The sequence below is a fragment of the Miscanthus floridulus genome, chromosome 6 (genome assembly GCF_019320115.1).
Source record: "Miscanthus floridulus cultivar M001 chromosome 6, ASM1932011v1, whole genome shotgun sequence".
Classification (NCBI taxonomy): Eukaryota; Viridiplantae; Streptophyta; class Magnoliopsida; order Poales; family Poaceae; genus Miscanthus; species Miscanthus floridulus.
Genome location: NC_089585.1, coordinates 126,009,023 through 126,081,111, shown reverse-complemented (window position 1 = coordinate 126,081,111; position 72,089 = coordinate 126,009,023). Strand labels below are relative to the sequence as shown.

Here is a 72,089-nt window from a genome sequence, read left to right as displayed (position 1 = left end):
GCTCTCATCGCGCTCGCCAGGCATGACGCAAGCGGGGCCACCCTGACATCACGCGAACTCAGGGTGACACGCCATGCTCCACCGGTATCCCACGCCCAGCTGTTGGCACAAGGTCCCTGGTTGGGGACCTGATTAGCCTGAGCCTGGACAAGGGAAATACGCCGGTGGCGCACGACAATGCCCTGTCATCAAGCTCTGCCCTGCCATGTCCTGAGGAGTCGACTTCGGCGGAGCAAATCCTGGCGATGGCACCATCCCCGTACCCCTTTAGGTTGAGAAATGCCGCCGCCACCTATGCTTCTGCCTACGCTTCTGCTCACGCAGAGCCCTCAGGACGCCACCAACGCTTCGCCCTCGACTTCGGCACCATGACTTCGACTCACGCCCACGCTGACTCCTCGGAGGAGGACGAGGCATGGGCCAGAGCGGACTTCTCTAGACTTCGCGACCCTAAAGCCATGCGCCGCTTCCTGGCCGCGAGCGACTACTACTTCGGCTACTCCGACTCTAACGATGAAGGCACTTACGATCCCACTCGTGAGTGCTTCCATGTCGGACTCGAGATGCTGAGCATGGGCGATGAGGACTAGGGGGCAGGCAACCGTACCCCACTTCGCTAGGGAGTGGGCGATGCCACACCCTCATGCGTTGTCCCACCGGCAGCGTGGAATGAGAGCCTCGCCCTTGGGCAACTTCGACGCTCAGACCTGGAGCAGCTCCATGAGCTTCAGGCCAAGGTCGAGCAAGACCGACTCCTTCTACAGCAGCTCTGAGACACTCTCGAGCAAGAGCAGCAGGGTCGCGGTGCTAGTGGAGGAGCCTGGCGGAGGGCCTGCGATGTCCACCACCGCATCAACCACGACGAAGGGGGTGAGAAAACCCCAATCTTCAATCGTGCTAGCCAGAACGTCATGGCTACTACAATGCTAGTCCAAACGATGCCCGAGCCCTCTACTACGAAGGGGCGATGGGTCCACAGCGAGCTCTGAGATCTCCTCGAGACCGCCGTGGTGCAACAGGCCGAGAGTTCCGCCTCCCGACGGTGCAGAGGTGCCTTGGACCTTCCCATGGCGCTGCCTCGATAGGATAGGGAGGCCTTGGCTTGTCCCAAACCCGCTCGTGCACCGACGATCAATAGGGTCCCCTTGTTGCACGACCGCCTCAGCAACCAACGCGAGGCACAGGGCGACCACAAGGTGGTCAGCAAGCGACGGCGACACAACAATGAGGGGCCCACCCGGGGCTACCATCCACACCAAGGTGGCCACTACGATAGTAGGGAAGACCGCAGTCCTTCCCTTGAGCCACCTGGTCCTCGAGTCTTTAGCAGAGCCATCCGCGCTGCTCATTTTCTAGCCTAGTTTCGGCAACCGGCCAACCTCACAAAGTACAGTGGCGAAACCAATCCCAAACTTTGGCTAACTAATTACTGCCTGGCTTGTCAGCTAGGTGGCGTGGACAATGACATGCTCATCATCCGCAACCTCCCTTTGTTCCTATCAGACTCGGCACGAGCCTGGCTTGAACATCTCCCTCCATCATAGATCCACGACTGGCGCAACTTAGTAAGGGTCTTTGTCGAGAACTTTTAGGGCACATATGTGCACCCTAGGAACTCCTAGGACCTCAAAAGTTGTCGCTAGGGCCCAGATGAGTCTCTCTGAGACTTCATCCAGCGCTTCTCCAAGAAATGCATTGAGTTGCCAAGCGTTGGCGACTCAGAAATCATCTAGGCTTTCCTTTCTGGCACCACCTGCCGAGACCTGGTCTGAGAATTGCGCTGGAATGTACCAACCTCGGCAGCCGCACTCCTCGACATCGCTACCAACTTTGCCTCGGGCGAAGAGGCCGTTGGGGCCATCTTCCCCGACGATGACACCAAGGGGAAGCGGAGGGACAAGGCCCCCAGGGCCTTGGCTCCCCACCTCCCCAAGAAAAAGAAAAAGGGTCACCAGGGGAAGCAGGAAGTCCTCGAGGCTGGCCTAGTCATGGCCGTAGAGCGCAAAAATCCCTGAGGCCCCAGAGGCCTCGGGCTCTTCGACGATATGCTCAAGAAACCCTACCCTTACCACTAGGGCCTGGTGAAGCATGCCCTCGAAGAATGCACCATGCTCTGACATTACTATGCCAAGCTCGGGCTCCCCGACGACGATGCCAAGAGGAGGGGCGCCGGTGACAAGGACGACGACAAGGACGACGGATTCCCCGAAGTGCACAATGCCTTCATGATCTTCGGCGGGCCTTCAGCGTGCCTCACGGCATGACAGTGGAAGAGGGAACATCGGGAGGTCTTCTCGGTGAAGGTGGCCGCTCCTTAGTACCTCAATTAGTCTCGAGAGGCAATCACCTTTGACCGAGATGACCATCCCGATTACGTCACAAACCCTGGGCAGTACCCACTTGTCGTCGACCCCATCATCGGCAATACCCAGCTCACTAAGGTATTGATGGACGGAGGCAACGGCCTCAACATCCTCTACGCCAACACCCTGGAGCTCCTGAAGCTCGACCAGTCGCAGCTCCGAGGTGGCGCCATGCCTTTCCACAGCATTGTGCTGGGGAAACGCACGCGGCCCCTCGAGCGCATCGACCTGCCCATCTACTTTGGTACTCCCTCCAACTACTGCAAGGAGGTCCTCACCTTCGAGGTGGTTGGGTTCAAGGGAACCTGCCATGCCATCCTGGGGTGGCCGTGCTACGCCAAGTTCATGGCGGTCCCCAACTACACGTACCTCAAGCTCAAGATGCCTGGCCCCAACGGCGTCATCACTATCGAGTCCATGTACGAGCATGCATACGACTACGACATCAAGTGCATTGAGTACGCCGAGGCTATCGTAGAGGCCGAGATCCTCATCGTCAACCTCGACCAACTCGGTAGCGAGGTGCCCGACTCCAAGCGTCACACCGAGACTTTCGAGCCCACGGAGGCCGTCAAACTCATCCCGGTTGACCCCACCTGCCCCGACGACCGGGCACTGAGGATCAGTGCCACCCTCGACATCAAATAGGAAGCCATGCTCGTCGACTTTCTTCGCACGAATGCCGATATGTTCGCGTGGGGTCCCTCGGACATGCCGGGCATATCAAGGGAGGTCGCCGAGCATGCCTTGGACTTCTGGGCTGGCTCCAGGCCGGTGAAGCAGCGCCTGCGCCGATTTGACGAGGAAAAGCGTAGGGCCATCGGTGAAGAGATACAGAAGCTCCTGGTGGCTGGATTCATCAAAGAAGTGTCCCATCTGGAGTGGTTAGCTAATCCCATATTAGTTAAGAAGAAAAACGGGAAGTGGAAAAAGTGTGTAGACTACACCAGTCTAAACAAAGCATGTCCAAAAGTCCCTTTCCCATTACCTCGAATCGACCAAATCATTGACTCTACTGCGGGATGTGAAACCCTATCCTTCCTTTATGCGTATTCCGGTTACCATCAGATCAAGATGAAAAGGTCTGATCAGCTTGCGACTTCTTTCATCACACCATTTGGCATGTACTGCTATGTGACTATGCCGTTCAGCCTTAGAAATGTAGGGGCCACATACCAGCGGTGCATGACCCATGTCTTTGGCGAGCACATCAGGAAGACCATCGAGGCCTATGTGGACGACATTGTGGTCAAGTCCAGGAAGGCCAGTGATCTCATCAGCGACTTGGAAATAGCCTTCAGATGCCTCAGGGAAAAGAGCATCAAGCTTAACCCCGAAAAGTGTGTCTTCGGGGTCCCCCGAGGCATGCTTTTAGGATTCATAGTCTCAAAACGTGGCATCAAAGCCAACTCGAAGAAGGTCTTGGCCGTGACCAACATGGGGCCGATCCAAGACCTCAAGTGAGTATAGAAGGTTATGGGATGCCTTGCGGCCCTGAGCCGCTTCATCTCACGCCTTGGCGAAAAAGGCTTGCCTCTGTACCGCCTATTAAGGAAATCAGAACGCTTTTCGTGGACTCCCGAGGCCGAAGAAGCCCTCACCAAACTCAAGGCATTGCTCACCAATCCACCTGTCCTGGTACTGCCAGCCAAGGGAGAGGCTCTCTTGCTCTACGTCGCCGCCATGACCCAAGTGGTTAGCGTGGCCGTAGTAGTCGAGAGGCAGGAAGAGGGGCATGCCCTACCCATCCAATGACATGTTTACTTCATCAGTGAAGTGCTCTCTGAGACCAAAACATGCTACCCCCACATCTAGAAACTGATTTATGCCATAGTCTTGGCTCGACGCAAGCTGTGTCACTACTTTGAATCCCACCGGGTAACTGTGGTGTCGTCTTTCCCCCTAGGGGAGATAATCCATAACCAGGAGGCCTCAGGTAGGATAGCCAAGTGGGCCATCGAACTCATGGGGGAGGCTTTGTCCTTCGTGCCTCGGAAAGCAATCAAATCTTAGGTCATGGCCGATTTCGTGGTAGAATGGACCAACACCCAACTACCACCTGCCCAAATCCAGGCGGAATACTAGACCATGTACTTCGATGGGTCCCTGATGAAGACTAGGGTGGGTGCGAGACTGCTCTTCATCTCACCCCTCAGAGTACACATGCGCTACATGATTCGGCTCCACTTCACCACCTCCAACAACGTAGCCGAGTACGAAGCCCTCATCAACGGCTTGCAGATCACCATCGAACTTGGGGTACGGTGTCTCGATGTACGGGGCGATTCGCACCTCATTGTCGATCAGGTGATGAAGGAGTCGAACTACCATGACCCTAAGATGGAGGCATACTACAAGCTAGTACGTCACCTTGAAGACAAGTTTGATGGTCTCAAACTCAACCACATCGCACGAAAATTCAATGAGGCCGTGGACGAACTGGCAAAGATGGCATCGGCACAGGTCCTGGTCCCCCCAAATGTCTTCACTAGAGATCTCCATAAGCCTTCCATCGACTATGCCTCGACAATAGAAGAGGGCCCACCGGTCGAGCCCACCACAAGACTCGAGGCCCCCTCGGTCACCGAGACCCCCATGGCCGAGACCGAGGTTATGGAAGTAGACGTAGAGCCTCCCAAGGACAACCAGGGCATGGACTGGTGGGTCCCGTTCCTTGATTGCCTCATCCGAGGAGAGCTCCATGCAGATAGGACCGAAGCCAGATGACTTGCTTGACAAGCCAAGACTTACGTCCTCAGCAACGGCGAGTTGTACCGGCGAAGCCCCTCTAGCGTCCTCCAGCGATGCATCACCATCGAGGCAGGCCAAGCCCTACTTTGGGACTTGCACGCGGGGGCCTGTGGGCACCATGCAACGCCTCGGATGCTCATCGAAAATGCCTTCCGCCAAGGGTTCTACTGGCCAACGGCGGTTGCCAACGCCACCAAGCTAGTACGCTCCTGCGAGGGATGCCAGTACTATGCGCGGCAAACGCACCTCCTGGCCCAAGCCCTCCAAACCATCCCCGTTATATGGCCCTTCGCCGTGTGGGGGCTAGACATGGTTGGGCCTCTACAGAAAGCCCCCGGGGGCTACACCCATCTATTGGTAGCAATCGATAAGTTCTCCAAGTGGATCGAGGCTCGTCCGATCAATCAAATCAAATCTGAGCAAGCGGTGATGTTCTTCACTGATATCATCCATAGGTTTAGGGTTCCGAACACCATCATCACTGACAACAGGACATAATTCACCAGCCGCAAGTTCCTGATGTTCTGCGATGACCACCACATCTGTGTGGCCTGGTCGGCCGTGGGACACCCTAGGACAAATGGCCAAGTAGAACGTGCCAATGGCATGATCCTACAGGGCCTCAAGCCGAGAATATATAACCAGTTGAAGAAGTTTGGCAAGAAATGGCTTGCCGAACTCCCGTCAGTCATCTGGAGCCTGAGGAATACCCCAAGCTGAGCCACGGGGTTCACACCGTTCTTCCTGGTTAATGGGGCCGAAGCCATCCTCCCCACTGACTTGGAGTACGGTTCCCCGAGGCTTCGGGCCTACAACGAGCAGGGCAACCGCACTACCCACGAGGACACCCTCGACCAACTGGAGGAAGCTCGAGACATTGTGTTGCTACATTTGGCCAAATACCAGCAAGCTCTACGACGCTATCAAGCCCGGCGTGTTTGAAGCCGAGACCTGAAGGTGGGTGACCTGGTGCTATGGCTGAGGTAGAGCAACAAGGGCCGCCACAAGCTGACCCCACCATGGGAAGGACCATACATCGTCGCCCAAGTGCTGAAGCCCAGGACCTACAAGCTAGCCAACGAGAAGGGTGAAATCCTCACCAACGCTTGGAACATAGAACAGCTACGTTGCTTTTACCCTTAAATCTCCAAGCATTGTATATATTGTTTCTCGAAATACAATTAAGAAGCGTTCTTTAGTTGTTCTAATTTTTTGAGAAACCCCCCGAGCCCATTACGGGCCTCGGCAGTACGATAACACCATAAGGGAGACTCAGCTTTGCCTCTGCAGAGGTGCCCACTATGGGGCTCATACAGGACACAGCTCTGCCTCTGCAGAACCGAGCCTCCCTCGAGGGCAAGAAGGGGGGACTCCCCCCTAAGTCCCACGCACCATTTTTAGTCGTTTTTCAAAAAAATTCCTACGCCAAACTCTCTAATGTGCTCTGACAAATTGATGGTAAAAGAACCTAAGGACCGAAAGACTGTCTCAAGGCCAGAAGGCCGGTTGAGTCGCGAGATGGCCTACGCCTCTAGGCTATAGCACTCCCTCACCACCTTTTACCCGAGGGGCAGCTTAGGCTCCGTGGAAGTTTCTTGCAAGAGATTTGTTTAGAGATGAGACAGACGGCAGAGGCTAACAAATACAATGAAAAATGATTAAAGAAGCATAGACGCATGATTACTTTAAAAAGGCCTCAACGGCCACCAGTGTTATGATAGGGTAACATAATCCCTAATCTATTTACATGCCTCTTGGGCCCAGGCCAAGGCTTAGGGTCTCCAGCATCGGCGGATGACGTGGGGAGGGACCACCTCCTCTTCGAACAGTTTGGCCAGCGCTTGTGTCAGGGCCCTCCGCCGCCTCCATCAGCTTTGCGACCTCTCGTCGACCTCCTCCTCATCATCGGGCAGGACGTAGCCATCGCTGATGGCCTTGAGGTCGACGCCGATGTAGTGCGAGGCGATGATGGCCAGGGCGCGCTTAACGCCCGTGTGCAGCGGCCCCTCAGAGTCGCTCGCGCACTTGGCCGCTCAACGCAATCAGGGGCTCTCGAGGGAGCTACCTGACTAGACCCCCTCGACCTCCAGGGCCTCATAGGCGGTACGGGCAGCACTCTTTAGCGCGTCGTGCTCCCCGATCTCGGTCTCAAGCACCGCCTGCACTACGACAAAGGCCTCGGCTGCCCAGGGTGACCTCCTTCTCCAACTCTGCGCCAAAAGAAACAGAACAGGGTTGACCGCAAAGGAAAACAAACCGAATAGAGGCAAAAGCCTACGAGACTCACCCTCGGCCTTCTCCTCCTAGCATCGGGCCTCGACCCAAGAGGCCTCGGCCTTCTCCTCCTAGCATCAGGCCTCGACCCAAGAGGCCTTGGCCTTCTCCTTCAGGCGCTGGACCTCGACCCAAGAAGCCTCGGCCACCTTGGAAGCCTCTTCCTCCAGCTCTGCATCACACCAAGGAGTTAGGGGCCGAACACAAGAAAAACAAATAAAACAAGGGGAATAAGACTCACCCTCGGCCTTTCCCCTCTAGACCATAGCCTTGATCCGGGAAGCCTCAGCCACCTTGAGGGCCTCATCCAAAGCACCTTTCGTCAGCTGGTGCGCACCCTACTCCATCCCCAGCTATCCAGCAAAGGCCTTGACAGAGGCCATGGCTTCTCCGGCCCGGGACCTGAAGGCGTCCTGATCACCAGCCATGTGGGTCAGCTCCTCCTCCAACTCCTTGACCCTTGCCACCAAGGGGGGTGACCTGCTCCTGAGCCGCCATCGCCGCTGCCTTCGTATTGGCACCATGTAGGCAGAGGTCCTCCACCTCCGCGCTCCACGCCGACAGAAGCTCGTTGGCACGGGCGAGCAGGTCCTTCTACCGCTGGAGCTGGTCCCAGACGTCCCTCTCTCGCTGGAGAAAGACCAACTTCCTAAGGGATCAGGTCTCGAGCTCCTAGATAGGCAAAACAGGGGTCATTCACTACAAGAAAACTCAGAAAAAGACGACACCACATGAGAAAAGAAGGCGCGAACCTAGGTGACCCCAAGCAGATCATCGGCCACGACGGACAGCGCTATCCACAGTGACCGCTCCGCTAGCTGGCGGTATTGCTCAAAGGTGTCCCAGCGCCCGCCCTCGGCCGCATCCTCGAGGGCGAACAGAGGCTCCCCCTTAGGGTCGTCCTAGCTCCGCCGCAGGACACGCGGGTGATCCCACCCACGGGGCTTGGGTCATACTCGCACGAGGGCCAAGCTTCCCTCGCCCGAGGTCGGAGCCGATTGCTCCAAGGTGCCAGCCACCTCGGCATCGACCACCTCCTACGCCTAGGAAGCATCGTCGGAGGAGATCGGATGGCCCTCCGCCTCCTGGGTGCTCTCCTACAACAGCGGCAGGCCTTGGACCAGGGGCGGTACCGAGGCCTCTGCCGCCTTCATCTCCACTTCCTGGGCCGTCGGCTTCGCCACGCTTACGTCGGCCTCCGCCACCGTGGCCTCGGTGGTCCCGGGGGCTCCGGCCCCCGTCACCACGGCCTTGGCGGTCCTAGGCACCCCGGCCTCCGTTGCCTCAGCCTTGGAGGCCTGGGGGGCCTCAACCTTGGTGGCCTCAACAACTGAGGGTGCCTTGGCCCCATCTGACTCATGGGTCTCGGCCTCGCGGGACGGAGGCGCTCCCTCCCCCGTCTGTGTCGGGGCCACCTCGGCAGCCTCTCCTTGGGCGACTGGCTCCTTCAGGTCGACCCTTGCCGACACCACGCCATGTTGTATGGCAGCTTACACCTCCACCACCAAGTGGGCGGTGGAGCTGGGGCTCACCTTGAGCGCCTTAAGTGGTGCTAAGGTGGGCACCTCCGCAGGACGCTTCCGGCTAAAGATAAGACACTTATGGGGTCAGCATGCGACCGAAGAACAAACAGAAGATGCTGCAACTATGCTGAAAAAGGCTTACCTCAAGCGGGGCTGCAACCGCTTTGGCACGACGACCCTCCTCTGTGAAGGTGGTGGCGGCGACGGAGGCACGGCCTCTGTATCCATCGACGCCGGCTGGTCCTCGACGGACCCCGGCGCCCCCTTGGTCCTCTGTGGGGGCAGTTGCGTCGCCCCCACCGCCACCTGCTCCACCTCTACCATCGAGCCCACCGGGCTGACAGTGCGCTTTCCCAACACCCGTGCCTCGGGCATGTCGGCCTTGGCCCCGGGGTGGGTGATCACCGGCCCCGAGGCGTTTCCTCCTCCTGGGAGCACTGGGCCACTCGTCGACGCCCCAGGCGCTGTCTCCCCGATGTTAGGGAGATGGTCTAGGGGACCCCCCCGCAGCCCGTGTCATCACCGCCCAAAGAATCCACCTACAGTGACGACGACAGAGATGCCTCCACCGGGAGGCCCTCCTGCCGCTGACGCCAGTGGCGTTTCTCCAGCACTTTGCGCTCAAGGGTCTTCCTCTTGCACTTTGCCTGTTCAGCGTCCTTCCACTTCTTCTGCGCCTCGGCATGCGCCCAGTTCGCCACCTGCCGTGCTACATCCTTAGGAACGGGCGATGGGGAGGATCGCACGTCTCTCATCCCCTGAAGGAATAGCGAACGCAAATAAGGGACCGGAAAACGGCAAAGAACGAGGAGGCCTCGGGGGCTGTAGCGGCGCGTGACTTACTAGGGAGAGGAACCCCCATGATGGGCGCATCGTGATGGGGGGTAGACCACTGCTCCTCAGCTTCGCCTCTACCGTCTCCCTCACCCAACAAAGAATCTCCTCATCAGAGAGGGCGGAGGTGAACATCCGGATGCCCTCGATTAGCTCATCCAGTCTCATCTCGAACAGGCGCCATCACCGAGCCATCAGCGACAGCACCCTCCGATGGTGGAAGGCAGCCACGACCACAACCGCCATAAGACAGCGGCTCCTCAGCCTCTCTAGCCCCTCTAGGAGCGGCTGCAGCTTGGGCTGATCCTCCTTCGGGACGCCATACTTCCACTTCTCTGGACAGCTCTCCACGATCCGCCCAGTGTAGGGGGGAAGCCCACCATCATCATTGCAAAGATAGAACCAGCTGGTGTACCAGCGGCGATTGGTTGACGCGAGCTAGGCCGGGATGTATAGGTGCTGACGGTCCTAGCGCACTTGGAGAGTGTAGCCACCAGCCCTCACCGCCTTCCTCGTGCCTGACGTGCCCGTCGGCTTGGTGGTATGCCCTGCCCGGAAAAGGTGGAGCCATAGCTCCCAGTGGAGAGCAATCCCCAGGTACCCCTTGCAGACGGCGACAAAGATGGCCGCCTGTATGATGGAGTTGGAGTTGAAGTTGTGGAGCTCCACGCCGTAGTAGTGCGGGAGTGCCCGCATGAATCAGTCCGCCGGCAAGCCGAGGCCACGCTCGTGAAAGGACACGAAGCTCACGACGTAGCTATCGCATGGCCTCGGCTCCGGCTCGCCCAACGGAGCGATCCACTCTGGCCTGTTGGGGTCGGTAACCGGACAGAGAAGGCCACCATCGACGAGCGACTAGAGCATCTCCATGGTTACGTCGGACTAACCCCAAGGGTCTGCCTCAATGACAACAGCGCCAGCCATGGGTGCGACGAAGAATATGACTACGACGGTGAGCCTCTCTTGCTCTCTCTACCTCGCCTCTCTCTCTTCTTCTCCCCGGCGCTCTCTATTCTAGCAACGGCTCAAGGGCGGCAAAGGTGAATGCAGGCAAGGTAAGGAGGGGAGGGGCGAGGCTTGTTGCGTATTTATGCAGGAAGGAGGTGAAATGGGCGGGCGACGAAATCGAGAAAGTTTCCCCCAGATCCGGCACAATTAATCCAGATCTGATTTTATCGCCCATGTACCCACCTTTTCCTCATTAATCATGTGAACAGTTATGTTCCATCCGCTGACACGGCGTCGTGTCCGACTGCTGCAGTGGCAGGCGCCGTTCTGCCTCCCCGAGAAAATCACCTCAAAAGGCGCGCCTGCTGTTGTCAAACCGATGGGGGGAGGGAATATCCCCCACCCGATTCCTTTTAGACAAAGGAGCTGGGCACCGAGCCCATTACGGTCTAGGGGTTCAAAGGCTAGGCCCCCGAGGGTTTCAACAGCTGCCCCAGGGCAATAGAGTCAGGGACGACTATAGGTGAGTCCATACGGGGCCGAGACCCAAGCAAGCAAAACGCTTGGGACGCCCTAAGTCGTGTCCGAGACCGGTAGGGAGGTCTCCGAATGGGATCCCACCGTAGGGAGGCACCGAGCCACCGGGGCCCATCGAATGGCCCCAACACTCACTAGAGAAACCCTCTGGTACTCTTGGAGTGCGTCTCTGGACCGCTAGCCAACCCCTAGCGAATAGGGCATGGGCCTCCACTCGGACTTACCTGATAACAGCTCACCGGAAGTGCCACCGCTCGCGCCCATCGAGGGTAGTCTGGCATATTCCACCCCTCCTTCTGAACGAAAAGGATGCACGAGGGTCATACAAAAAGCCAGGGGACCCCCGATGGCCCTCTCGCTCCATGCAGAGGCTAGGGGGCTCTTCCTACAACCTTGCCGAGACCCAGCGACCCAGGCTCGCACTCGAGGGGGCTCGACAAACAACCCTGCCTTCTGAACAAAAAGGATGCACGAGGGTCGTACAAAAAGCCAGGGAACTCCTGATGGCCCTCTCGCTCCGTGTAGAGGCTAGGGGACTCTTCCTGCAACCTTGCCGAGGCCCAGCGACCCAGGCTCGCACTCGAGGGGGCTCGGCAAACAACCCCTCTGTCCAAACGGAAAGGACACGCGAGGGTCGCACAAAAAGTTAGGGGAACCCCTGACGGCCCTCTTGCTTTGTGCAGAGGCTAGGGGGCTCTTCCTACAACTTCGCCAAGACCCAGCGACCCAGGCTCGTGCTCGAGGGGGCTCGGTGAACAACCCCTCCATCCGAGCGAAAAGGATGCGTGAGGTGGCACAAAAAGCTAGGGGAACCCCTGACTGCCCTTTCGCTCCGTGTGGAGGCTCGGGGGCTCTTCCTGCACCCAGGACAAAGACAAGTGACCCAAGCTCGCACTCAAAGGCCTAGAAAAATGCGATAAAAGGGCATGGAGCCCATTACGGTCTAGGGGTTCGAAGGCTAGGCCCCCAAGGGTTTTGACAGCCGCCCTAGGGCAGCAAAGTCAGGGACAACTATGGGCGAGCCCGTGCATGGCCAATCCCTGAGCAAACGATCGCTCGGGACGCCCTAAGTCATGTCTGAGACCGGCAGGGAGGTCTCTGAATGGGATCCCACTGTAGGGAGGCACCGAGCCACCAGGGCCCATCGAACGGCCCTGGCACCCACTAGAGAAGCCCTCTAGTACTCTTGGAGTGCATCTCTGGACCACTAGCCGACCCCTATCGAACGGGGCACGGGCCTCCACTCGAACTTACCCAATAACAGCTCACCGGGAGTGTCACTGCTCACGCCCACCGAGGGTAGCATGGCACCCTGCACCCCTCCTTCCAAACGAAAAGGATGCATGAGGGCCGCACAAAAATCCAGGGGAACCTCTGACGGCCCTCTCGCTCCACGCAGAGGCTAGGGGGCTCTTCCTACAACCTTGCTGAGGCTCAGTGACCCGAACTCACACTCATGGGCTCAGCAAATGCAATAAAACCCCTCTCACAACACAAGAAAAGCTCCTAGAGAAATAAATCCACTCTTCTAGGGCCTCAGGGGCTACACCCAGCGGGTGTGCTCACGCGCACCCACCGAAGCCTCGAGTACAAAACACCATACCGCCAGGAGCTGCTGCGAGCCTAGTCTCGCCAAAACCTCAAGGAGAGCGCTTGCACTCTCCCTAAGGCTCGGGGGCTACTGTCGGGTACCACGAGAAGGGGTCCCCTAAGCGACTATCGAAAAAAATCACTTATACCCTATCAAAATCAAAGCCAAGAAACAACTATTGGCTAAACCCCAGCCATGTCCGAGGCCACCTACTCTCCGCCTCGCTAGAGGCCTCGCACGAGAGGCCTTGAACGGCCTACCAATTTTCCGTCTCGCTCGAGGCCTCATGCGAAAGGCCTCGACCGAGGAACCGATTCTCCGTCTCGCCCGAGGCCCGCGCGTATAGCCTCGGACGAGACGTCGAATCTCTGCCTCACTCAAGGCTGGCTTGGCAAAACAACCCCGTCGCCTCTGCCTCGACCAACTTCTTGGACAAGACGTCACATCCGACCGACGCGCTCGACCGCTCCCGCGATATCAGCTAAACGATGGCTCGACACAGCATTGTGGCCGACTGGACGCTAGTCACATCGAAGCCATGCCATCCAGGATAGGACAGGGCGGGGGTTACCGACCACTATGCTCAGTGTAGTGCCCATGATCAGCACCCTTACTACGCTGTGCTACCTAACTCCTGCTCCAGAGACAACGTGGTGTGCGGAGTCAGGTCCAGGTTACTATAGCCTCAGAATTAGTGTACAAGACCTAACTGCTCCCTCCATGCCTCGGCAGTTTACTTAGGGTCTCAGCAACCTCGGGGTTCGTGCCCACCAAGCCCCCCACAATAGCTCAGCCTTGGCACCAACTGAGCCTCGGCTCTTTACACTATCAGCACACAGCAACCGGCATGTCGTTCGCCATGCCCTGCGTCAGGCTATCACTAGAGCTCCCACGTCGCACAGGATCAGGGCAGTGGCCGGCGCGTTGCTCCAGTGCATCAAGGATAGGACCGCTTCCGTCAACCATACCACCATAGTAACAGGCTACAGGGCTTAGACATGCCGTCTCTATTCGTAGGACGCCGCATAGCGAACGCATGTATCAACCCTGACCCCCTTCAACTATAAAAGGAAGGGACCGGTGCCATTTCTAGGAGAGAGGCATAGGCAGACAAACGAACTCACTCACGCGCAAGCAACGCTCTGTAACACGCATGTTTACCTGCTGCCTGAGATCAGCATCTCAAGCAACTCACACCACTCCACGTAGAGACCTGGAACTAACTTCCTCTCTCGCCCTGCTTGTAACCCCCTACTACGAGCATTTCAGTGCAAGGAATACAAGATCGATCTCTTAGACTGTACGTAGGCCACCCATTGCCTGAACCAGTATAAACCTTGTCTCTCTTTGCATCACCATCCAGGATTAGGGGCATGTAGTACATTTTTACTAGTTGGTTGAGGGCCCGCCGGTCCAAAACACCGACACCCCCAAAGATCATGATGCATTCCTCGAGGTTAGGGAAGTCGTCCCCATCCTTGCCTACCATACCTCCTTTCTTGGTTGTTGCCTCCTTGCCCTTTCCTTCCTTCGGCCCGCTGGCTTGTTGCAGGAAGCGCTTGAGGAGCTCGCAGTGCTTGCCCACGCGATCAGCTACGGCGACCAACGTGGAGTTGGCCGGTCGGCGCCGATCCTTCTTGTTCTTCTTGTCCCTCTACGTGGACGGGCCCTCGTTTTGGTCCTTGTGCTTGGCCTTGCCCTTGTCCTAGCCTCTGTTGAAGACCGCTCTGACCGCCTCCTTGCCAAAGGCGTGGTTCATGGTGACGTCGAGCAGGTCGTGGGTGGTTCAGGGCTTCAGGTAGCCAAGCTTGTGGATCAGGGACTCATAGGTCGTCCTGAAGAGGAATGCGTTGATGACGTCCACGTCAATGACATCAGGAAGGGAGTTGCACTGCTTCAAGAACCTATGGATGTAATCCCATAGGGACTCGTTGGGCTCCTACTAGCAGCTCTTGAGATCCTAGGAGTTCCTAGGGCAGACATACGTCCCCTGGAAGTTCTCAACGAAGACCCTCTTGAGGTCCGCCCAGATGCGGATGCTATCATGTGGGAGGAATTCAAGCCATGCTCGAACATGTGCCCCTACATAGATGGGGAGGTACTGAATGATGAAGTCATCATCATCCACTCCCCCGGCTCGGCAAGCGAGCTAGAAGTCTTCGAGCCATATACAGGGATTTGTCTCCTCGGTATATTTGGCGATGTTGGTCGGTGGTCGGAAGCGCTGTGGGAATGGCGCTCTCTAGATGTGCTAGCCAAAGGCCCATGTTCCTGGGCCATCTAGGCTAGGACTCCAGTTGATAGGTCGGTGACCACGCCTGGGGTGCGTCTCACCGATCCCCGCGGTGGTCCGACCGGAGCCCGTGTCGTCTGCTCTCACCGCCGCCTGATAGACGTCATCATCATGCTAGGCCCAATGCCAGTTGCTGATGATGCTACAAGCATCTTGGTTCAGCCCAAGGCGTTCGTGTAGAGGCAGTCGGTGTGGAGCAGGTCCTAGGTCAGGCTGTGCCACAGCTACGCCCTCCTGTGCCGCGCTCGGTGGCTGTAGTGGTGAGTGGATGGAGCGATTCATCTGGTGCGTCCCCACTCCCCTAGTGGGGAGAGAGGCCGTGAGTTGGTGTCATGATGTGGAGCTCTCCGCCTGTTGAACAGCGGCGGTTTCCACCAATGCCCAAAGGTTCTAGTGGATGTCCTCTTCCTAGGGGTTGTACAGCTTGGGAAGGCCGTGTAGAAGCATCACCGCCGCGGCGATGTTTTGGCCAGCCTGAGCAAACTATGGGGGATCGTTCACCCCATCCATGATGTTGCGCTAGACCTAGCGGGCACGACCCCGGGTGCCGCTCACCGGGTTACGCGTACGAGGCATGTCGTGGTGCATCGAGTGTGCTAGCGCAGGTGGTGGCTGGTTCTACGGCCTTTGTTGTAGCTCCTCACCGTGCACCTAGGCACATGCAAGGGCATTCGCGTGCGGGTCCGAAGGGGTGTGGGTCTGAAGAGACTCCACTACCACTAGCGGCTGTCCTAGGGCATCTGCCATAGCACACTCCTAGGACAGAGGGTGGCTAGGTGCCACGACGTCACCGATGCTAGAGCCGTCGCTCTCAACATCGTTGTCCAAGAGGTCATGAAAATAGGCGGGAGTGTAGCTCGCCATCCCCATGAATTTGGATGTGAGAGGGGGCGGCACCAGTATCCTTCAAAGCCCTCAGGCATACGCATCCATAGGGGACACGAGGCCATAAGGGAACTAGTTGCATGGCAGTTGTGATAGGGACAACAGGGTCCCTCTGGAGAATCAGCAAAAAACAGTAAATAGCGAGTAAATAACAAAGCGTACGTTACTCACAGTGGGGTTTGAGCAGAGCGTATGCTCAGAACGAAGCACAGGCGCCTCGCCATTGAAGTCATCGGGTGTCCTAGAGCCAATGGAGGATGCACCTCCTCTGACGGGCATTGAAACAAGTGCCTCCTCGCGGAGGTGCAGCACACCAAGCCGGTCGGTGACCAAGTCCAGGCTTCCAAAGAGGAAGCCCTAGGATGGCTCAAAGATGGGCAGAACCCACATCCCAATAGGTGGGAGTGCGGGAAACTCCAGTGAGCCGAAGCGAGTCGTATCGCTTGACACCACCATGGCGAAGGTGGCAGAAAAGTGGGCCATCCGATGACCAAAAGCGTGAATGTACGGCGTCTTCCCCACGGATGGCGCCAACTGTTGGTGCAGAAAGTGACCAACACATAAATATTTGTAGTTTTATCATATGTTGTGATCGGATGTGACCTAGCACTCAATGACATAGGGTTTATACTGGTTCAGGCAACGTGCCCTACATCTAGTTTGAGTCAGTCAGTGACTTTATTCCTGAGCCTAGGTGCTCGAAGTTTGCTGTGGGTTACAAATGGAAGGGAGAAAGATGGAGGGTGTAAGAGGTCCAGTCAGACTCTAGTTTGAAGGGCCTAGAGTGACGAGAGCTCAGCTGTGCGCTAAGTGTTCGAACTATTCATTGGGATCCTTGGTCGTTCGGATCGTGTGTGTTGTTTGAGTTGTTGTGAACCGATGTCTGTGTGAGTGAACTGATGCCCAGAGGCATGTGGGGGGAGCCTTATCGTGTTTGTCATGGTATGGGAGTTGATGGCGCCCACAATACTGTAGTGCAAATGTCGGCGCCCACAACACTGCTTGGGTTCTGACATGCCTCGAAGGTTGCAGGGCACCCTTCTAACATGTCCTGTCGGTACTGTCATGTAGGTGTACAAGGTACGGTCCTTGGTTTTGTAGTTTGACTTGAGCGCCCTACTTTATTTTGCTCCACCCGTTTCCTGGTTCTCACTGAGTGGGCATCCCTGGTCGGTTGGTCCTAGTCAGCTCCAACTATGCCAGTCAGAGAAGAGCTATAAGCAGAGGTTTAGTGTATCCCCGGTCGGAGATGCGGGTCAGAGTCGAAAGTGTTCTTGGCCAGGCCTTCCGATCGGAGAGGTAGGCCAGAGTCAGATGCGAGGCTTTTTGGTCGGAGAGGCGGGCTAGAGTGAGAAGCGAGGGCCATTCCTCCTTAGCCAGGCCTTTCGGTCAAAAATTGGATCGCCCTTTTGGCCTGTCGTTAGGTTTTTGTGTTGGCCTAGGAGTAGCGCGTCGTTCGCAACGTCGTCTGCTGGGCCAAGCTTTTGTTTGGGAAGCAGGTCTATGAGGGACCCCAGATTTATAAACCTAACAAGTTTACCTTGATCCCGCACACACTCGAGTATGCCTACTCGCTACTGACACCCACACCAGCCTCTCCGACTCTAGTGGTGATAGGCAATGGCGACCCCACCAACGACTCCTCCTTCGCCCACGACACGTGCGGAGGCTGTGTCCCGCATGAAGGAGAAGGCTCTCCCGGCGGATCCTCCAACTTCTGTTGAGGGCAGTGCCACCACACCCCCAATGCTCTGACATCTCCTCGGCCACAGGGTGGCGGTAGTCGACTGATGCCCCAGCATCTGTGCTAGTTCTTGGAACCCGGCGACGCTCGGCCTCCCAAACACGGAGGTCCTAAACATGGCGGTCAACGGTGGTGGCTTCTACTCCCCCAACAAGGGGGAGTCCTCTTCCAACTGAACATGGCGAGCAGTGGCAGCATAGTGGAGCACGATGGTAAGGAGACAACCAGCGGCGGTGGCCTCTGAGATGGCAGTGGCGGCGAGCAGTTAGGGGCTAAAACCCTAACTGCCGCCTGACCCCCCCCCTTTAAGGGCTGTGCGCATGACGATGGGCTGGCCCAAGGCCAGTGCTCTGCCCTCCCTCCTCTCCCCTGTGCATGCCGACTGGGCCAAGCTGGGCCCAAAATGAAAATGGCTTTTCTTTGGCCTAGCTTCTTATCTGTTTTATTTATTTTTTTAGCATTAATTCATCAATGACTATGTTAGTCTCTTATAGTTATGTGCTGTAAAATTAAGTACTCTTATGTTTAGTCACTCACTTTAACTATAATTGTACTTGTGATATTTTATCATTGTAAAATATCCATTTATGATATTATTCAAAGTATTTGTCTCGGTATGTATGGCAAATCCAATAAATAATGTCCTTGTTATTACAACCATGATCTTGCAAATTATTTATTTATTTATCTATTTTGTAATGGATCATTTTATTTGAGCCCTTTTACGCTTTTTAAATTTAAAGCACTATGCGCTTAAATAATGGATGCGACATTTTATGTGTATTTTTCTCACCAATTGTATAATGCGCATGTTCTCTATTTGTTTGTTGGCCATACACAAGGTAGCACCATTGTTGCTACTGTAGGATCTACACTAAGTAAACACTTAGTGACTATCCTCAACGTGCATACCCAACATCACAAATTATAACATTTGGTCTACATCTTTTCACAAAGATGACTATCATTAATTCGCATTCCTATTGGCCATACACAAGGTAACACCATAGTTGCTACTGTGGGATCTACACTAAGTCCACAACTTAGTAACTATCCTCAACATGCGTACCCAATTCGTTTACGAATTGACTAAGGTCTACATCATTCTTGATGACTACCTTAAGACGTGTTTATACAACTTGCATGATTACTTGGCATCTACTGTTAATACAGACTATACCCAATTTGAGGCTACACTTTTATGGTGACTACCTCCATTATTTTATTATGCACATGAGATCTTGACACCATTAATAATACAAGATTTATCTTGTCTCTATTTTGCATCCCATAATTACAACACACCACAATATTTTAATAACATAAAATGGTTTGATGGTTTGCCTCGTGTAGGATCAATGACCGTCAAAGAGTTTGATTTGCTTGCTCTAGACGACCATAATTATCCCACATGGGCTGTGGACGTAAAGGTTAGTCTTGCGTCTTGTGAACTTTATTGAGCTGTGTTACCACCCGAAGAGGGTGTTGCACCTCTTGATGATCAACATGTATACACGGCCCTATATCTCATTAGGAGCCATATTCATCCTGACCTTAAGGCTGAAGATTTGTTGGAAGAAAATCCATGAAATCTATGGAACTCTCTTAAGCAACGCTATGAACAACAAAAGACACTTATCCTGCCTACGGCCAACTACGAGTGGACGCAACTTCGCTTACAGGATTTCAAAACTATGAGTGATTACAACCATGTTGTTCATAGGATTTTCTCAAAGTTGCAATTCTATGAGAAAGAACCTACAGATGTGGATAAAATAGAGAAGACTCTGTCTACTATGCTTCTCTCTGAAAGGATTCTTCAACAACAATACCGTGAAAGGCATTTTTAGGTTTATTCTGAGCTTATACAAACTTTACTTGAGGCCGAAAAATATTCTGAACTTATGGTTTGGAATAATCAGCAGCGCCCCGTAGGGTTTGCTCCATTGCCTGAAGTACTTGCCTACACTCAGAATAAACCCAATTTTAATGGTGGACTTTCTAAGACCCATCCTTAGGGAAATTCCAAGAAAGGTAAAAACAACACAGACGCAATAAGAAATCCCAAACTCATGTTTCCAACAATGGCAAGAACATTTCCAAACACATGAATGACAAACCTATGTGTCAGAAGTGTGGTTGTTATAATGATACTACAAAGAAATGGCGTACCCTAAGTCATCTTGTTGATCTCTACTTAAAGTCTGTGGGTCGTGGACGTGCTGCACCAGGACAGAAGTATGGAGCCCACTTCAACATTCGATCTGACACCACCAGGAATGAGGTTGGTTGTTCACAACAAGTTTCAATGGAACCAAGCAACAACAACATATGAGGAGGCGAGGATCGTGCTAATACGGGGAATATGATCATGGAATATGCATCCAACGGCATATTTGGAGACTTTGAATAGGCTCCCAATCCCTTAGATTCTCATGTCTTTATGTCCTAGTGATTATAATAGTTAAAATAATTTATGTCCTGTGTTGTAAATATTTAATAATGTCCTCACTATTTAGTTTGAATACCCAATAAATGTATTGTACACATTTGATGTATTGTACACATTTGATATTCAATAAATAAAGTATGTATTCTATATATCATCAAAGAGTTTTATATCAAATTCTTTATTTATATATAGTTTCTACGGGGGTCAATCTGATGGAGGAGAAATTATGCCTAGTGGACAGTAGTACCACTAATTCTATACTTAGAGAAACAAAGTATTTCCAAACTCTTACAAAAAGACAAGGAAATGTTTTGACAATCGCCGGGCGCGATGCTACAATAGTTGGCTTTGGTCGTGCCACTATTGTACTCCCCATGGGTATCCAAATTACAATTGAGGATGCATTATTGTATCCCGATTCAAATCGTACCTTGTTAAGTTATAGAGATATCCGTCAAAATGGTTTTCATATAGAAACCCATGATGACAATAATGAGGAAATTCTCCTTGTTACTAAAAATAGCGGATATGGCAAACGAATTGTTGAGAAAATTCCCTCTTTTCCATTTGGATTGTACTACACATACATCAAACCCGTACCACATGTTGCGTACAAGGTAATTTTTTAGAATGTTGATGCATTCAAAACTTGACATGAACGCCTTGGCCATCCTAGTATAGGGATGATGCGAAAAATTATCAGCAATTCTAATGGGCATGAGTTAAATACTGCTAAATTCCCTAAATCTTTAGATTTTATGTGCACTTCATGCGCTATAGGGAAATTGATCGTAAGGCCATCGCCCGTAAAGATCCAAAATGAGCCACTAAAATTTCTTGAATGCATTCAAGGAGATATTTGTGGCCCCATACAACCACCGTCTAGACCGTTTAGGTACTTCATGGTTCTAATAGATGCATCTACTAGATGGTCTCATGTGTGTGTTTTGTCCACACGTAACCATGCATTTGTAAAAATTATTGCTCAAGTTATTAGACTTAGAGCACATAATCCTGAACATCAAATTCAATCAATTCGAATGGACAATGTTGCTAAATTTTCCTCAAAGGCTTTCAACGATTATTGTATGGCTTTGGGAGTTCAAGTTCAACACTCTGTCCTATATGTCCATATACAAAATGGTTTAGCAGAATCTCTTATTAAGAGAATTAAACTAATTGCAAGACCGTTATTACAAAATTGCAACCTACCAACTTCATGTTGGGGTCATGCAATCTTACACGCTGCTGACGTAATTCAATTGCGACCAACTGCATATCACGTAGTCTCCCTATTGCAATTAGTATATGAGAATATGCCAAATATTTCTCATCTGCGAAAATTCGGTTGCGTTGTATACGTACCGATCTCACTGCCTAAGCGTACCTCTATGGGCCCACATAGGAAACTTGGTATCTATGTGGGATATCAATCTCCATCAATTATCAAATACCTCGAGCCTCTTATAGGGGGACTTATTCATGGCCCGATACGCTGACTGAATATTTAATGAGGACCATTTCCTGGCATTAGAGGGAGACTTTAAGTACCAAAATGAATGCCAGAAAATCATCTGGAATGCCCAAGGCATTCCCCCCTCAAATCCACATACTCTAGAGACTAAACAACAAGTTTAAAAAATCATAAACTTGCAACATATTGCAAATAACCTGCCAGAAGTATTTACTGATTATAAGGGTGTCACTAAATCCTCTTATCCTGCTTGCAATGCGCCTAAAAGAGTGGAGGTACCAATAAAAACCGTTCAACTCCCACTTCCAAAGAAGAGAGGGAGAAGTACGGCCGCTCCTAAGGATAATGCTCTGAGTAAGCGTCCGAGGATATCGAGGGCTAAATCCTCTAAATCAGTAAATCCAATCCAACCTCAAGTTGGTAGACACCCAATAGTGGATAAAAATTCAACATTAGGACCAAATCCACAACCCGGATCAACGGTGCATCCAAATTCTGATCCGAGGATGTTGGAAAACCCTGACTCCATTGTTTTGGAAAATGTTGAGTCAAATAATGGGGTGAAAGAAATTTCCATCAATTACATAGATTCTGGAGAATCATACAATTGTAAGAATACTATTGTCGATATGTACTTCTCTGCAGCAATTGCTGAAATCTTTCTCAATGATCTAGATCCCAAGACCATGGTAGAGTGCAAAAAGCGTTCGGACTGAGCTCAATGGAAAGAAGCAATCCAAGCTGAGATAGCCTCGCTCACTAGAAGAGGGGTATTCACATCTGCAATACCTACACCTTCCAAAGTCTTTCCTGTAGGCTTTAAATGGGTTTTCGTCTGGGAAATGGAATGAGAACAATGAGGTGGTGAGATTTAAAGCGAGGCTACTAGCACAAGGGTTCACGTAGAGACCCAGCATTGATTACAATGAAACATATTCTCCAGTAATAAGTGGAATTACTTTCTGATACTTAATATAATTGGCAGTTCAAAATCATCTATCTATGTAGTTGATGGATGTAGTGACAGCATATCTATATGGGTCACTTGATTCAGACATATACATGAAGGTTCCCGATGTAATCCAAATTCCAAATCCAAACCTAAATCGCAACATGTATTGTGTAAAACTACAAAAGTCATTATATGGCTTGAAGCAGTCGGGACGAATGTGATACAACTGACTGAGTGAATTCCTTCTAAAGAAAGGATACACTAACAATGATTATTGCCCATGTGTTTTCATTAAGAAATCTCGAACGGGATTTTGTATTATATCCGTGTATGTTGATGATTTAAATATCATTGGCAGCCCAAAGAATATAGAAGAAGCACGCAAACATCTTAAGACGTAATTCAAGATGAAGGATTTGGGTAAGACCAAGTATTGCCTAGGCTTACAACTTGAGCACCGTCCTTCAGGGATTTTAGTACATCAATCAGCCTATATCCAGAAAATATTGGAGAAATTCAATATGGATAAATCATACCCTAATAAAACTCCGATGGTTGTTCGTTCCTTAGAAATAGGGAAAGATCCATTTAGACCGCGAGATATTGGGGAAAAGATGTTGGGACTAGAGACCCCATATCTTAGTGTCATTGGCGCACTTATGTATCTTGCAAATTGCACCAGGCCTGATATCGCATTTGCAGTGAACTTACTGACTAGGCATAGTGGGGACCCAACTCGTCGTCATTAGACGGGAGCGAAGTGTATCCTCAGATACCTTAATGGCACCAAGAATCTTGGTTTATTCTTTAAGAAAAATCATGATCCTAGTATGATTGGTTATACTGATGCAGGTTACTTATCTGATCCTCATAATAGAAAATCCCAAACATGATTTGTATTCCTACACGGAAGTATAGCTATTTCATGGAAGTCTTCTAAGCAGACTCTAACAATGACTTCTACTAATCATTCTAAAATTATTGCTCTATATGAGGCATCACGAGAATGTGTATGGCTTCGCAGAATGATTAACCACATACAACAGTCATGTGGTATTGGTTCAATTGAATCACCTACAATTATCTATGAAGATAATTCCTCTTGTGTTACAAAGATGCAAACAGGTTACATAAAGAGCAATATCACTAAGCATATTGTTCCTAAACTGTTTTATCCCCATGAATTACAAGAAAGCGAGGAAATAAACATCTTGTAAATCAAGTCATGTGATAATCTCGCTGACCTATTTACTAAGTCCTTACCAACTTCTATGTTTCAAAAATTGGTACATAAAATTGGTATGCGACGACTTTGAGATTTGCCAGAATCAGGGGGAGACATCTCCTAAATATTGACCTATATAAGCATCATATTATACACTTTTCTTTTATAAGTTTTACTTACAAGATTTCTTGTTAAAGTTTTTAATGAGGTAATATTAACATAAGCATGTGTCATATTTTCTATTTTCCCCACCGGAGTTTTTGTGGGAAATATCAAAGACACATATTGCTCTCACAACTCATCCATGGTTTTTCCCTGAAAAGGTTTTTCATGTGAGTTATCCAAGAGACATATTTTCTCCTAATTTTCCCACTGGGTTTTTACAGGAGTTTTAGCGACATATCACTTTATATTGCTCCTCATATTTTTCCTAAAATGGTTTTTGGGGAAGTAATCTATATATTGTATCTCCAATATTTTCCCCACTGGCGTTTTTAATGGGATACCAATGACATAATAATTTATTTAAATCACACTCATATATGATATGTTCTCCTTATTTTCCTATAAGGTTTAAAGGAGTTTTTATAGCATATCTATACATACATATTTCTCAAATTTTTCCCACAGGATTTTTTGAGAAATCCAAGCATACAGGTGCATTGATCTCAAAGAAGATTCGATCAAGGTGGAGTGTTGTAAAATGACGCCAGTACACCAACAGACGTCCTTCTATAGATGATCTCATCCGTCCGTACGGATCCATACGGCGTCCGTACAAGAAGTTAGGATTAGAGATTAGATTAGTAGTTAACTGTGTCACCGAAGGGGCATGTCTCTTGGTGACAAGATGTAACTTCTCCCATCGATTGTGTCCTTTTGACACACCCCTTCACATGTATATATTCTATGAGATCAAAGAAACACATGAGTTGTTCCCAAATCTTTATTCATTTCATTCACTTTGCAATAAAGATGATAAGCTATTCTAGCTTTATAGTAAGGGAACTTAGTGCCGTCAAAGTACGAAGGCCTAGAGGTATCCATCCCAACCACTCTAAATAGCGTCGGCTCAATGGCGGTTAAGCCAAAGGTCCAAATTGAGCCAACCGACTCTGATACCATTTGAAGACCGTGACGCCTAAGAGGGGGGTGAATTAGGCAACTTAAAATTCCACTTCTAAACTATGGCCTCTTTTTCAAACCTTAGCAAAACCTAAGCAAAAGATAACTATCTAAATATGCAACTACGGTTTTGCTAGTGTGTTGCTATCTCTACCGCAAAAGGAGTAACGTAAACGATGTAAATATGGAAGCTAAAGAGCAAAGTAGAGATATGCAAACTCATGTCGACGACTCTGGTATTTTTACCGAGGTATCGAGAAGCGCACAAGCTTTCCCCTAGTCCTCGTTGGAGCCTCTTGCAAGGAATCCCTCGCAAGGGTCAAGCTCCCGGTCGGGTAACTCTGTGGATAGCGTCGGACCTTCCCGACGTGCAAGTGGGTCTCCGACGTGCCTTCTGGCAAGCCTCTCCTAGACCGCTCCCCGCCGTCTTCACTATCAAGTTTCCGGCCGAAACGCCACGGGCCTTGTTCCCTTCGGTACACGGTGACGGCCACACCACAAACGCGGTTGGTGTGATCTCACAAGACTACAAGCCCATCCGATGTACAACAATAGTACGCGTAAACACCGGGTAGCAAGAGATATGCAAACCTCACTAAATACTAGGCCTAAACCTAGAGCAAGCGCAAAGACGATAGTCTAATAAATTTAAGCACTTCGCAAAGCACCTACGCTAATCACCTAATGAATCACTAAGCACTATCCAAGTGGCCAGTTGGGAGTCTATTTATAAGCCCCACGGAGAAAGTAGCCGTTGGGGACGAAATCCCGCTTTTCTGCTACTGACCGGACGTGTCCGGTCGTCCCGACCGTTAGAGCCACGATCAACTGATCGGACGCTGCCAGCGTTCGGTCACATGCCATCGGACGCGTCCGGTCGTAATTTCGCCGCTCTAGAACCTTTCTGTACTCGATCGGACACTGCAGTCCTGCGTTCGGTCGATTTGCCGTCAGCATCCCATCAGTACTGTATGTGTTGCCAGTGATGATAAACAGTACCATCGGTGCGTTCGGTCGATTTCAGTACTCAACGTCCGGTCGCTGCTGCTGACGTCTGTTGTTGTCGAGCCTCTTGATAGGAGCGTCCGATCACTTTCCACCAGCGTCCGATCTAGCATCCGGTCACCTCTGTGAGCTCTTTCTTCGTGAGCTTACATCCGGCTTGGTTTCTATCTTCGTGCTTGGACTTTCCTTGATATCTTGAGTCTTCTCTTGTGCTTCTAAGGTCTTGCTTATGATGTTGATCATCGGATCATCACACCGTCTTTGTCCAAGTCACGTCTTGCACCCTATTGGACTACAAAACAATCATTTACAAATTCATTAGTCTAATTTAGTTGTGTTGGTCATCAAACATCAAAATCCAAAGTAAATGGACCTAGGGTCCATTTTTCTTACCCCCACAATTCCAAATATATCTATGAAAGCTAAAACGACTAAAAAACGGAGGGAGTACATGATAAGAAAGATCAATATTGTGCGACACGTGTAGAAGCAGTATTAGGAATCTTACATAAACTGACCAGATGCAAGACCAGAACTATCGATGGACAAATGACAGCTTTCACATAATCTGAGATCAACTTATCACTTATCAGTTGACCCAAAATTCCAAAATCAGTTCTGCTTCCAATATCATCTACCATGAAAACTTGAATTAGGCGGTTGTTGCACAATGCACAGGACTTTCCATCAGAAGATATGACAAAGAACATTCATGAAGCTGTGTGAAATCTTCACTCTTTTTTACTGCAAAAGATTCAGAAAGAGAAAAAATGGTAAAAGGATAAAAGGCCACAAGAGCATACAACACAGTAAATGTGCGAGCAAGGCAGAAGACTTCACAATCACAAGACAAGGTTGAAATAGATGAAATGTAGACACGATGAAAGAAAGTTTGGATTGTGGAAATAGCTGAACACTAACTACCGAATCAAGTGAAGAAAACATAGCAGCAATATTTAATGCAGGCTGAATATAAGAAACATATCACATATAGCTATAAATGAGAACCCAGCAGGAATGCAGGATAGCAGGGTTTTTCCCCCAAAAGGGTCCGGCAACAGCACTTCCCTGGCAAGCATTCAATGAGAGGCAGGGACACTGTTATCAGAAAAAAAAAATGAGGCAAGGACACTAAATCTTCCTTAAAGAACTAGCAGTGTAAAGCTACAGTGCTGATATAATTTTTACAACACAGTTACCACAAAAGGTCACTAGGACAGCAGCAAACAATACTACCGAATGTACAATGGATCTTAAATATCACAGTTATTCAACACGCCTGTCCCTTGCTGGTTCAATTTTATTTTCGGTTATAATCCGAATGGATAACAGAACTCACATCTGATTCCCCACTTCTTTTAGAGGAGGGGAGCAGATGTTTTGACCAGTCCTCCAAGCTTTTGCGGTGAAGAGTGTTCATGCTAATAGAAGGTCGTTTCTCACGGATCATTTGCTCAGCAGCTTTCTAATCTTCAGCCAATCCTAATGCGACAAGAAGTGCACACATCACACACACTTCTGCCATGACCTGTTAGAGATATAACACGTCATTAAATAATGAAATCCAAGCGATCAATATTATTGGGCATATAAGTTCAATTGGATGGCATATTAGATGAGGAAGTGGTAAGAAGAAGCCATAACAAAGAGGTTTTATTTTGGAAACTAGTAACAGTGAGGTTTAAGCTAAGAGCCAAACCTAAAAGTCCAGCCAGTGCACATATCCAGAGCTTAATTTTCTCTCAATGTTTGAGCTTAAATTTGGCCAAAAAATCTTTTTAAAGTCTGATACTACTGCAAGACTCTACACAACATATGGGATGAACCTTATACTGTCTGAATGTAATGCAGATGCTGTTCAGGTTATGCATGGCAGTTTTACTTCTTGTAGCAGATAAGAACAACTAAATAAGACATGGCAAATAACCACATGAAATAAGATGACACGAGAAATGAAAAAAAAAACATATCAGCATACTGTTGTTTCCTGACTCCAGATGTTACACAATATATGGTTCACCAATACAATGGAACTCCATTGTGGTCTTGTGGATCATCATGGTCTGAGTTAAACATGGTCTCAACAGTTATATAAGTATGGCTAGTCTACAGAAATGCATTTAGGAACATAAATATATGTATTTGCAAGAAAAACACATGGGAAAATACAACACAGTTCCTTATCCAAACATAGGCAGAAGAGCATAATAACCATAGGCACAGTGGACATACACAGGCTTGTTCTGTGACCGCTTTCTGAGAGCCCATCGCACGGCAGACTCAATTTGTGATGGCTGAGGAGCCCTCGTATCCCAGGTAGCAACGCACAGATATGCATTGTTAGATATAGTCGAGCTTTTTGGCAGCTCACACGTGCAATCTATGATTGCAGGGTCACCTGGTGGCAGGTGTTCAACCGAAGAAGGCCATCCTCCAACAAACACTCCATCTGCAACCATCAGTGTATAAGGGTTCATTTTTCACAAATCTTCGTAGCAGCACAAATAGGTGAATGAAAAGAAGAAATGGTGAGAACATGATCCATGACCACAATGGAAAACTTCCATCGGATGCCTTGCCAAGGAGTAAAGGAAGATCAATCGATGGGTGGGAAGCTATCGAGACTAGTATTGCAATCACGGATGCACATATGAGAGGAAATAAGATAAGGGTCACTCCTAGTCCTTGGAAAAAACACGCCACAGAAAGCAGGACAGCAGCCTTCAGTCCAATCAACCTGGATATTCCCCAACCCATCTCTGCAGGTAATTAGACATTGACTGAGTTCAATAATCGAGGAGGAACAAGCACAAAAAAATAACTAGTATTTAAAGCAACCTTAGAGTAATTTCACAATAAGAAACCATAGCTTGTTTAACAAACACAATATTCAGTGACATAATCTTATTCAATACAGAAAGATTGAAGAATTATTGCCACTAGTGAACAGAGGCTTGTTCATACTGCTTCCTTTCTATCCCAGCCAGGATGGCTCCAGATAGCTAATTTGGTTCTCACCCCTGCCAACTTTTTAACTTTGCACTTTAAAAGTCCATTCAACTGTACACAAATACAGAAAGCACTGCATTTGGAGAGGGTCTGACATTAAATGACAAAAAACACCAAATGCTGCCTGGCATATGGTCTAAAAGCCTAAGGATGAGGGCGGACTTGGAGCCATTAACTTGAAAACGCAGAATAAGGCCCACCTTGTGAAACATCTCCACAAATTCTTCAATAAGGAACACATACCTTGGGTCAAAGAAAAGGTTCCTTTTGATGGCAAGATATTCTCAGGCTGTTGGATTCATATAAGGGGCTTGCTTCAGTTAACATTCAGATTGGTCGGTTTTGCTATTTTTGGGAGGATCTTTGGCTAGGAGCTATCTTTAACCTGAGTTGTTCTCCTTTGCAAAGAACAAGAAAATAACTTTCCATAAGGCTGTTCTGACCTCCCCTCTACACAATATCTTTCACCTGCCCTTGTCAGAACAGGCTTATGCACAATTGCAATTTTTGACACAGGAATTGGATGCTCTATTTTTAACAGTAGGTCCTGATATTTGGACTTATATTTTGGGCTCTCTATTTTATAAGCCAGCAAAAGCTTATTGTCAACTCATAGGGCATTCTGATGCTCACCCAGTTTTCAAGTGGATTTGGAAGACTTACTGTTAACATAAACATAAAGTATTCTATTGGCGCCTCCTCAATGATAAAATGAGTACAAGAGGTTTACTAAAAGGGATAAATATGGATTTGCTGTCATTTGATTCTGTTCTATGCGCCCTCAGTCATGAAGAATCTTTGGAACACCTATTTCCGTGATATTCTTTTGCCATGGCCTGCTGGTGTAGTCTAAGTTTGTTTCTGGTTAATCAAGAGGGCCCTTTTCAAAACCTTCAAAATTCAGTTTGGCGTTCCATTCTATGAAGAAGTGATTATTCCTATGTGCTGGAGTTTATGGATTCCAAGAAATGGCCTCATCTTTCAAGGTGTTCAGCCAACAGTTACTGATTGCAGAGAAATCTTCAAAAGATAATTTGCGTTGGTTATGCATGTTGCAAAGAAGAAATACTTTCCTTTAATACAAGAATGGCAACACGACTTTGTTAATTCTGCTCATTTTATCTGTTTCTTTGTTTTTATCTCTTCTAATATATATTATCCAGTAGGGGAGACGCCCTCCTGTTTCCCCCAAAAAGGCGTTCAATAATATGCCCTGCTGCAGTTGCATTTTGTTTCCAAGTCAGAGTCCTTAGCAGTTCAGCGAATTAAAATTCAAGGCATCCCGCGTTTACTAATTCACAACCATCCTCATTCACAATCAACCTCCATAATTTACCTAGTTGTCATCTTTAGTTAGCACAATCACATGGCTCTGAAAATTTCATCATTTGAAAAATGCACAAGACACGATCAACTTAAAAAACACATGGATGCTCTTTGCATTCCCAGAAAGTAGCACTTCACAGTAATACACGATTATTTCACCCAGATCGCCTTCGATCACAAAGCTCTGAAAACTAGCACAAAATCAATTCAAGATCAAAAGGAGAGAAGCAAAACCTTATCTCAGCTTTCCCCTCGTGTTTGCAAATCCAGGAGATTCACGCGCGCTTCACAGCTCCAGGAAGGCTTCAGAAGAGATTCTCCCGCCGCTACCCGCTAGTCGGCCTCGCCCGCCTCGTCGCGTCCTAGCGCTGCCCCCTCCCCTAACGGCACGCAGAGCGCTGCCCGGGTCGCGCTAGCCTAGGGTTTCGGAGCTCACCTATGGCGTCACGTACTCACGTGGCGGTGGGGATTGTCTCAGGCTCTCTGAAACCGTTGAAGAGAGGATGGAGACCGGAGACGAGTCCCGACGTGGTGACGTGGCTGTGTGATCGCGTCGCCTGCGCTGTGCGATGACGAATTCGGTCCGATGGGGAGTCTCGTACTCCGTATATGGGCTTGCAGCAAATCTAAGCCCACATGCCATATTTCCGCTAGTCTTCTTGTAGCCCGGGCCCTCTCTTTTTTCTTGGACCAGAGAGCGATAGTATTGGATTATTTCCTCAATCCCAATCCCAAAAATATAATTCTAAAATAATAGTACTAAGTTAAAAAATAAGTTTAATTGAATTTATATTAAAATATATTAATAATTTTCATACTAAATAACACTAGATATATATTTTCATAATATAGACATTTGTAGTCATAAAAGTTATACTTAGATCAGACTTAGAATTGTATTTTTTTATGAAGGTAGTACTTGCTAACAGCTGTTACTCTTGTGCTAGAGAAATACAAATGACAACGGGTTTGTTTTGTTTTTTTTCTTCTTTGAAACGGCCAGCAGGAGATCTGCCGAACTTTCTTTTTTTATATCAACTGAACTTGTATTGATATAGAAGGGAACAAGCACTGTACAAAACAGGTTGTTTTGTTGGCTTCGTACATACGATTTTTCAGCCTATCAAATGTGAGGAGAGCTCGATGACATTTGAGTTGGTAAAAGTCCAAATTACTCCTTTTAAGTTTGACATTGTCCAAATAATCCTCTAAACTAATGTTTGGTTCGATTTACTCCCCCAACTATTTTAGTTGGTCCAGTTTTTACGCCTTAACGAGATTTGTTATATTTGTTTCTTCATGTATACATTGAGTTTTAATATCAAATTCTATGAGGTGATAGAAGACATCATGAGTTATGTTAAAAATATATCTTACTTTTTTTTGCCATTGTTTGATAGGTTATGAAATTTAATAATAAATTAACACTACAGATACAATGTCATACAAAACATAATGATGAAAAATAATGTTTTTGTAACACTACCTCAAAAAGATTGAAACTAAGACACAGTTTTGTACATAGGGAAAAAAATTAAGTGTAAATTGGACCCACTAAGATAGTTGGAGGGAGTAAATTAAATAAGATTTTAGTTTAGTTTTGCTCATAGAATCATATTTTAGTTTACAGGGTTATCTAGACACACGTCAAAATTAAAGAGTAACTAGGACTTTTTCCTTAAAAAATACTTATGTTGCATTTCGCTCTACTCCGCAGGACAGCAATGTGGGCCAAAATCATCGATGGCCCCCATATATACCATACAAATAAAAACAGAACACTTACCTTTAGATTGCAGGCAACAATGTGGGCCAAAATCATTTGAGGCCCCATATATATATACCAGACAAAAAAAAATACAGAACAACTACCGTTAGATTTAGGTCGATTGTAAATGGTGCGTTTCATATGTGCTTGGTTGCCGGCCAGAGCACGCCGTCACTTAAGGTGTGGTGCCATGTTTGGCCGCCACACTTATTTCACCAAACAAACACGTTACTTTTTCTGTGGCTACACCTAAGCTTTGGCGTGACATCCTGTGACGTTTGCCGGTTGTTTTCTTGCTTCTGAACACTTGGTTGTTGGTTGCCTCTGAAGTCTGAAACAAAACAACCGAATCCAAGCTAGACAGCCACTCGCATGAGAATACCAGAATCAAATGCAAGAGATACACAAACATACATACGGCATAGTATGGGCCATGTCAAATAAACATGGACGAAAACACAGAGCTTGTGTTGAGTTACTATCTTACCGCTGGTTTATTGTTTGTACAACCCCAGGCTTATATGAACAGCAGCAGGCCAACGCGGAAGCTCTTGCCCATATCTTGTTCTAGTCCCTCGCAGACGTCCCATGCATCTATTACTAACGGTGCTGCAACCGACAGGTAGTCAGGTACAGCACTCCCATGGAAGCAAGCGGATTGGAACTGCACAACGCGAGTCACTCGTCACAGTTCACCACATGGCGCTGCCCCAGCGGCGCTGCCCGCGACCGCCCTTCTTGGCGCTCACATTCTCCCTTGCCTGCTCCATCATCTTCTCCACCAGCTGAACACAGACACAAAAGCCATGGCAAGTTCCCATCAGCGCACTGTCTTGACAAAGCATGTCGATTTTTACACTGACAACTAGCAAATGATCGAGCATGTCGATTGTTACACTGACAACTAGCAAATGATCGACACTCCGTAAAAGGATAGCGCGATTGAGGGGAAATTACCATCTTTTTCTTCGATAGCAGAATTGTCTTCTGCGAAAAGAAAAATGGAACAGAGACGTTGTGTCTGATCAGATCAATGCATAGTAGATAGGAAAATATCAATGCATGGTAGTACTAGATAGGAAAAGGAGATCATGAACAAATGTTTCGCTTCTCAGTACCTCCTCTGCTCTGAGGCGCTCGTTCTCCTCCTTGAGATGGTTCAGTTCAGCCTCAAGCTCCACGGTATATGCCTGCACCAGCACCAGCATCATTTCAGAGTCTGTCAATGACACACAAAGAGCACGAAATTGACGAGAACAACTAGCACACCTGCTTCCTGACGCGTGACCGGGCCGCGGATTCACGGTTCTTGATCATGCGCCGCTGCCGGCGCTCCACGGTCTTCTCGGTACACCCGTCCTCGGGGGAGTCGCGCTTCCGCGCGCCGCCGCCGCCGTTCCGGACCATCCCTCCGTTGCCAATGCAGTTCATCATTTCCGCCTGCGTCATGGAGCTCATTCCGTCCGACGACCCCGGGCTCACGGCGGCGGCCGCCACGCACTGAGAAGGCGGCGGAGGCGGCGCCACCGCCATGCCCCCAGGGTACCCGTTGTGGTGGTACCCCATGCCGTCGCCCATCACCGGGTACACGGCGTTGGGCGGCACCGGCGCCGCCACTTGGTACATCATGGGAGCCGCAAGCTGCCCCTGTTGCATGCCCATAGGCCCAGCCGGGACCATGCCGACGGCCTGGGGGCCGTGGCCGGCAAAGGCCCCCCGCACGACGCCGGCTTTCACCAGGAAGTCCTCCAGTGTCATCTCGCCCAGCGTCACCTGCCGCCCGCTGGCCGCGACGCCGCCGCCGCCGCTCCCCATCTGGGGCTGCACCACGGCCTGCGGCGCCGCGTTGGCGTTGGCCTGGGAATCCGCGGGGTCCCGGTTGATCTCGGCCCAGACCTCCTCCACCGTCTTCCGGGACAGCGGCGGCGGCAGCGCGAACGACCCCTGCCGAACCAACCCGCTCCCTCCTCCTGCTCCGTTCTCACCTGTCCCCGTCGCCGCCATGGGCATCATCATCGGCTCCCGCTCCGTGCCCTCTTTGCTGCAGCCGCCGGTGCCGGTGGCGGCCTGGAACTCCTCGGCGTTCCATATGTTGGCCATGAACTCGTCCATGTTCATGGACCCGAAGTTGCGCCCCGGCTCGCACAGCGAGTTCTGCAGCTCCTCCAGCGTCAGCGACATGATGGACGACTGCCGCGCCAGCGGATCCTGCTCCTCGGTGGCGGCGGCGCTGGTCCGGGCGCGCTGCTGCGAGGTGACCTCTTGCTCGTCGAGGGCCACGGCCAAACGAACAGACTGTTAGTCGTTCGTATATGTACTCTGTTGGATGCTAATTTTTGATATCTTGCTATCCATTTTAAGTTTGGGTGCCTATATATGTTTTTTTGTTAGAGACGGTCTAAGTATCTTCCCTCGTGAAGACTTATTTGCAGAAATAATTTTTTTTATATTTTGTTGTTGAAGAAGACTAAAATAGATATTAAATTATTTACTTAAAGTGCTATCAAAATATGAAATAGATATGAAATAGGTGTCGTGTATTTTAGGTGACGATGTCGGAGACAGTGGCTTGCATGCGAAAGCCAGGCGTGGTGATTAGAAACGGTTCGGCCTAGGTGGGGGGGTGCATGCATCGAGAAAACCCAGGTGCGGTGCCGGGTGCGGGTGCGGGTGCGGGTGGTGCTTGTCGTAAGGGCTTAAATAACTAATAAACTAGGCGCGCAGCCGCAGTCGGTGCGGTTCGCTCAGGTCTGATGACGTATCGGCTCTAGCGACTGGACGCTGGATAGACTCTTCCTCGTTTGGATCTTTGCTCAGGGAATTACGACCAGCTTCTTGTAGGAGGATCTTCTACGCTCAGCGTCGTCGCATGCTACGCAGAGGCCAGAGCGCAGTACTATGACTAACAAAATAATCTAAGCACTCCAGCGCACGTAAGGCTGGATAACGAGATGACTCGGCTCGTTCTGGCTCGTTAAGATATCGAGCTAGCTCGGCTCGGCTCGTTATCCTAATGAGCCAGAAAGTCAGTTCGGCTCGGCTCGGCTCGTTAAAAGCTCGAGCTGGCTCGTTAAGCTCGTGAACCAAGTATAAAAAATACATAAAATATAATATTTGTATTTATATAAAGTTTGAGAATAATAATAATATAAAAGAAATGCATCTATACCAGTTACCAGTCAATTTATAGGATCTAGATCAGTTACCAGTCAATTGTAAAGTGCAAGACATGAAGTAATACAAAAACTAATATAAATTTTGATACTTTTTTCCCTGAAAGCTTGGCTTGTTTAGCTCGCAAGCGGCTCACGAACTGACTCGAGTCAGCTCGTTATAGCTAATGAGCTAAAATTTTGGCTCGGCTCGGCTCATTACAATAATGAGCCGAGTCGAGCCGAGCGCGCTAACGAGCTTTAAGTTTTTCGTCCAGCCTTAAGCGCAGGTGTGCAGAACACTGACGACATTTAGCACGTGCTTGTTGTGGACTCCCTCCGTCCTAAAATAACTGTCTTCGTTGGTGTACGTGTCACAAGTTTGACTCGATTTATAAAAAAAATACATATAATATTTATATCTCTAAATAAATTTATTAAAAAACTAAATTCAAAGATTTTTCCAATGGTACTAATATTGTGCCATAAATATTGTTGACACAGATTTTTCATCCCGTGTCGAGGACATACGCAGCAAGCCGGAAGGGTCTGCTCGATGGAGCTGTAGATCCACCTAGCTTTAGCGCAGGGATGGTCGATCCTGCGCACTCCTCCCGAGACGTGCCAGTCAATTTGACCCAGTAATTGACAAGATGAGAAAGTTTATCAGTAATTAATGGCGGAACTTGCCGGTGTTGCCAGACAGTCCCGAATGTGCGGCTCTTAGGGCCGATACGAAAGGAGATCGACTAAACAGTCGATTCCAGCATATTCATGAGAATAAATCGGTTAAAGCTCATCGGATTGTATAAAAAGAATCGGTTATCATTCAAGATAAATGTCGTTATTTGAGCAGATATTAATCTATGGCAATAAGATGTCAATAATGATTGGTTTATGTTGAGCCAATAATTACAAGCAACCGAACCCCTTTTTATATAAAGAAAATAATTCAACACTATTTAACCATTTAATAAAGATAAATCTAATGAACATGTTAGATCTCATATATTGCTATGACCAGTGAGGCATGAGGCAGAATCATGCAGGCCATAGAAATAATAATAGACTCGACGACCCTAACTCATTACTAATATCAGTGGGGCATGAGGCAGAATTATGCAGACCGTAATACAATAATAAGATTATGAGGCTAACACATCTTTCAACCTATCTTTACTTCAACGTTCTCGTGATGCGAACTGCTCGTGAAAGCACTCGATATCGACTAAAACAGCCGATTCAGGCATAGAGCACAGTTAAAGTCATGCCTTATTAGGAATAGATCTACTGAATAACGATCCCCACTTCATGGTGCTAATAGTGGGGTGTGAGGCAGAATCACACCGGCCATGATAACGGGCCATGGAATGATTTTCGCTAGCCAATAAATCTACTCAAGACGCAACATATTTTAACCGCACGCTATGCACGATTAAAATTAATGTAAAACAACCAATAAAACGTAACTCATTGTTTAATGTACAGATTAGATCAGTTTTAGATTAACAAACGATGGCCTAAACAGGATATAAGGTTGATCTAGATCAATCCCAACCGGACAGAGTGATATTGTTGTAATTTAGATGAATAATGAAAGCAATAAGCAATATCAGTAACTTAATGAATCTACCAAAGACTGTCATCCTAAGGTAGAGCTAATAACTTGACCTTGATCTAGTTCATGCAGTGGGGGTCGACCAGATCGATACAGCCATACTTGAACTAGGCAAGAATCGATAACTAACTTATACCAGAGTTACAGTGGAGGTCGACAGGATCGATGCAGCCGTACGAACAGAGATATAAGCCATGATGGTACTTACAACAAACAATGGAGGTCGACCGGGTCGATGCAGCCGTACTTGCTGAAGAACTCGTCGAGATCTACTCTACTCCTACTTCTAAGGGGTGGCTGGAGCCAAAAAAAAGTAAATGACTTGTATATTGGATTGATTGTTGTTTTTACAATAGTCGAGGTTCGGCATTTATACCCGGGACCTGTGCATGACTCCTGCCTAACCATGACTCATCATAATTTTTTACTCTAGAGAAAATATTTCTAATTTAACATAACTTAGACTCTAATCTTTCTCCTTTTGTAGAGTCCATCATGTTTCGTCCTAGCACCGATTATAGCCTTTGTCATTATCTGTCAGCGCTGCCTGAAGAAAGCCAATTCTAGTGCTGCATTCGAATCAGCTGGTCCCGATCCACACGCAATTGATTCCCTGCTGACATGATCTTGGGAGCTTTTGAGTCCCTGTGACTCTTTTTTCAAATTTTGGTGTAAACATATGCCCCCTAATTTTAGTATAAAAGTAATTTTATTCTAAAATTATCACGCCAACGCCCCCGATAGGTTCGTAGTCACGAGTAAAGAATCTCGATCTGGGGTCTACTATTTGTCCTCGTCTATGTCTGCTCACGAGCCCATGCTTTAAAAATTTTACGAGAGCATCATTGCTTCATGGGCACTTGACTCATCTTTTCGAGCTGGCTATAAAATGCTTATCCGACCCTGGCGGGAGCAACTCAACAATTCAGCCATGTTTCTCTTCTATCTGCCTCCTCGAGTGCTCCTGACTACGTCGGACCCTCCATGGTCTATCCTTTTGCTATGAAGGTCTTAAGCGGTTAGAACAATTCTTATGCATAGGGTGATTGTGTCACTTATTCTAGCGCCTCGTTGAGCAAGAAGACCAGCCATTGTGGTTAGAAGAATTTTTATGATATCACCTGAGTCTTTTCTCCATGCTCACAAAGATGTTCTAGTGTTTTGTGAGGGCTAGAATGTGTGGACACCTTCCCCTTGTTGCTCCTCTAAACGCCCACTAGAAAAGCCTCAGACTTCTTTCCCATAGTTCCTCAATTTACCGAGAAATCTGCTGAGCATATGTTAGGCGGGCGACCTTTCCTCTTCTCTGGTATAATTTTATTGATGGACCGATGTGACTCGGTTCACAATGAGTTTTGGCCTTGTGGAGATCCGAACTCCCTTCAATCGAAAGAAGTCTTGGTGGGTTAATCTCTGGTCAATGTATCATTCCCACGATATTTTGTAATCTAGGAAAGCAATAAATTTGAGTCCATTATCTCTTCGTTATCTGTCCCCTAAATTTCTAGAGTGTTGATCTATTTCTGTTTCTAATTTCAATTTCACACCTCCATTGAAATCTATATTCTCGCTTTCTTGGGCTATATATACGGGCTACGGCTGTGGATCAAAAAACAACCCGCGTCGTCTCAATCCTTTTCCGTCTTCAGTATATTTCCTGTCTTTCCATAGGTTCGAGGTCATGGAGAACAACAAGAGGTCTGCTAAAGAAGCCCTCAATGGATCTGCATCATCATGCCAACGCCTTCATCGCTAAGAGGATGCATCTTGGGATACTCTCATCGCTTCGGATCAGAGGGCTGGCTCCGCCCAGCCTTCGAGGTCATCTTTGGCACTAATTCGCCGCCAACTTCCTCGTTACTCGAGGCAACAGATCGATAATGACGATCTGCTAGCCTCCATTGATCGGACCGACCAGCATCTAGCCAACTGCCTCTCCCTAGCGGAATCGGCTTTGACCATGATTGAAGACCGATCCCCCCCCGAGGTTAGCCTAGTGAGAGAAAGGTTGGCTAGGGCTGAAGCTAGAATCATGGGTGAGATGTCTGCCATTATCTCTTCGTTTTTTCTTAATTTTGCCCTCAAGATTTATGATCACTCTTTCCTTGAATATTTTAGATCTAACTACTCAGTTGGAGAGTCTTCGATCAGTTGTGGATCATGCGGTGGGATTTGTCAATGCCAGGGGCGCCGTTCCGATGGTTCGCTTGTATGACATCCCGAATCATATTAGGGAGGTCGCCCTTCATGGCGTTTGTCATGGCGCTGCCATGGCATTGGCTGCTGCACAAGCCCGTTCAGGCCTTAATCTTCGGCTTCTTCCCCATGGTTTTTCGAACATAGTGTACCCTAGGGAGCATGAGCGCTTGGTTGAGGATTTTATGAGCGTCGTCAACTCTGTAGCTTTCAATACTCTGGCCGATGATATAGTAGGCAAAGTGTTTTCTGGTGAAAGAACCTAGGATGCTGCCTAGAGGGGGTGAATAGGCATTTCTAAAAATTAACACCTTTAAATGCGAAAATAATTAGAAAAGGGAGTTTCCAAAATGAAAACTCCAAATTAAGAATAATACCACCCCTCACAAGTTAGCCATAGAATAAACAAGGTATAAAGAATATATCTAGAAGCTACAACCCTGCAACACAAAGTTAGAACAGAAAATAAATATTTTCAGTACTGAGCTTTAATACCGGACGTGTCCGGTATACACGATTTCTGCATATCAACCCCAAACTTGCTCCTTTCGATTTCTATCTTCAAACCAAACTACAGGCATCTACTAGAGATGGCAATGTACACAGAGAGCCTGCACAACAGCTAAAGCAACACAAATATCAAATAAAATGTGAATTGAGACATGATATTTATTTTATCGAAGTTCGGACTTGTTTGAGTCCTACTCTCCGTTGAGGGGGCTGCGGGCGACCCAGTGAAGGTCAGCCCTAGAGGATACCATGAAGGTCACTCTAGTAGGAGTCTTTTCTAACTTCTTTCCTCCTTCCACTAGTTTATTCTGTGGTGGCGGAATCGACCGTTACAAATTTTCCGAGGCACACCACAATCTCTCGGGTGCTCTCCGGCGATGCCTAACCATCTAGGACCGAAGAGTCCAAGAGTAACAAATGCGAATCACGAGATTGACAATATGCACAAGTGCTCAAGTGGTTGGATTGCTCTCTTTTTTAAATTCTCTCTTAACCCACAAATAGATTTTGCTATTTGGATCACACACTCACTAAGAGAGGGTTTGGAAGAGTTGGCAAGGCTCAAAAACATGTATAGAAACCAGTAGAATCAGTAGCCTCCAAAGGTGGAGGCTTGGGGTTATTTATAACACCCTTGCAAAAACTAGCCGTTTTATAGCCATTGCCATACCGGACACGTCCGGTATGACCTACACTTGGTAACTAAGTTACAGTGATGTGAGGCGTCGAAACTCCCGATGAATGCCGGAACTCCCGACCGTCGAAACTCCCGACTCACATCGGAACTCCCAACCCTCAGCATATTTGAAAACCATGTAACTGAGTTAAGGTGTGTGAGGTGTCAGAACTCCTGACTCATACCGGAACTTCTGACCGTCGAAACTCCTGACTTACGTCAGAACTCCCGACTCTCAAGGCATTTGAAAGCTAGTCATTGGCCTCTGGTCGTCCATACCGAACGTGTCCGGTATAACCACCACAGTGAACTCTCCAAGTTAGTTAAAGCGCGAGACATCAGAATTCACAACCATTGCTAAAACTCCCAATGGTCAGAACTCCCGACTTATGTCAAAACTCCTGACGAACCAACCCGAGAACAACAATTTTATCATTGCTGGGCAAATACCGGACACGTCCGGTATTGCCAGACCAGCAAGAAATCAATTAGCTCTTTTGTCTCTCAAATACTCAAAACTCACATGGGTTGGCTTGAGCACTTATGAAACATTATCTATCAACATGATGCATCCCTCTTAATAGTACAACATACCTATTAAACTCAAGATTAAAGGAAATATAAATTTATACCGCTTGAGTTGACCTCTTTTGAATTAATGTCGTCTCTTTCAATCTTCATCAAGTAAGGGTGCCAACATGTTGATATTGATCTTGTCACTTGAGCATAGCCATCTTGAGCACGTGACTTGATTCCATTCATCAAATATGAATAACTCCAAATGCATCAAGTCACTTCAAACACTTTGTCCAATATAGATTTGATCCTCCATATCAATATGACCATCGTAGCTTGATTAGTACCTCAACTAAATGCAAGTACTTCCTTCTTCACCCTAACTAGGTTCTTCGGCCGCCAAGCTGTCGCTTTCCCTTCACCCTTACTTAGTACCTCGAAGCCTTTTCTTGCTATCTTCACCATCTCAAGCCATCAAGTTACATCTTGTGTTGAATCAACCATTTATTTGTATTGTTATCTTTTTCATTTCAATTTAGCAAGCTTCAAATATGAGATCATTCCATATGCAATCCCTCATGTCACATTAATTAATTCTTACGAGCTTGCTTTCACATAGAACATGGAAATCCCACAATAAATAAGCCTTTGCATGAATTTCATTTGCATTATTGTCTTGTGCTTGAACTAGATTGTTTTATACAACAACGCATCATTTTGGCTTTTATTAAGTACCTGTGAGATAACTTATTACCTGTCCACACTTAGCAAATGAGTTAGACCTTTAATCACGTTGTCATTCAACCATCCAAAACCCACTAAAGGGCTAGATGCACTTTCAATCTCTCCTTTTTGGTGATTGATGACAACTTGATTAAAGCTTACAAAAGAATATAAACATTTAAACTTTTGGGTTCAATGATTTATGAGAGGCCTCCCCTTAATATGTGCTTGTGATTAGAATTCATGAAATGACCTCAAATGTCAATTGCATATATTAAAACACATAGGAGACTTCCCCTAAATCATTGCATCCGTGGGGTGCATGTGTGTGTGACAAAGTAAAACCGTGATGCATATGACAAGATATATCACTAAAAAATAAATATAAAGGCATCACATCAAATATTTTTATTCTAGCATGCATGGTCCTTATGAAAATAAATACAATACATGTATGTCAACCATCGCACTCATTACACATTTTTCCAAGTCCACAATCCACTAATATATAAATAAAGATCAAGCCTCAAGAGATACATAGATAAAGCATAAATGAGTCTCATCTCTCATAGGATACAATCTATCTCAAATCCAAGATACATCAACCAATAAATGAGTCTCAAAAACAAAAACTACAGCCTGCAGCACATATCTTCAGGTACAAAGATAAACAAATGAAACAAATATCTTGAAGCTTTAACCAGTCTCTCTCCCCCCTTTTTCATCTATCACCACAAAGGTCTAACAATGACATACTGAGGACAAAGGGGCTGCAAGCTATAATCACTAATCATCATCTTCATCTCTACCAGCATCCTCATCATCTGAGCGTGTAGCACTAGATGGACGGGTCATAGAAACTACATATGAGGTCACTCCACCAGTCTGAAGCATACTCGTCTACAGCACTGGGACGTGGCTGAGAGTAAGTAGGCACCTGAGCCTATAGTGGTAAAGTGTCAGGGTGCTCTGGTGCCTGCTGCTGCTGCTACTGTCACTAAAGGAACTCAGCAAACTCTACATCATACCTACCCTACTGCTGCTCCTCAGTCTCAGGCTCACTAGCTGCCTCATCTGATAGTGGAGACCTAGGAAGATCAAGCTCAAGTCTAGAAGCAATCTGCTTTAAAGTCCGAGTATCCTTCCTCCTAGCCTCTCTCTCCTTCTACTGATAGGTCTGTATGTCCTTACACATCCCAAAGATAGCACTGAACATCTTATGAATAGGAGAAGGAGGACTGCGGTGATGTGAAGAAGAACATGAAGGAGCATGTGGTAGAGGGGAAGCTTGTCCTACTACGTCACCACCTGTAGGTGCATCTGCTTCTGATGCTATTGCTCCTCCTCCTAGTCCTGCTGGAGGTACCCCAACCTCAAGCAAGTCTGCAACAATCTTTAGGGCCTTATGTACCTTGTCATACTCAAAGGTTTGTCCTATGACCTGCTTAATCATGTGCATGATGTAGGGAGCAAAACCACAGCCCTTAAGGGGCCTCTCGTCGATACTCCTGATCTTGCACCAAATGAAGTTAAATGCATTGAAGGGTCATGCATCCGGTGCCATCCTGTGGAACAGGTTCCTAGAGTAATCTATAATGTTTCCCTTATCTCCACCCTTGCAATCAATGGTCTTCCTGAACATCTTGTCTAGGTATCTATAAGTAGGGTGAAGACCTAGAACCTTCCCCACTACTCCTCTCTCACCCCGTGGTGGGTACATGTAGGCAAGCTACTCTGGAGGAAGTACCTGCTCTGTATGGATCCTGTCCCTTTGAAGACCCTCCTCTGAAAAACCAAGCAGGGCGGCAAAGGCATCATAATCCACACTGTACCACTGGCCCTCCAGCATCCAATGCATACACCTATCATCCTCCTCAACATACAAGGTGACGTAGAACTGAGCTACCACCTTTGTGTTCCAGGTATGCTGGAACTTCATAATCTCATAAACCCATGTATGCTCACAAATGGCAATAGCATGATCAATAGAGGCCTTCTGCAAATCTCTAATGTACTGTCAGTCAATCCACTGAGATCTGGCTACCATAGGGTTTCTGGTGAGAATCACACTGGAGTAGAAGTCTATGTGAAAGGCTGTCTATAAGCGGTGATCATACTAAACCTTAGGTAAGCCTCTCGGATCTACCCTTCTCTCATCTCTGGCTTTCCTGGTCTTGCCCTTTCCCCTATAGTTAACTCTAGAAACATAAGAGGGCACATTAGGTAGACGTGTCTCGAGAAGACCATAATGCATACCCTGACCAGGTTGGTGCTAAAATGGAGGTACTGGCTCCTCCTCCTCAATCTCCTGCTCCTCATCTGAGCTGTCACCTTCTGAGCCTCTGTCAGTGCTCTTCCTCTTTCTATCTTCTCTAGACCCCACTCTGAACTCATCAGTATCAGTGTTAGAAGAAGAGCTTCCTAATCCCTCTGCAAACTGAGGTGTTGTACTAGAGGCAGCTCTGGTAGACCTCCTGCTGGTCGGCTCAAATCTAGGATGCATTTCCTATCTTGCCTTCTTGTATTTTTCTAGTGCTGGATTATGCCTATGCTTGGACCTAGGCTCCTATCGTCCACTCATAGTTGTTGTCCTGTATCCAAAGATTTACAAGGAATTTTAGATATGTGCTCAAACGATAGCTTATTTTAGTTGAAATATAGAAATAAGAATAATTATCCTATGCTTTGTAATCACCTTAACCAACCTAGGTCAAAAGGTTCACAAAACACAATAGACAATTAGACTTAGTTCTAAGAATCAACCACTGAGAGGATTGAAATAGGGGAGCAAAAATTGCTCTGTTGTCCCATACCAGACACATCCGGTATGAGAGGACAGCAACCCTAAGCGGGGTCCTTGGCTCAATCTTCAACCAACCCAATCAAAATTCTAGGCATTGCTTCTAGATAGGTAATGTAGCATCTCTACCGAAGGGATTTTAAAATCATGCCCTAACCAACTTAGCACTTATGTACGTCGGCCTAGGTCTATCTCTAGGACCAATATCTACTTCTTCTAATTCATTGGCCGACGTGAATCCATGTCCTAGTTTGTCATCTGTACCATCTAATGGATTATCTATTAATACAAAATTTCAAAGCCAACTGCTTGGATTGACTGTTGGCTTTCACCATTGACTCTAAATTCTAATAGTAACAGAAAAGCCATTTGGATATTAGTCGATGGTTGCTTTCTATTGGCTGTCTGCTTGGTATGCCATACCCGAGGTTTACCGAATGCCTAAGCCTGTTCCATCTCTTTATTCCTTAGGCGTTGCACCCTTCTCTTCTGGCTTTTTGTTAAACGTCCTGGACATCATTGGCCCTCCTGCCAAACATATTTTTTTCATTGCCTTTCTCTTCATGATCAGCCTAGTCCTGGTCAACAACTCTTTTTCCAAGCTGATCATGAACACTTTTATTTTTTAAGCGCTGATCCATGTTATTATGATGATATGCATCTTGAGCATGGATAGACCGACGGCTGGTTTAAGACTACCTATACTCCTGACATTGATTGCTACATTCTAGACAATCATGTCTGGTAGACAACTTCAAACCTTCATTTTAGCAATGTCTGAAGAAAGGACAATTTCATTGTAATTCGGCTTGTTTCCTTTCATAGCCCTCTTCTTTTAGATGATGCTGGTACGCTTGATCCTTTAACCAATGCTGATAACCCTTTTCTTTCTATCGCTGTCACTTATTCAATAGAATCTGAGATGTAACGCATGGCTTTGTCATCTCTGCTTTTGACATCTTCCCCTGCTCATATCGGCTCTTTTGCTCGGCACGATTGAAAGCTCTAGTTTGGTTTTGGTTAATTGATGAAACCCTAAGTGCTAACCTAGTTTATCAAAGTGATTATGAGATAGGTAGCACTACTCCAAGTGATGAAGCAATGACGAAGATCATGACAATGGTGATAGCATGGTGATGATCAAATGCTTGAACTTGAAAAAGAAGAAAGAGAAAAACAAAAGGCTCAAGGCAAAGGTATAAAATATAGGAGCCATATTGTTTTAGTGATCAAGACACTTAGTGAGTGTGATCACATTTAGGATAGATAGTCGTACTATTAAGAGGAGTGAAACTCGTATCGGAATGCGGTTATCAAAGTGCCACTAGATGCTCTAACTCATTGCATATGTATTTAGGATCTAGTGGAGTGCTAACATCCTTGAAAATATTTGTGAAAATATGCTAACACATGTGCACAAGGTGTTTGTAGGGTTGAGATGGGTTTGGGAAAATGAAATGTCTATTTTCTATTGCGCCGGATGCAAAATTCTTGGTGGTTGGCACACTTGAGCAAGGGTGAAGAAGTTAGAGTTGAAATGGAGTTGGTCGAAATGATGCTGGCGTCGGTCTACTAACCGGACGTTGGGTCACTCTACGACCAGACGCTAAAGGGTTGCGTCCGGTCGAGCTGTCAGACAGCACAGTCGCTAGGGTTGAGCACCGGACGCTGGTCTGCGTCCGGTCAAGGTGGACCGGATGCGTCCGATCAGAAAAATATGCCTTAGGGAGCTTACTGGAAACGACCGGACACTGGGGCTTCAGCGTTCGGTCAGTTTTACCGGAGCGTCCGGTCAGCTTCGTAGCCATTGAAATCTGACGAACAACGTTTGAAGCCGGTAACGCGTGGCATCCATCGGGCGACCGGACGCTGAGGGCCAGCGTCCGATCAGTATGACCGGAGCGTCCGGTCAGAGCGCGTTTTGCCCAGTGAAGGGGTATAATGGCTCTATTTGATGGGGGCTCTATTTATAGCCCCATGGCTGTCTCAAAGGATAACTCTTGCACATTTTCATTGACATAGCATCCTTGTGAGCTTAGCCAAAGCCCTCCCACTCATCTCCATCATTGATCCATCATCATTGTGAGATTGGGAGAGAATCTAAGTGCATTGCTTGAGTGATTGCATCTAGAGGCACTTGGTATTCGTGTTGCGCTGTGGATTTTGCTTGTTTATCTTGGTGGTTGCCACCACCTAGACGGTTGGAGCAGCGGTGAAGGATCGGCACAAGTTGGTGATTGTTCGTGGCCGCCTTCAGTGATTGTGAGGGGAGTTGTACCTTCCCCGGCGGAGTGCCAAAAGGTAACTCTAGTAAATTGCTCATGTCATTGAGTTACCTCACTTGTGGGTCGGTTCTTGCGGTGTCCTATCGTGTGGACGAGGTTTGTGAAACACCTCTTAGCCGCCGAACCACCAAGTGTTGGTCGACACAACGGGGACTAGCGTGTTGGCAAGCACGTGAACCTCGGGAGAAAAATCGGTTGTCTCTTGTCATTTGCATTCTCCCGGTGATTGGCTTGATCGTCATCTTGTGATTGGTTCATCCCCTACACGGCGGTATAATCACCCTACTTACTTGTTTACATTCTTGCAAACTAGTTGATACAAGCTCTTTAGTGTAATTAGAATTGAAAGCTTGCTTTATTATTTACATTCATCTAGTTGAGCTCTTTGGAGTAGCAAGTTTGTGTGCCTAAGTAATCATTGCAACTAGAATTGTTGGATAGGTGGCTTGCAACCCTTGTAGAGCTAGAGCAAGTTTACATTACACTATTTGTCATACTAATCAAATTGCTCTAGTTAATTTGTAGATTTTTAAATAGGCTATTCACCCCCCCTCTAGCCATATTAGGACCTTTCAACGATGTCTTCTAATCTCTATGCACTCATCAACTGATATTTGCATCTTGGGATCGACTGTTCCAGCTTCTTTTGATTTGGTTGATGTTAGGACCTTAGTTTTTCCTTTGAATAGTCCAACATCAACCATGTTTAGATCTCCTATAAAAGGATTATCGTCAACTTTTATTTTCCGAGGCATATCAAATTTGAGCCTCTCCTACTGAATATCCCTCTGTATATGCTATCGGAAAATTCTGCTTTCGTTGGTGAAATAAGAAGTAGCATTATGGAATTTGCAGAACTTCTTATTCTTTAATTGATCAGGGGGCAACATGACATGACCATCGGGCAACATGATCTGCCCTTTCTCAAGTAAGAAATCGAAGAGCTTGTCTGATTCGGTGACCACAAAGTCATAGCTCTCCTCAACTTCTTTTCCCCAAGGATTTAACACCATCACTATCTTCTTGTCCCAATTCTATTTAGCCGTAGCAATCTCTTCTTCTTCGTCTTCATAGTTATCATCAACTGAGTATGGATCATAAGCTTTGGCTACTGTGGTACTCTTCTAGAATTGGGTATCTCTGTGCATACTTTAGAATTGGCTATTGAGCGCTGCTACTCGTTGAGCCAATTGACTCAAGTTGTCAAATTCTTGTCCCAACAACTTTTCTTTCCACATCGGCAGTATTCCTTAAACAGCTAAAGCAGCTAGTTGATCATCAGCCAAGTTTAAGGAGAAGCACAAGTTCCTGGTTTCTCGGAATCTCTAAAGAAATTCAGTACCCGATTCATTAGTCTTCTGTCTCATAGTTGTTAGATCGGTAATCTTCTTTTCTCTAGTCTCAGTGTAAAAATATGTATGAAATTTCTTCTCTAGGTTAGCCCAATTGGCAATGGAATTGACTAGCAATGATGAAAACCAAGTGAAGGCTGGTCCTGATAAGGACAAGGAGAAGAAATGAACTCGATGGGCATCCTCAACTGATGCTTCACCCAATTATGTAAGATACCGACTGACATGTTTTATCGTGCTTATACTGTCTTGGCCAATAAAGGGAGCCTATAATTTGTGGGAAGAGTGACCAAATCATACCATTCTAGATATGGGTGTTTGTATGAAAAGGTCAGCCCCTTTGGCTTCAGACCGAACTGATTCTTTATCATCTCGGTCACCCTCAGCAATAATTTATCAGCTTGCGAATTTGGATTTCTCTGCACCTGCTGACCCATCTATGGATTAAAATCCCATGTGCCTTGGTATTTTAGATTTGACATCATGTGAAGGATGTTATAATTTGTGCCATAGTGATACCCTTGTGGAGTTTTGATATGCTGGGTTCTTTGCTGGCTTGCTGCTTGAAGTCTCTAATTGTAGACATAAGGATTTATATCCCTATGGATTCTTTGAATTGATGGTGCTATTTTTTGAGCCAACGACGGTTTGTGGCCTGATGTGCCAAAATTGATTACCTGGTTCTGACTTTGCCCTACCGGCTGTTGCATATGCTGTACTAACAGACCAGGATTGTACTATATCTGATTCGTAGTAGTTCTTTGAGCCTGTTCAAATAAACCCTGAACTGTCTAGACGTCACGATTACCAGCTGATGCTGCTTCTTGATGGCTGGTACCAACTTGATTAGTCCCTTAGGTTGATGGATCTAGAATGTTGTAATAAGTCAGTCCACCTTGACCAACTGGAAATCCATGAATCGCCTCTCTCATGGCGTTATGGAATATATCCATGAAAGCTTCGTTATGGCTTGATATGGCATCATGAACAGATTTGTCTACAACTTCCTTAAAGAAATGCTTGTCTTCATCTTCAGTCGTGTCTGTCTGCCCATGTAGTAGAACTCTTGGTAGCAGAAATTTTTGAACAATTGTGTTGTCACGTGTTTTGGTATAGGACAACAAATATTTGTTCTAAAACTCTTCTATAGCTTTGTTGATGATACCATTATCCTCATCAGGTAGATCTTCATAATGCAGCATAAGGATGTCGTTGTTGTTGTGAACCGCCATGACGATTGTGGGGTCCCACCGAGCGTACCTGAAATGTATGTCGACATAGAATTTTCATCCCGTGTCGAGGACACACGCAGCAAGTCTGAAGGGTCTGCTCGATGGAGCTGTAGATCCACTAGCTTCAGCGCAGGGATGGTCGATCCTGCGTACTCCTCCCAAGACGTGCTAGTCAATTTGACCCTATAATTAACAAGAAGAGAAAGCTTATTAGTAATTAAGGGCAAAACTTGCCAATGTTGCCAGACAACCCCGAATGTGTGGCTCTAAGAGCCGATATGAAAGGAGATCGACTAAACAGTCGATTCCAGCATATTCATGAGAATAAATCGGTTAAAGCTCATCGGATTGTATAAGAAGAATCGGTTATCATTCAAGATAAATGTCATTATTTGAGCAGATATTAATCAATGGCAATAAGATATTAACAATGATTGGTTTATGGTGAGCCAATGATTACAAGCAACCGAACCCCTTTTATATAAAGAAATAATTCAACATCATTTAACCATTTAATAAAGATAAATCTAATGAACATGTTAAATCTCATCTATCGCTATGACCAGTGGGGTATGAGGCAGAATCATTTAGGCTGTAGAAATAACAATAGACTCGACGACCCTCACTCATTACTAATATTAGTGGGGCATGAGGTAGAATCATGCAAACCATAATACAATAATAAGATCATGGGGTTAACACATCTTTCAACCTATCTTTACTTCAACGGTCTCGTGACACAAAATGCTCGTGAAAGCACTCGATATCGGCTAAAACAGCCGATTTAGGCATAGCGCACAGTTAAAGTCATGACTTATTAGGAATAGATCTACCGAATAACAATCCCCACTTTACGGTGCTAATAGTGGAGTGTGAGGCAGAATCACATAAGCTATGATAACGGGCCATAGAACGGTTTTTGTTAGCCAATAAATCTACTCAAGACGCAACATGCTTTAACCGCACGCTATGCATGATCAAGATTGATGTAAAATAGCTGATAAAACGCAACTCATCGTTTAATGTATAGATTAGATTAGTTTTAGATTAACAAACGATGGGCTAAATATGATATAAGGCCAATCTAGATTAATCCGAATCGGGCAGAGTCATATTGCTGTAATTTAGATGAATAATGAAAGCAATAAGTAATATCAGTAACTTAATGAATCTACCAAAGACTGTCATTCTAAGGTAGAGCGATAACTTGACTATGGGGTGTATGACCCTAGATACCCATGGCAGACCACATGGGCTACGCCCCCATGGGTGGCCTAGCCCACAAGATGAAGCCTTGCGGGGCATGATTCTACTCGGCGCCTTTCGCAAGACATGGGGAAGATATCCTAAAGATGCTACGAGATCTGTTAGGATACATGTGATCCCATAATTCTTATAATATGTTATTACTTTCCGGTTATCTCTCAGATCTAACCGACTTGTAACCCTGCCTCCTGGACTATATAAGGCGGGCAGGGACCCCCTCCAAAATCATGGCATATCATACGATAGCTAATACAAACCAACAGACCACAGGAGTAGGGTATTACGTCATACTGACGGCCTAAACCTGTCTAACCCATGTGTCTCTGTTGCCTTCTTGTTCTTGATCTCGCGCTCCTCTACCAATCAATCTACCTTCATGGGATACCCCTCGGAGGACTGTCGATGATATTCTATCGATAGTTAGCGCGCCAGGTAGGGGTGTGTATGCTGTTTCCTTATCGAACAAGATGGCTTTTTCATAGGCTCTTTGTCCCTTCTGTAGCCCGGCCAGATCTTCATGGTCGGATCCATCTCATGGGTCATCAACGCTGATGGAGTCGGAGAGCTCCTCGAGCCGGTGTAGATCGGTTCTATGCCGACCACCCCCGCACCTGTAACTACAGATCTGATCTCGAAGTCGATTCCGAGGTCTCCTTTAGCAATAACTCGTCGCCCGCTTCCTCGCTACCAGAGGAGGCAGATCAACAACGATGATTTTATCGAATCCATCGATCGGGTCGGACTGAAGCTCGCCGATTATCTCTCTACCATCGAATTGGCTTTAGACACTCTGGTTCAGCACCGACCACCCTCCAATCTAGATCTATCGGAGGTTGCTTGAGAAACTGTAGGGGCTACGGCCCTACTCTTTGGGTTCACCAACGCTGTCGCCGCTTACCAACATGCCCTGAGGGGCAAACTCGCCAACCAGGTGGACTACGCCCATCTACTCACCGACTAGGTCGCCGTCCAGCTTCCGCCAGCCGTCAACATGCTACACTTAGGCCAAAGCCCTAGGGTGCCCCTCTAGACAATCCCAAAAGAAACTCCAGTCTTTGAGTCTCAAGGCTCTACGGAGACCCTTGCCAAAACCTTCTCCAAGCAACTCCTCCTTCCCCCCTTCTAGGCTGGTGCGATCTTCAATGTCAGCATCGATAGCCCTCCTCGGAATGGTGAAACCGAGGAGGAGCGCATTGCTTGGGAGAACCAAAACATCAACCACACGCAGCGGTGAGAAAACAAGGTAGCCATTGCGAGGGCTAAGGCTGCTCAGAATAATCGGCTCGATTCTCAAGGAAGACCGCTCCTGCTCCACCGTGACCTCGATGAATAATTTCTCCGTGTTGATGGCCACGACGTCTTCAAGACTCCAAGTGCTAATTTAGCAGTAGCTGCCAATGAGCTCACTCGTTTCCCTCAAATGCCCAAGCTCGTCAAGATCACCGCCATGCTTAAAGCGGCTCACAGTCAGGTCAATGAGATTCATGAGGATTAGAGACCTTCGTGCTCTACGAGCATGATTCACCGATCAGCTGCGCTGAGATCCAATCGCTGTCCTAGTCAAAGCTGTTTCACTGACCAGTCGCTACCTCTCTAGGGGGGAGCCGGGGGCCATAATGCCAAACACCATCGCCAACACGACTAGGAGGTCGAACAGGACGCTCAAGTACACCTTAGCAACCTTCGGGATGCGCAATGGCGTATCGAGCAACGTCGCTTCGGCCGCCACGAAGACGAATTGCGTCGCCGCCAGGAGTACAAGCAGGAGTATGGCAACCCGAACTCAGCTCTCGAGCCTATCCCTGACCGTAATGCTACAGACGACGGTGTCGACAACCCTAAGGGGCCTCCAGCTTTCATAAGGGCACTCCGAACACTTCAGTGGCCCCGTAGTTTTAAGAACACTAGGGTCGAGCCCTATGAAGGTAGAATGAACCTGACACAGTGGCTATAGGCTTACGCCACTGCTGTTCGCACCGCCAGAGGAGACACTAGCGTCATGGCAAATTATCTCCCCATCATGCTCACGCCACCTGCCATGAGCTGGTTTACCAGCCTTGCGCTAGACTCCATCGGATCCTGGGAAGAGCTGAAGAAAGTCTTCACCGACAACTACATGACCACGTGTACTCGACCTGGCACCAAGCAGGATCTCAGACGCATCAACCAAAAGCTATCCGAGCTCCTCCGTAGCTACATTCAATGTTTCTCCGAGATGAGGAATTCTATTCCCAACATCACGGAAATTGAGGTCATCACCGCCTTTATCCGAGGACTCCACCATCGAGAGCTCCGCTCCAAGTTCAACCGCAAGACAACCACCAGCATCGGTGAGATGATAACTACAGCCAACCAGTATGCCGATGCCGAGGAAGTCGAGGTGCACTTCAACAAGGATGCAGGCACTCATTAACCGTCTCATCGATACGACGACCGCCCTAACGATCGGTGCCACCATGATCGTCGCCTCGACGACCGTGGCTACCATCGCGACAGCGGTCATGATCGGACAGGAGGACATAGGCCTAGCCAAAATCACCGCCACCGGCCAGAACACATCGTCGCCGCCGTCAGTCAACCTCACGCCAAGCGTAACTATGATGAACAGTACCAAAAGATTCTTGATGGCCCGTGCCCTCTTCACAAGGATGCCAAACACAAGATGAAGGACTGCATTGGTTTGGCTAAGGAGTTCCAGGACAAGAGGCTCGACAACGATGCCAATGATGGACCTGGAGGTCGCCAACTACCTAGGGGCAACAACAATGCATTTTAGGACCACGATAAGGTGGTTGCCACCATCTTTGGGGCTCTCGCCTCTACTAAGAGCAGAAGAGAGCGAAAGCTCGTAGCACGGCAGGTGCTCTCCATTACTACGGAAGACGCCACCACTAACCCCATCTATTGCCCATGGTCCGAGGTCCCCATCACATTCAGTAGGGCCGACCAGTGGGCGGATATTCCTTACACAGGGCATTTTCCCCTCGTCCTCGATGCAACCATACAGAAGGTGCTCTTCAAAAAAGTGCTCGTCGACGGTGGAAGCGCTCTAAATCTCCTCTTCGCCGGAGCCCTAAAAGAGCTGGGCCTCAATTTGTCAGATCTCACGCCTTTTGACTCTACCTTTGGGGGTGTGGAGCCAGGCAGGGCCTCCAAACCGCTTGGAGAGATTACCCTACCAGTACAGTTCAGCACGGCAAGCAACTACCGCATCGAACATATCAACTTCTACGTCGCTGACTTCGACACCGCTTACCACACCATACTTGGTTGGCCAGCTCTGGCCAAGTTTATGGCCATGCCGCACTACACCTATCTAGTGTTGAAGATGCCTTCGCCTGCTGGAGTCTTGGCCCTATGGGCCAACCTCACCATCGCCTACGCTTGTGAGATAGAGAGTCTTGCCCTCGCTGAAGCTACTGACCTCTCCACCCAGATGGCTAGCATGGTCGCCGAAGCCAAGTTGGTGCCTACCAAAGACATGGAGATCCCAGAGCTAGAGCCTCCCCATGCCTCCGGCAAGTCAAAGGAAGTCAAGGAGGTTGGCCTCGGCCTCGATGATCCCTCCAAGACCATGAAGATTGGGGCTCACCTTGACCCTAAATAGGAAAGCATGCTCGTCTCCTTCCTACGTGCCAACGCTGATGTGTTTGCCTAGAAACCTGCATACATGCTGAGGGTACCATGGGAGAAGATCGAGCACTCCTTGAATGTCTCACCGACCGCCAAACCGATCAAGCAAAAACTCTACCAATTTGTGCCAGACAAGAAGGAGGCTATTAGGGTAGAAATAAAATGGCTCTTAGCTGCCAGATTCATAAAAGAAGTGTATCATCTAGATTGGTTAGCAAACAACGTTCTTGGTCAAAAAAAGAATAAAGAATGGAGAATGTGTGTTGATTATACTGATCTTCACAAGCACTACCCTAAAGACCCCTTTAGCCTACCTCGGATAAACAAGGTCGTAGACTCCACCGCCGGCTATGAACTACTCTTCTTCCTTGACTGTTACTCTGGCTATCATCAGATCTCCCTCAAGGAAGAAGACTAGATCAAGACGTCGTTCATTACACCTTTCGGTGCATACTGCTACACAACTATGTCCTTCGAACTCAAGAATGCTAGGGCTACCTATCAAAGGGCCATCCAGATGTGCCTCGACCTACAGATCGGACGCAATGTCGAAGCCTACATAGATGACATGGTCATCAAGACCAAGACCACCGATAACCTTATTGCCGACCTCGAAGAAACTTTCGCCAACCTGAACAAGTACCGATGGAAGCTAAACCCTTCAAAGTGCATCTTTGGAGTTCAATCCGGTATACTGCTGGGCTACATCGTCAGTGCTCGAGGTATCAAACCTAACCCTAACAAGGTCTTCGCCATCACCAATATGAAACGGCCGACATGCGTCAAGGATATATAGAAGCTTACAGGCTACATGGCTACTTTAAGTCGCTTCATTTCACACCTCGGTGAAAAAGGGCTACCTTTCTTCAAGCTCCTCAAGGCCTCCGAGCGTTTTTCCTGGTCGGAGGAGGCATACTCAGCTTTTGAGCAGCTCAAGGTGTTCTTAACAAAGCCTCTGATCATGATGGCGCCATGTCCAGATGAAACTCTGCTAATATACATCGCCGCTACTTCTTACGTCGTCAGCATAGCTATTGTCATCGAACGCGAGAAAGCTGGGCACACTTATAAAGTGCAACCTCTGGTTTACTTCATCAGTGAGGTATTTAATGAGCCCAAAACTCGTTATCCTTAGGTACAAAAGTTGTTATATGCCATTCTTATTTCATCGCGCAAACTTCGACACTACTTCAAATACTACAAGATAGTCGTGGTCACTGAGTTCCCTCTAGGGGACATTCTGTGCAACAAGGAGGCCAACAACCGCATCATCAAGTGGGCCATTGAGCTCGGTACTTACTCCATCGAGTTTAGAAGCAGGCCTACCATCAAGTCGCAGGCACTCACTGATTTCATCACTGAGTGGACAGAGATCCAAGAACCTATCGCTGCCACTTGCCCCGAGCATTGGGTGATGTACTTCGACGGTGCTCTTAACATCAATGGTGCTGGAGCAGGCATTCTGTTCATTACACCGACCAAGGATAAGCTCCAATATGTTCTCCAAATACACTTTCTGGCCTCCAACAACGCCGCTGAATATGAATCTTGTCTCCACAGACTCCGTATAGCCATCGAGCTCGGCATCAAATGCCTCATGGTGTACGGGGATTCTGCATTGGTCATTAACCAGCTTAACAAAGACTGGTCTTGCTCCAGCGAGAAGATGGACGCATATTGCGCTGAAATCAGGAAGCTTGAAGGAAAATTCTACAGCATCGAGTACCACCATGTGGTACGTGACCAAAATTAGCTCGCCGATCACTTATCAAAGTTGGGCTCTTCTCGCGCCGTGATCCCGCCAGGGTCTTTGTTCAGGATCTCCTAATGCCATCCATTAAAGAAGATAAGAGAGTTTAGGAAGTTCCTCCCGCCAAGCAATTGGTGCTTATAGTAGCTTCGTTGACCGCTGATTGGAGGGAGCAATTCATCAAGTACCTCACCAACGCTGAGGTACCCGCCGACAAGATTGAAACCGAATGCCTAATTCGTCGAAGCAAGCATTACGTGCTGGTGGATGGCAACTTGATGGGGAAAAGCGCTAAGGAAGGGATACTATAGAAATGCATCACCCAAGATGGAGTAAAGCTACTTCTCAAAATTCACTCTGGTTCCTATGGCAACCACGTGGCCTCTAGAAACCTAGTTGGCAAAGCTTTTCGAGCTAGCTTTTATTGGCCCACGGCCATCTCCGATGCCGAAGATCTCGTCTGGTGCTACGAAGGATGTCAATTTTTCGCCAAGCAAATACATGTACCGGCTCAAGAACTATAGACCATCCCAGCTTCCTGGCCTTTCGCATGCTAGGGACTAGATATGATTGGGCCTTTCAAGCTAGTGCCATGTGGTTTCTGGTATGTATATGTTGCCATCGACAAGTTCTCCTAGTAGATTGAGTACAAACAACTCGTCTCGTCTACCGCGAAGAAAGCAGTCGAACTCTTTGAAGAAATCATACATAGATTCAGTATCCTGAACAGCATCATCACCGATCTCAGAACTACATTTACTGGCCATCACTTTTGGGACTTCTGCGAAGACCGGTGCATCTCTGTTAAATATGTCTCCATTGCCCATCCTAGAGCCAATGGCCAGGTCGAACGGGCGAACGGCATGATCCTTGATGCCCTCAAAAAGAGGCTATATCAAAACGAAGAAAGACATCTGAGCAGATGGCTCAAGGAACTACCAGCTGTGGTCTGGGGACTGCGCACTCAAGCAAGTCACAGAACCGATGTGTCTCCATATTTTTTGGTTTACGACTCGGAGGTCGTACTTCAAGCGGATGTTGCCTTCTGAGCACCTAGGGTAGAAAACAATGATGAAGAGCAAGCTATGGGTGTTTGGATAGAGGACGTCGATAGGGCTGAGGAAGAACACTTGATCTCCTATGTCCGCATAGCCAAATACCTAGAAGGTTTGCGGAGATACTACAACCGCAACGTAAAAGGTCGTTCATTCACCATCGGTGACCTTGTTCTCCATAGAAAACAAAAAACTGAAGGGTTGCACAAGCTCTCCTCCCCTTGGGAAGGGCTTTACGTCATCAAAGAGGTCACCTGACCAGGGTCTTATCGCCTAAGTGACTTAGACAGAATCGATGTTCCCCATTCATGACACAACGAGCACCTTATATGTTTCTATCCTTGAAACGCTCCAGATATGTACTCTCCACTTTATGATAAATAAAGTTTTAGTCTCCATAATTTGTCTCCATTTTTTCTCCATTACTTCTCAATCTCCACATACGGTCGCCGATCATTACGATACTCAATAATGAGCTCTAATACAAAATCACCGAATGATTTCTCTAAATCGCCGACCACAATTTTGCCAAATAAGTTTCTCCAATGCTCCGAAGTTCTCGCCGAACGATCTCTCCAAATTGCCGAAACATTTTCACCAAAAATCGCCGAATACGTTTTCTCCTAGTCGCCGAACACATTTCCTCCAAATCACCAACGTATTACGCCACACGCTTTCTCCGAACCACCGAACTTTCTCCTCTAAATCTCCAAAGATTTTCGCCAAACGAGTTTCTCCAAATCACCGAACACTTTACTCTAAACGTCCAAGATATTTTGCCGCTCAGCGAGCAGCCTATTTTCTTTTCCGTGCTCTGCGTCATGGGTGGTCAACTGTAGTTTCTTGGTCTCGCCTATTTCTCCTACACGTGCACAGGCTCGGCGCTCGACGTTATTGATTATGGGCTATCCAAGGCCGAGAGCACAGCATAGAGCTAATTGCTTGGTCGCCGCTTATACTATCTTTATCTCCAAGTTCGTACAACAACCGCCGAGCAGGACACGTTCCGCGCTGTTTTCTATGGAGAAGACCCAGTCACCGATCTCTCCCTACACGTGCCACGGGCTCCATGCTCTGCGTCATTGGTGGTCGGCTGTGGTTCCTAGGTCACGCCTGTTACTCCTACACGTGCATGGGCTCCGCACTCGACGTTATAGACTATGGGCTGACCAAGGCCATAGGGATCAGTAGCAAACCAACTATTCGAACGTAACTTAAACTACGCATAATCGCATCAGGATTAAAACTACAAAGATTTTTTCTCTGAAATACAAGCAAACTGCATATACTTCATACACATGCGCCTTATAAGATTAATCGCATACATAAGTGTTTTTACGCCTTCACGTGTTTTGACTGCACTGTCCAGAAATTACAGGTGATATCCGCTAGGAGGATCATTGTGCCCCGCCATCGCCATCCATTTCGCCGAACAGGTCTATATCGCCTGCCAGCTTCTTTGCTACTTCCTCCACCTCATCCTCGAGCTGCTGGGTCTCCGCTTCGCTTAGTCCTTCGGCGAACCCACCCCCTATTGCCTGAAGGTTAGTGGCTAGGATAGTGGGATCAAACCATAGCAAGGGCGTGGGTAGCGGCTGGTAATAACGGCATTATGATTGAAGCCCTTGAAGCTCTCCCACCCCATCTTGCACCTTTCGATGACGATGTCCGGGCGCAGTGGCCTACCATCGGGCTGAGGAGCCACTTCTGGTTCAACGCAGTCAAGCACTGGTCTGATTCCAGCAACCACGGTGTCGAACTTGTCCCTTTGGGTCTGGCCGTCCTGCTCTAGCACATCGAATTGTGCCTTGACCCTCAAACGATAGTCTGCAAGCATTACAAAGTTCCATCAAGCGCGGAAATTACTTCAGCGGTAACCCCGACCAGGGAATACTCACTGTTTAGCTCCTTGACTAGCTTGCTAGCTCGCCCTATCTCCTTTGCCTTCTCCTCTCGGAGTTGTTCGAGGGCCTGGTGTAGCTAGCTGAGCTCTACATCTTGTTCTACAAGTACAACAGTCAGCATCAAAAGTAAGCGTATCCAACTGTGTAGAGCATTTTTGTCGAAGACACGTACCTTTCTTCTGCTCAGAGATTTTCTGCAGCTGTTCCAAATGCTCAGAAGCATCCTTCAGTTGTGTGGAGGCAGTGGCCAGCTCCTCACACTTGCTCCACAGTTGTTCTTTTGCAATCACCAGCTATTCAGATAGGGTTCCTTCTGATGCTCCAGGTCCCACGCATTGGATTCAGCAAGGTCTCGCTCGCGCCGGGCCCTCGGAGTGTGTTTCTCCGAGAGTTTTATCGCCTCTTTGAGTTTTTTGTTCTCCTCGGCAAGGGGCTCCATTCTCTTTATTAACTAATGCCGCTGCTTGGCAGTCCGATTTATTCCCTAAAATTCACAAGGATAATAACGCTATTCGATCTCCAACGTCAACAATGAATGATTCAGATTCATTACTAACCTCGATTTGTTTTACTACTCCGGCGAGGGTGGATTTCAGCCTCCTTATCTCCTTGGGGTGTCTTCTTCTTCAACAACTACCACCTCGTCACCGCGCCTATGGATGATTCGAACGGATTGGGTTTGGGGATCAGCACAAACGATCTCCTCCACCTCGTCCTCTTCTTCCGCAGTAGCGGGAGAACCTGTGGGAGGGCTCTGTGGCTAGACAAAGGGCCCGACCATGCCCCATGATGCCTTTGGGGGTGCCTTTAGCTCCGAGGGGGCCATCGGTTCGGTCGACCCAGACTCTGGTGTTTCGTGGGCAATTCCAGCTTCAGCTCCCAAAGGTCCGGCTGCAACCACCGTTGCATCAGGTATTGTCACCGCCTTGTTTGTCACCGGCGCTGACCTTCCGCCATGTCCAAGTCCTCCCGCAGTAGTGGTTGAGTCTTTCGCTGGCTGCTGAGCACCTGGGGATTCCAACATGGGAGCTAACAGTGTTACCTCCACTCCAAGATCAGCCTGAGGTTGCTCGGCCGGGTACGGGTCCTCTGTCTGCCTTGCACTACATCAGATCATCTATTCAAGCGGCAAAAAAGCTAAGATGAGATAGGAGAGTAACTCCAACATGAGAATACTAACTGTTTGGTTTGCTGGTGCAATTTTTTGAATCGGCGATGCCTGCCCGAGCCCCTAGGAGCAGCTGCGGGGTTGATCCCCTTATCCTAGGGTAAAGGTCTCGACTCCTCCATAGTCGACCTTTGCTCCATCAGCTGCTCGGGGACTCCCATTGCCTGCCTAGTGGGAACCTCTGTCGTTTGATGCTCGGGGACTCCTTCGCTTCCCCTTGGTTGCTCCTCCGTGCGTGTACTGCTTGGAGGTGTTTGGGTGCTCGGAGGAGGAGCAACTAGATCTTCGTCGTCATTAGACCACTCGAGCACCACAGTCCTTCATAGTTGAGTGGTCTGGTCGCCACCAAGTGAGATGCCACCCTATTTGCGGGGAGCAGCAGCTGCCGTTTTTCTCTTCTTCTAGGTTGGCTCGTCTGTCGCTACCCTTTTTCCCCACACTTTCTCCATCAACAGGGGCAAAGTCTCCTTCCGACCAGCGTTGGCGCCTCTAGATTCTGATGAGGTGCTAGCTGCATCTTCTTCAGACCGAGCTGGTCGCCGGACATCTACTCCCCTCGACCAATCAACCCTCAGGACACCGGAGAAGTACACCGCTCTCTCCTATGAATGGATCTTTGCATAAGTAAATTAGTTCATAGCTCATTCATTTTTTAGGATTAAAAGTCTTGGGAATACAAATAGAGATGATTACCTCCGGGAGCGGATATGAGCAATTGAAGGCTCTCGTTTCCTTTGGCCAGACGAACAAAATGTTGGAGGCGAATAGCTCTGTGGCCCACCCCATGACATCCTTCTTCGTTAGTCTTTTCGGCCTCTCCCGGGTCCCATCGTCATCACCTCTGTAGTCAAAACCTGGGTGGGCCCTCTCCTTGCAGGGCTAGATACGGGGCACTATGAAGCTTGCTGCCACCAGTTTGCCTCTAATTTCCACACCTTTGATCAGGTCGAGGAGCTCCATCACTTGTTCCATTTTAGCACTGTTTGGTTTCTCCGACCAGCTCCTCTGGTTCTCTAGGATATGATGAACGTCGCAGCGGATTGCAAGGTGACTCTGTTTCATGTAGAACCATTTGGAATTCCACCCTTTCAGCGAAGTGCTCAGTGGTACGTTGATATACTCATTGACCATTCCATCCCGGAGCTGCAAGTAGACGCCGCCGACCACCTTGGAACCACCACCACCTTTCTTCTTCAACCAGAATAGGTGTCTGAAGAGGTTGAAATGTGGCAAAACCCCTAGAAACGACTCGTAGAAATGGATAAAGATTGAGATGTGCAATATGGTATTTGAGTGGAGATTGCACAAACCGACCACCCAAAGCTCCATCAAATCCCTAAGGAATGGGTGAACAGGAAAGCCCAACCCATGCCAAAAAATAATCTTCAAAGACTACAACTTCATCGGTGTTAAGCATTGGGAAGGGCTCACCAAGGGCTGGCCGCCATCCGGTGGTTACGCAGTCAGGGAGAACACCGACTTCCACCAATCTGTTTAACTCCGCTTCTCCCGTACGCAACGGGACCCACTCTTCATCACGCCGTGCTTCGGTTCCTGCTTTCTTTGGACTTGACTTCTTCGATTTGGCGTTTTCCTTCTTCGGCGCCATCCCTCGAAATCGATTAGGGTTTGGTGGCGAAGGTTTCTGTGGATGCGAATCTAGAAATGCGAAAGCTTTGGAGGAAGACAAAGTGGCAAAGGTGGGAGCCCAAATGGCGGCGGCACGGTTATAAAGCATGTTCTCCACCTCTTCGCAGTCGAGGGTTTTTGGGAAACCGTTCCCACGATTTACGCCTCTTCGAATTCTCCACAACAGCAAGGTAGGCCGTACCGTGGGCTCTTGCGCTACCACAGCCCATGTCGTCCATTTAACGCTGCCATTAGTTGCTACTCACCAAATAATCACCAACTTCTCTGCCATTTATTGAGGCTCAGTAACCATTACTGTATAGCCGTGACTCCGATTTTTTCTCCAAGGCTAGATTTCTCCAAAATCGTCGCTCACAGCTCGGGGATTGGCTGCCTGCTTGGCTGGTCATTCATTATTTCTATGTTTCTGACCCTAGCACCACATGACTACGTCATCTACTGTTAGGCTCGGGGATTAAGTGGGCACACTTCATCTTGCGGTGAATGTGCTTGTTTTTTCTTGAAGACTCCGTGCCTCTTGAAGCTAATGAAGATTATCTTCTTTTCCTATGGTCGGACTCTAAGTGGGCACACTTGGTTTACTGCGAAGAAATTTTCAATTCTGGACTTGAGCTCCTTACACCCTTATGGCAAGCCGTACTTGGAATATGTTGCTCAGCTGCGGTTCACGCTGCTCGGCGATGGCGCACGCTGCTCGGCAACTGCTCACAACTGCTCGGCGACTCATCGCGGTGGTCGGACCATGAGTTTGACTGCTCGGCTTTATTCGCACCTGCTCGGACGAGCTCAAGATGGCGTTGCACAACGGGTACAAGGCGCTCGGGGACTAGCTATGGGGTGTACGATCCCGGATATCCATGGCAGACCACATGGGCTGCGCCCCTATGGATGGCCCGACCCACAAGACAAAGCCTTGCGGGGCACGATTCTGCTCGGCGCCTTCCGCAAGACATGGAGAAGATATCCTAAAGATGCTATGAGATCTGTTAGGATACGTGTGATCCCATGATTCTTGTAATCTGTTATTATTTTCCGATTATCTCTCAGATCTAACCGACTTGTAATCCTGCCTCCCGGACTATATAAGGCGGGCAGGGACCCCTCCAAAATCACGGCATATCATACGATAGCTAATACAAACCAACAGACCACAGGAGTAGGGTATTACGTCATACTGATGGCCTGAACCTGTCTAACTCGTGTGTCTCTGTTGCCTTCTTGTTCTTGATCTCGCGCTCCTCTGTCGATCAATCTACCTTCGTGAGATACCCCTCGGAGGACTGCCGACGATATTCTATCGATATTGACCTTGATCTAGTTCAGGCAGTGAGGGTCGACCGGATCGATGCAGTCATACTTGAACTAGGCAAGAATCGATAACTAACTTATATTAGAGTCACAGTAGAGGTCGACCGAATCGATGCAGCCGTACGAACAGAGGTATAAGCCATGACGGTACTTACAACAAGCAGTGGTGGTCGACCGAATCGATGCAACCGTACTTGCTGAAGAACTCGCTGAGATCTACTCTACTCCTACTCCTAAGGGGTGGCTAGAGCCGAAAAAGTAAATGACTTGTATATTGGATTGATTGTTGTTTTTACAATAGCCGGAGTTCGGTATTTATACTCGGGGCCTGTGCACGACTCTGTCTAAGCACGACACATCACAATTTTTGACCCTAGAGAAAACATTTTTAATTTAAGATAACTTGGACTCTAATCTTTCTCCTTTTGTAGAGTCCATCATGTTTCGTCCTGGCACCGATCGTAGCATTTGCCATTATTTGCCAACGCTGCCTGAAGAAAGCCGATTCCAGTGCTGCATTCGAATCAGCTGATCCCGATCCGCACGCAATTGATTCCCTACTGATATGATCTTGGGAGCTTTCGAGTCCCTGTGACTCTTCTTCTAAATTTTGGTGTAAACAAATATTAATATTTTTAAATATATATTTAGTTAAAGTTATTTCTCGGAAAGCAAAAACAATAGATATTTAGGGACAGAGAGAGTAAATGCTAGCAGTGTTATACGAAAATTGGGGCTCCTTTTCTTCAGTTTTTTTAATATACTAGCCAATGCCCGTGCGTAGCTACGGGCGCTAAAACTATGTTAATCTCATTTGTTGCTCCCATAGAAAGTTTTTTGAAACAATGTTAGCGCCAATAATGAAGTTAGAGGGACACATGATCCATTAATTTGTATATGTGGAAACAAAATGTCGATGAAACTATATAAGGTATGATTGTCGAAATCCGTCAAAATGAAATCAATCAATTTCACATACCCTTTCTTCTTCTTTTTTCTTTTTTTTTTGTGAATCATAGTACAGACGTCCTTGAGTGTTGCACTTGAATCGCTCTTGCCGTCCATCGTATCATATTACCGCTATGCTGATTGGTGAGATGAGTCATCAGGGATTAAGAGATTGGTCACCCAGTTACTCATCAAGATGCTTCACGGGTCACGGCTGAGGCACTCATGCCTGGACGGTGGAAGTAGAAACAGGAACAGAAAGGAAGCCGAACACTGGCGCCTGGCGGACGCGGAGTCGTGGACGGAGCTGAATCACCAAGCACGCGTCTCCTTACCTTTCGCCTGGGCCCTCAGCGTGTGGGCTTCTCAAGTTCTCATCACGCGGACGCGGCTCCAAAGGCCCAACTGCGGTACCTCTTCGGCGGTTCGGCCTTCGCTCGTCCGCGCATCTTCTTCCTCCGTCGGACTGCAGAGGTCGGCCATGGCTGCCAGGTCCGTGCGCGCTGGGGAGGCGAGGGAGGCTCGCCGGAGGGGAGGTCAGCCGGCCGTCGGACCTCGCCATACTGGTAGATCTGTCCCGGCTACAGTTCTAGCCTCGATGCCAAACCACCACACGCGCGGTCGGACGAAGGGAGCTGCGTCGGTGGCGGTGGGGGCGTGAGGCGTGGCTAGGCTACGGTCGGGCGACATTGGGAGGGGGTGGGGGCGAGAGAGGCGTGCAGGTGCCGACCGGGCGAAGCAGGGACGCGGCGGGGTCGGCGGTTGATGGAGGAGCGGCGGCGGCGTCACGGGACAGGGGTAGGCCGCCGGCGTTGGCGGGGTAGGGGGTGCGACATCAGCTGCCCAGCTGGGGAGGGGCGGCATCGGGAGCAGAGGGCAGACCGCGGAGGAGGCTTCTGTTTTTTCTTCCTTGCTATTGCTATACAGCGGCGACGTCTGGGCGTGTATGTCAGTGAGAGGGCGTGGGCGGTGGGGGCCACATGTCGGCGCAAGCTGGAGCGCCCCGGCTTCACCAGGGATGGTGAACGGGTCCAGTTTGCTCTTTTTAGGGCACGTACAACGGGTCTCTTGGACCCGTCTCGGTGATGACACATTTGCAAAAAGAACCCCACCAATGCGTAGAGACAGAGCCATCGTCGTCTCACGAGACGACGAGGAGAGCTCGTGGCCCGAGGCCGAGTCGCCGGCTCCAGCACCGTTGTACGGGCACCTTACCGACCCCAGAGTCTCGCGGATCCCAGGCGCGCGGGGGGTTCAGTTTGGGCGCGCGCTGGAGGGATTTCTCGCGCCTCGTCCGCATCTAGGAAGAGCAAGGGTGCCTCAACGGCGGCGGCGACGGCGGTGCCCCAGACCCTTCCTCCGCCCAGCCGTCGCGAGCCGCACCGCAGGCTCCGGCCCGGCCGCCGCGAGACGCGCGGGCCAGCTCCGCTGCGCCGTTGGGCTGCGCACGGGCGAGCTCTGTCTCGGCCACCACGAGACGCCCGGCCCAGCTCCGCCGCGCCGCGGGCTGCGCACGAGCGAGCTCCCGCCCCAGCCGCCGTGAGCGCGCAGGCGGGCTTCCTCTATGGTAAGAACACCAATTCTAAATGTATTGTTCCTGTTGTGCGTTGTTGAATGAAGAAGTAGCAGACTTATCTCTGAATTGCCCAGAGAACATAAACAATGCCTTGAAACCCATTAACAAATTGGCAATTGGTTGATGGCTACCAGAAGCGTGGATGAAGTTGGTTAGTATTATCAAATTTATGCCTTCTAATAGTCGTTGGTAGTGTAAATATTTCATGAGTTCTTGTTCAGATCCAACATACTTCAGAAATTTGTAAAAACAATTAACCATTTTGTAAATCTTTCATGAGTTCTTGTTCTACATAAATTATCCACTTGTACCTGCAAACAACCAGTATGCAAAAACACTGAAACAGAGTACACTGAAACAGAGTATCTGATTGTATATTGGTCATTTTAATTACCTTTTGACAGTAATTCATATTCTCAGGGTGCTGCAATTTACAATGTATCTGAAGTATTTGAGAATCCCAGATAGTGAGTTTTATATTCTCTCTTGGTGTCAACAGATAATCAGGTAGTTGGCTCAGAATCGCAAAGCTGCACGCAAAAGCTGGCTGCGAAAGAAGATGATGGTCTGAGCATCAGCGACATGCAAACTGAAGTTCTTTTATTTTCAGCGGTGACTTTCCCAAATTCCTGACAGTTAATTTTTGTCAATGTGCCATAGGCTTACATACAACTTCACTAAAAAAATAGGCTTACATACAGCAGCTTGAGAGCTGTAAGCTGAAGCTTGACAGTTAATTTTCTGCTGCTTTTTTCATCAATGGTGCCCAGGAACTCCTCCATGGACGTGACAATTTCAATAGGACTAAAATGTTTCAGATGCAGGGCTTGGGATGGCCATGTTCAGTCTAGGTGTGCTCATTTCTGAAATTGCGGTGCTTCTCTGATGTCTAGCTAGGTGATCTATCATCTCAGATTGAAGCATTCTAATTCTGAGGAGATACTAATGCTGAGATCAGGTATTTCTTTTATCCCTTATAATTGTGCTGGTTTAGATCACTTTCTTATATAATTGTGTTGTAGTACTTGCCATCTGAATATTTGATTGCTATCTGGACTACAATATTGGTTTTACCTTCCCTTCCATGGACAATTACATTTGTTGGGTTCTGAAAGCTCCCTTACCTTCCTGTACGTAGTCAGGTGATATGCATGAAGAGGTGGAGACTCATAACAGAATGCTATGATGAGCAGGAACAGTGAGCAGCCTCCAGTGTTTTAGTCATGTGTTTGGTTATCTGTTATCTTAAAACTAGAGCCATACGTGACCATGTTTTGGTTATCTGTTACCTGAACATGCCACACCCCTCTAAATTGCATGCTGACACGTGATATCTGATCCATTATCATGTAAATGTTGTTGGTGTGAATTGAGCATAGCTGTGATCCATTTTCTAGCAAATAGCAACACAATGGTATATAAAATGGTATTCATGATTGATCTTGTGGCTATCTGCAAAGCATTAATTAGCTTGCAGATCATTTCTATCCGTGGGTTGTATGACCTGTCTTTTTAGCTGTCTGTACGTTAAATTTAAGGCTCTTAGAGACGACCCCCGTCTGTGGGTTGAACATGCCCTTAGGGGTAGAGATATATATCGGTGAGGCCTGCGTGCTCGATTGTTGTGTTGTCTGGCAGAAGCCAAATAGCGCGGGTGACGTTGCTCTCCGGCCGTTTCCCAAACGGAACAGGTCACTGCTGATACAGCGCGCGGAGGCGTGACCATCTGAACCGTTTCCCTACGGCTTCTGTGGGGATACGGCCAACCCGGCCGCTGCGCGAAGCGCGAGATCTGACGAAGCACGCTGTTGACATTTAGCTCGGCCGCCGCCAAGACACCTCAGACGGAGCGTGATCGTCTACTCCTATTCAAGCTCCAAGGGCGTGCTACGTACCGTCGTCCCTCCCAGTATTTGTATGTGCATGACGTACTTGTCCGGGTACAGTGTACCGCAGAAAGAGAGCACGTAGTACTGGCGTACTACTGCTCCATCTCCAGAATCCATCTATGTGGCTGTGTCCAGAATCCGTAGTGCAGGGCAATTGTTTTTTTTTTTAGCAAAAGTGCAGGGCAATTATTGCGAATACATTACTCGGGCTGGACTGTCTCTGTTCTAGAAGGAAGGGCCACAATATGCTTGTGTATTGTTACAAACTCGCATCTGGTCCCATAAAACCATAAAACCCATGTTGGCCCGTTGTAGGCCCATGAGCAGATAACACTTACCAGAACAATTCTGGAGGGAGCTTACATTACCGTAACCCCCCCCCCCCCCCCCCCCCCCCCCAAAAAAAAAAACGTGCCCATAGAATCATCAATTTATATTTTATACTAGTATTATGGAAAATTTAAGCTTCGGTACAAACACTATAAAAAAGAGAAACCAAGACATGGACTGTTGCAGTACAGTTTCCCATGTCTAAATCTGCAATCCTCAATCATTCCTATGCAGGTTTCTCTTTCTTTTTGCGAGATTTTTTGTTCAAGTTTAAATTTTGATGTGCATAAATAATTGCACTATCCGTCCATTCATATTTTTTGTGGATTTTCGGTACTCTTTAAGTGTGGCACCATGCCTTGGTTAGGTCCTAGCTTCTTTAGGTTGTGATTTTTCTTTTGTGGTAACTAGAAGAATACCCCACGGGTTGATTTTTTAGAAGAAATTAGTTTGTTCTATATATGTAGCATTACTATATGGTATGGGTACTGTGTGTATATATATATGAGCTTGTCTTGTATGTTATCTTATTGCATAAGATTTGATAAAAATCGGTAAACTAATGGAAGAAAAGCAAATTGAACATTATAGATCAATTATAGAAGGATAGGACGATTCAACAAATAGTATATGCAGATGGCTTGCACCTTAATAGATTAAAGATAAAAAAAGTATTGCATACGACAGAGATGATGTGGAATATTTATAATTAATAAGAGATCACATACCTTGCATGAAAGAATTAAGTTAGTGAGACAGTGGCAAATGATGTGCACCTTTGTACCAAGGAATTGAACATCATAGGGATTAGCTTTAATAGAGCACATAAATATTGATATGGATATGGATATAGACATATGCCATGTTCGTTTGACTGATAAGCCATGACTGAAAGTACTGTTGGCTGATTTGTTGTGAAAGAAAAATATTGTTTGTTGGCTGAAAAAGTACGGCTTATAAGCAAGCGAACTGGGCGATAGATGTTGGACGGCACCACCCTTGGTCGATTTAGATACATGTACTGTTTACCTCCTCGTGTTGTTCCTATATCCTAGAGCAAATGTGGATTCACTTTATATCAATAACAATAACGATAAGCAACAGGGCAACGCCAGGATCGATGGGCCTTGAGTGAGGTTAGGCCAGATTTAATGGAAGTTTTATTCTTATATTAAATATATGGCGACACACTAGAAAATAGCATGAGCGGACTTTTTCGGAGAACAGAGAGTCAAATTTCCAACCCGTAAGTCGCACTTCAGGATCCCTACCATTACCATTGTGCTATGCACACGTTCTACACTTTGTTTAACCTCTCGTAGGGTATGTTCGGTTGATATTAAAGCCGGCTGAAGCTGATTTGTTGTTAGAGAAAAATACCGTGGATTCTAGCGGATAAGCTGGCCGGAATGGACGTTTTTTAAATATCTCATCAAAACCATTTACACACCTATTATAGGCGAAGGTACATAATTTAGTCCTGTGCAGTCCTCTGTCAATGGTAAAGTCTACCTAGTACGAGACTTTGATGGATCGTGTAGGGTTTCCTTTCGTCAAAGATTCTTTTGACGGGTTACTGGCATGCCGTATGAATGGTACTGTTCACATTGTATAGGCTACCTCGGTCAACTGCAAAGTATGAAAGGAATGGAGGACCAAACATGCAGCAAGAGAAGTTTGCTTCTTCATGAATACAGCAAAAGAGGAATTATCAATAACATAATCCCACCTGCAGTAATCCATCGACGGAGCTAATTTCTACCGAATGCTGCTGTCAGCTCCAATCACGAATTGCGCGGCAAACAGTACCAAACAGCCAGAGCTGGCAGTGAAAGATGGCTGCATGCTGAAATGGAGGTCGAGAGCAAAGACGAGGTGTCGGTGTTTTGGAACCGGTGATCCCTCAACCGACGAGTGAATTTATGCTGCGTGCCCCTAATTCCCGATGGTGATGCAAAGAGACACAAGGTTTATACTGGTTCAGGCAATCGACGCCCTACGTCCAGTCTGAGATCGATCTTGTATTCCTTGCACCGGAGTGCTCGTAGTAGGGGGTTACAAGCTAGGCGAGAGAGGGAGCTAGCCCCAGGTCTCGACGGGGGCGGTGCGGGCTGCTTGAGGCGTTGTTCTCAAGCAGCGCGTAAGTGTGTGGTTCTATGGGTGAGTTCCTCTTTCTGTTCCTTCTTCTCCCTCCCTAGAAATGGCCCTGGTCCCTCCCTTTTATACTCCAAGGGAGAGCCAGGAACGTACATATGTTGCTACATAGCATTCTATGAATGGGGATGGCGTATCCGAGCCCTGCAGCTAGCCACTGTTGCGGTATGGTCGATGGAGTGGCTCCGTCCTTGTCGTGTAGAAGTGACGCGCCGATCATACGTGATCCTGTGCGTCGTGGGGCTCCAGTACAGCTTGAGGCAGGACATGGCGGGTGACGTGCCGGTCATCGTGCGATGACGTCGTAGAGAGCCGAGGCTCTGCAGATGCCAAGGCTGAGCCATCGTGGGGGGCTTCGGCGGACATGGATCCTCAGGCCGCCGAGCCCCTGAAGCAAACTGCCGAGGCTTTGGAGGGAATTATTGGTTCTGGGTACTGATTTCGAGGCCACAGTATCCCGGACGTGGCTCCCCACGCCGCGTTGTTCTCGGAGCAGGAGTTGGCAGCACAGTGAGGCATGGGCGTCAACCATGTGCATGGCGGTGGGCACAGTGGCGGGCCACCCCTGCCCAGTCCTGCCTCCCGTCCCGTCGGCCATTCCGCTGTACTGTGCCGAGCATGCGGCCGATGTCAGTGGCAGCAGTTGGCTGAGTTAATGCGACGCGACGTTTTGTCAGAGGGACAGGTGAAGGAAGGGGCAGCGGAGTGTTGCCGAGCCTACCTTGCGTGAGGCGGAGGGTCGGCGACCCGGCCGGGGCCTGCGACGAGAGGGGGTCGGCCGAGGCCTTCGGTGGGGGATCGCCCGAGGCCAGCGGTGAGGGGGCCTCGAGCGATACGGAGAATTGGCCGAGGCCTTTGGTGAGTGGTCGCTCGAGGCCAGCGATTGATTTTTACGAAGTCTAAGCAGTCGTTTTTTGGTTATTGCTTGGGGTACCCCTTCTCACGGTATCTGACAGTAGCCCCCGAGCCTTGGGGGGAGTGGAGGCACTCCCCCTGAGGTTCTGACGAGAATTGACTCTTGATAGTTCCTGTTGGGATAGTGTTCCGTGTTTAAGGTTTCCGTGGGTGCGCGCGAGCGCACCCGCCGGGTGTAGCCCCCGAGGCCCTGGAGGAGTGATCTCACTTCTTCAGGGGCTTTTTTCTCTTTCGAGTGAGGGGTTTTCATTGTGCTTGCCGAGCCCGTGGATGCGAGTTCGGATCGCTGGGCCTCAACGATGCTGCGGGAAGAGCCCCTTAGCCTCTGCCTGGAGCGAGAGGTCCATCAGGGGTTCCTCCGGCTTTTTGTACGACCCTCGCGCTTCCTTTTCGCTCGGAAGGAGGGGTGGAAGATGCCATGCTACCCTCGGTGGGCGCGAGCGATGGCATTTCCTGTGAGCTGTTATCGGGTAAGTCCGAGTGGAGGCCCGCACCCCGTTCGCTGGGGGGCGGCTAGCAGTCCGGGGACGCGCTCCAAGAGTACCGGAGGGTTTCTCTAGTGGGTGCCGAGGCTGTTCGCTGGGCCTCGGTGGCTCGGTGCCTCCCTACGGTGGGATCCCATTCGGAGACCTCCCTGCCGGTCTCGGACACGACACAGGGCGTCCCAAGCGTTTCGCTTGCTTAGGCCTTGGCCTCGTACAGGCTCGCCCGTAGTCGCCCCTGACTCTGTTGCCCTGGGGCGGCTGTCGAAACCCCTAAGGGCCCAGCCTTCGAACCCCTGGACCGTAACGGGCTTGGGTCGCTTGTCTTTATCTTGGGTGTAGGAAGAGCCCCTGAGCCTCCACACGGAGCGAGAGGGCGGTCAGGGGTCCTCTTGACTTTTTTGTCCATCCCCCGCACGTCCTTTTCGCTCGGATGGGGGGTTGTTTGCCGAGCCCACTCGTGTGCGAGCCTGAGCCGCTGGGTCTCGGCAAGGTTGCAGGAGGAGCCCCCGAGTCTCTCGCACGGAGCGAGAGAGCGGTCAGAGGTCCCCCTGGCTTTTGGTTCGCCCCCCACGCGTGAGGGTCTGTCTGTCGAGCCCCCCTCGGGTGCGAGCCTAGGTCGCGGGGTCTCGGCATCTTTGCAGAAGGAGCTCCCTAGCCTCTGCACGGAGCAAGAGGGCCGTCAGGAGTTCTTCTGGCTTTTTGAACGACCCTCACGCTTCCTTTTCGCTCGGAAGGAGGGTTTGTTTTGCCGAGCCCCCTCGTGTGCGAGCTTAAGTCGCTGGGCCTCGGCAATGTTTCGCAGGAAGAGTCCCTTAGCCTCTGCACAGAGCAAGAGGGCCGTCAGGGGTTCTCCTGACTTTTTGTTCGACCCTCGCGCTTCCTTTTCGCTCGGAAGGAGGGGTGGAATGTGCCACGCTAC

At 48.3% G+C, this 72,089-nt stretch overlaps 2 protein-coding genes and 1 pseudogene across 2 annotated transcripts; 1 reads left to right on the top strand and 2 right to left on the bottom strand.

The window, feature by feature from the left end:
• Positions 1 to 2,447: 2,447 nt before the first annotated feature.
• LOC136461190 (uncharacterized) lies at positions 2,448 to 3,520 on the top strand. Its single transcript, XM_066460592.1, has 3 exons — positions 2,448 to 2,648; positions 2,739 to 2,975; positions 3,515 to 3,520. Exons 1-3 carry the CDS (start codon positions 2,448 to 2,450, stop codon positions 3,518 to 3,520), a joined length of 444 nt encoding a protein of 147 aa, XP_066316689.1.
• Positions 3,521 to 26,994: 23,474 nt separating this feature from the next.
• On the bottom strand, positions 26,995 to 28,733 carry LOC136461189 (uncharacterized; annotated as a pseudogene).
• Positions 28,734 to 32,538: 3,805 nt separating this feature from the next.
• LOC136461188 (bZIP transcription factor ABI5 homolog) lies at positions 32,539 to 43,973 on the bottom strand. Its single transcript, XM_066460591.1, has 6 exons — positions 43,758 to 43,973; positions 43,218 to 43,466; positions 33,349 to 34,374; positions 33,198 to 33,269; positions 33,037 to 33,066; positions 32,539 to 32,864 (listed from the first exon to the last, which is right to left on the bottom strand). The coding sequence occupies exons 1-6, from the start codon at positions 43,971 to 43,973 to the stop codon at positions 32,772 to 32,774; spliced, it is 1,686 nt and encodes a 561-aa protein (XP_066316688.1). The 3' UTR covers positions 32,539 to 32,771.
• Positions 43,974 to 72,089: the final 28,116 nt, after the last annotated feature.

Bases quoted from the DNA above. Each gene is read 5' to 3' on its own strand.
- LOC136461190 (XM_066460592.1), top strand. From the start codon at position 2,448: ATGGACGGAGGCAACGGCCTCAACATCCTCTACGCCAACACCCTGGAG. The intron at 2,649-2,738 runs GTGGTTGGGTTC...ACGTACCTCAAG, and splicing joins AGGAGGTCCTCACCTTCGAG to CTCAAGATGCCTGGCCCCAA.
- LOC136461188 (XM_066460591.1), bottom strand. From the start codon at position 43,973: ATGCATCCTAGATTTGAGCCGACCAGCAGGAGGTCTACCAGAGCTGCC. The intron at 33,270-33,348 runs GTGTGCTAGTTG...GTGCTGGTGCAG, and splicing joins GGTCACGCGTCAGGAAGCAG to GCATATACCGTGGAGCTTGA. The intron at 32,865-33,036 runs GTAATTTCCCCT...GTCTGTGTTCAG, and splicing joins TGCTATCGAAGAAAAAGATG to CTGGTGGAGAAGATGATGGA.